Source organism: Aulonocara stuartgranti, assembly GCF_965226115.1.
Source record: "Aulonocara stuartgranti genome assembly, chromosome: 2".
Classification (NCBI taxonomy): Eukaryota; Metazoa; Chordata; class Actinopteri; order Cichliformes; family Cichlidae; genus Aulonocara; species Aulonocara stuartgranti.
Genome location: NC_138940.1, coordinates 9668752 through 9740840, shown reverse-complemented (window position 1 = coordinate 9740840; position 72089 = coordinate 9668752). Strand labels below are relative to the sequence as shown.

The window sequence follows — 72089 nt, the reverse complement described above, 5'->3', positions numbered from 1 at the left end:
GAAAAACGATGAGAAAAAAAGCTGGCTGAAGAAGAAAAGATAAATGTCCTTTTTTTTCAAGCCTTCTCTCAGCCGGCAGTTTCAGTGCCACGGCCCTCGCTTGGGGGGTGGGGAGACGTGCCCCCCAAGGAGACCTGCTAGATTGTTCAGAAGGTTGTTCTCATCCATCCAGATGGAGGATCACTAACAGGAGCGTGGAAGACTCCAGAATCCACTCTGGCTGGAATCCGGTGGATATGCAGTGTGTACAGGTACAGGACCATTTAAACGGACAGCATTTATAGAATGACTATTAAAAGTCAGCGAGTGTCAGTAATGTTAATGTGGTTATGTTAGTAATACACCGAGTGCTAATATAAGAGCTTTAAGATGCATTTGTAGATATTATTACGTGTTTTACCGTCTTTATGGTGCTAGCTTAAAGTTACGGTGTAAACGTTAGCTTATATTGGAGGAAAGCTGTTACTGGTTAAACGATGTTAGCACAGAAATATTAGCTTCTGTCATGACTGATGAAGTTACTAGTTAATAAAGTTTTCAGTAAAGTGATTAATCGCAGCCACAGGTTGACAGCAAATATCTCGATTAGCTTCAGTGCATCTGTAATAAATATGTGCAAGTTTCAGTGCTTCGTTTAAACTGTATGATACTTATACTGACCCAGGGTCAGTGTAAAATACAATCCTAGATGTGTGAACAAAGCCACTGTAAATTTAATCCTGCATGACAAACCTCAGGATGCAGATTATTATTACTCTTTCCTGCTGGCACACCTGAGAGTCAGCTAGAAACTTATAGTGACGTGGACATCATGCAAAGACTGCCAGACTCTGTAATACTGCAAATGATCAGTGACTCAGGTTAACACTAAACTTCAAACGGTACCTCTGTGTGCTGAACATCTAGGATTGAGTCAGGCTGCATTGACTGTGGGACTTTAATGTGTTAAAAGCAGGTTGAAGACGGCTCAGAAACATTTGAAGATTAAAATTTAGCATTATGGCTGCTGGTGGTTTGTAATATCTACCCAGCTGTATTTTTGTTACTAATTTATGTTTGTTGTTGTTTAACACAGATTTCAGAAGAGCAAATATGCTTAATAGTTTAACTAGATTTCATTTGTCAGTGTTTGACTGCTGAGTCACCGGAAGAACTCATTTCATTCATTCTCCATATGATGTTAATTTACAGAAATGTTTCACAGGAACTGATTTCTCCCAAAGGTTGAACTAGTGTGTTTCCATAGATTACCTCTGTATGAATGTACTTCTTAAATGAAGGCAAGTGTTTGTCCTTTTTTGTTCCTCAGGTACAGTACGTGATATCAAGGGCAGGTGGTCAACACTGGGGACAAGAAGCAGACATACTTCCAAGAGGGAGCTGCAGTGAGGTCAGAGGTCAGAATCTGAAACAGCTCAGGTTTATATTTTAGAGGTTATAAAAAATCAAAATGTATTTATAAAGAAACCTTTAAATAATAGTCATAATTATGATTATTATAAGAAATATCAAACATTTAAGTGGATTTTCTGTTACACATATTGTGTTAGCCCTGCGATAAACTGGCAGCCTGTCTTTGTCCTGTATCAGCTGGGATAGGCTTCATCCTCCCGCAACCTTGAATTGGATACATTTTATTCCAATTATGTAATCTGATCATTTACAAACTCAAGGTATCTAATCAAAATGTAAGTAATAATTATAAAATGGGAAAGCAGAAATAAGTGTGACATAAATGTAAATGTGTGAGCTGACATAGAGCTACATGCAGTCTGAAAAACCTTTGTTGTCAAGTTTGCAGGTATATCAGCACGAGACATTCTTACATAGAAGAGACATTAAAGTCTCTAACTCAGTGAAGCATTATTGGTCCCGTCTGTTTGGATAAATATAGTAAGTTGATGTATGTCCATTTATTGACACATTTTCTTAAGTGCTTATCCAGTTCAGGATCACAGTGGAGCTGCAGCTGGATATGTTCACTAAATAAACCTTACAAAAGTTAACAATAAACCTGCATCCATGTACGTTGTTGTCCACAGGATGAGAAAATCAAACTGGAACACTGTGGAACATGTTAATAAATGTTTGTGTGTTTATGCCTGTGTCTTTCACAGGAGGCGCTGGAAGGTTTCCCTAATAGTTCCTGGTGAATCAAAGCAGAACCATAAAGGTTGCTGGATTGCATGATGGCCTTACCCCTGAGCAGTCATCCTGTTAAAGGATGAACCAGTTAGAAGCTGTTTTCAAAGTAGCTGAGCAGATTTCATCTCAAGTAAGCGATTAACTGTTTGTTCATCTGTTCCGCCACTTAAAGAGCATTTAAGGACGTCTTTTGAGTGTCCAGTTGAATTAATTCTACTGGCTCTCATGGTCATTTGTTATTATAGTCATATTTTTCATGTTCATCCAGCTATTTAGTAAATTCTATCTATTTAGTAATATCCGTCAGCTATAAAATGTAATATAAATATAAAAATATCTAAATATCTCCTGCCCTTTATGTTTTAATGATGTAAGTCTGTTATCGTGTTACATTAGCATTCCTCACATATCAATGAGATGCTGTACAGTACAATCCTACTGACACAGCAGAGGGATAACGACAGCTATTCAACATCGTTACACGACACATTCGAGCTGCATGACGCAGACAAAGTGACTAAATCATCTTTTTGTGGTTTATTGTCTTCAAACCAGCAGACAAAGCCGATGGCAGAAGATGTCAGAGAAGAACTTCAGGCCGTGGACTGAAAAGGTATTTTTTTCTTGTTATCAAAAGACATTTGGAGTGGCAGCTTCTACAACTGGTTGTGCTAAAGTAAAGCTTACAGTCTAAGAAATCACAGTGTTGATATTCAGCACAAAGAGAAAAGCTCACTTGTTTGAATTTATTTACAATCATAGTTTTATAAATTCTGACTGTAAACAGCTTTTACAGCTTTGATATTGTTTGACACTCGATATCAGGTGATAGGGTTTAATTTAAAGGTTTCTGTGTCCCAATGAGCCATTTACACTGATCAGTGTCAGTTTAACTGTAACACATTCATTATTTAGATTCAACAAAGAAATAACTGAATGTAAAAAATGGCAGCCCTCAGGCAGGTTTATAGAGATACATGCATGCATTATGAAATTTATGTATCCCAGATAATTGTTATTCATCTAGTCATGGCAGACCTACCTCTTCCTCCCAAGTTAACTGCAACCCAAAATAACTAGTGGGGCTATTTACACACTCACAACCAGTGTGGGGTAAAAAGAGCCACCAAAAAACTGTCAGCCACAGATGTGCTAGAAGAGTTAGAAGCTCTACTTATGGAGAAACTTTCTAAGTCTAACAGGGGACAGGAACTCCTGCCCAAGTAACATGATATAAGCCCACATACAGCCCAGCCATAAAGTGAACCAAGTTAAAGACAGCATGGGACCAAATGCATGTAACCAGCCTGCACCCACCTGACATTTCTTCCTCCTGAATTAAATGAATGAAGGGATGAAAGTTAAATGACTACAAACCTAAAGCCACTAGTTCCCACACTGGAGCTCCCTGACACTGTGTGTTAACTGTATTTAGCTTGTATCAACAGTTGTAACAGGCTAAGCCACCTGAGACACTGCATTGAATTTGTTCCTGTCTTACTGGTTTCAGCTGACTGGTTTCAACTCAGATATTCTGCTTTTTCCTTTCAGTAGATCAAAGCAGCTCGTGCTCCTTCTGCTTCCAATTTAGAAGAAGAAGAAGAAGGCGAAGGCTTCAGCGAAGTGGCGTTCATGGTCTCAGTGAACAGTCACGGTCACACACTGCATGTGGTTTTAAAAGCAACATGTCTGTTCACCACAACAATGGAGATGTGTAATATTAGTGCAGCTATGGTTTGTTCTTGAACATCAGTTCTGTTTTCTACTTTGATCACTCAGACCAAAAAAGTGTTGTTTTCAGATTCTTTCTTTTAAATCTATAAAGCACCTGTTCATTTTTTTTATTACAATTAGTTTCACATAAATGTTAGTGTTTCCTTTTATGATCTTTTAATGCTTACACTACACTGTACATGAAATCAAACCTAATAATGAGGCAGATAACATTCCTGTTACGATCCAGACTAGTGGTCTTACTGGGGCCGGTGAACAGGACTGTAAGCTTGCCATTGTGCCAGTTAAAGTAAAATCAAAGAGAGGTCAAAGAATAGTGGAAACGTATGCCTTTCTGGACCAAGGGAGTTCAGCATCCTTTTGTACAGCGGGTCTTATGGACAAGCTGAATATTGCTGGGAGGAGGACAAAGATTCTCCTGCGCACCATGGGACAGGAGAAAGTGGTGGACAGTTTCATTGTACCTGAACTTGAAGTTGCTGGATTGGACAGTGACATGTACTGTGATATGCCTAACCTCTTCACTCAGCATAAAATGCCTGTAGATATTGGTAACATCCCAAATCAACAGGACCTGGTTGACTGGCCACATTTGAAGCATGTTCATTTGCCAGAAATTAAGGCCAATGTTGAGCTTTTGATTGGCATGAATATGCCCAGAGCTCTAGAACCTTTGGAGGTCATCCGGAGTGTAGGTGATGGACCCTTTGCCATTAGGACTGTGCTCGGCTGGACTGTGAATGGGCCACTTAATCGAGAATGCTGTGGAAGGCCAGGATGTTTGGCAACAGTTACCGCCAACAGAGTTTCTGCTGTCACACTGGACAAGCTATGGAAACAGCAGTTCAAGATGGATTTTCCTGAGAGCAGCAATGATGAACAGATGGGGCTGTCAAAGGAAGACTTGAAGTTCCTGGAATTGGCCAGCAAGATGGTGACTTTGGGGGATTGGCACTACAGCATTGCCCTGCCACTAAAAGACCGAGACATAAGAATGCCTGACAACTGTGCAATTGAGCAACGAGCCTTAGGTTTGAAGAAAAGGTTCATCAGAGATAAAGACTTTCATAAAGACTACACTGCCTTCATGACAGATCTTATATCTAGAGGATATGCAAAGAGAGTCCCAGTCACAGAATTAGAGCGCCAGAAATGGGGAAGGATTAAACGTAACTTTGTTCCTGGAGATGTGGTCCTTATAGTGGATGATTCTGCACCTCGTGGTTCTTGGCTCATTGGGAGAGTCACCGGAGCTGCACCAGATGAAAGGGGGCTTGTGCGTCAGGTCTGGATTAAGACCCCAACCAGCCATGTGTGCAGACCCATCACAAAGATATGCCTTCTTCAGGAGGCCTCTGACCCATGACTATGACATTTTTGACACAGTGTGACATAACTAACTTTGAATTGACTTTAATGTTATGAGATGTACATCAGACTGACTATATTTAGGCTAAGTGCTGGTAACCTCTGGCCTATAACTGACTGACCATGTGCAGACAGAAGAAAAGAAGAGAAGACATGAGAAAATAACTTTGGTGGACTTTTGAGTATGTTATGTTGTCTCACTGGGTGTCTGTGATATGATGAAGTGTGTGTTGTGAGTTATGGTGTTGGATGTGTAATTATTACTGTAAAAATGTAATAATTAGGGGCCGGAATGTTGTGGATAGGCGTAGCTTTGGGTCACGTGGTGTCAGTAATAGTGATTGCTATATCACCTGTTCACGGCCCGAGGGAAATTTTGTGAATGAGTGGGTGATGGGGGAAGTCGACTTTTGCTGACCGCTCAAGCGTCCCAAGGCGTTCCCAGGCCAGCCGAGAGATATAATCTCTCCAGCGTGTCCTGGGTCTGCCCCGGGGCCTGCTCCCGGTGGGACATGCCTGGAACACCTCACCCAGGAGGCGCCCAGGGGGCATCCTTGTCAGCTGCCCGAACCACCTCAGCTGGCTCCTTTCGATGTGGAGCAGCAGCTGCTCTACTCTGAGCCCCTCCCGGACGGCCGAACTTCTCACCCTATCTCTAAGGGAGAGGCCAGCCACCCTTCGGAGGAAGCTCATTTCTGCCGCTTGTATACGCGATCTCGTTCTTTCGGTCACTACCCACAGCTCGTGGCCATAGGTGAGGGTAGGGATTGTAACATTGTAAACATAATACAATTTTACATTATGTTACTGTCAGAGTCGGACGGTGCCCCGACCGGTCGACCTGTGTGTGTGTGTTTTTTTGTTCTCCTCTCTCGCTCCGCTTTTTCTCCGCTGCGATTGTTACCTCCGACCCGTAAGTGCTGCCACTCTGAGCTGCCTAATAAGCCTGGACGCGATCGAGACGGAGAGACGGAAGGGGACACTTCACTGATTCTAGGGAGTTTTGTGGACACACGAGGGGAGACGGGGAGAGGAGCACTGAAGGGACTTGCACTGTGGATAACTGTGGATTGATTTTGGCTTCACTGTAAATAAAGACACTGTTCAACTTAAACGAGAAGTCCGCGTCTAGGTTCGCTAACTCACCACCCTTAACAGCTACAATTTAACATCATGTAAAATTGTAACATCATGTTTACAATGTTACAATTTGTAAATTGTAACATTGTAAACATAATGTTACAATTTTATATGATGTTAAACTGTAACATAATGTAAAATTGTAACATTATGTTTACAATGTTACAATTTTACATTATGTTAAATTGTTACATAATGTAAAATTGTAACATTATGTTTACAATGTTACAATTTGTAAATTGTAACATTGTAAACATAATGTTACAATTTTATATGATGTTAAACTGTAACATAATGTAAAATTGTAACATTATGTTTACAATGTTACAATTTGTAAATTGTAACATTGTAAACATAATGTTACAATTTTATATGATGTTAAACTGTAACATAATGTAAAATTGTAACATTATGTTTACAATGTTACAATTTTACATTATGTTAAATTGTAACATAATGCTTAACAGATAATGGTTATCCTCTTTTTATATCATACATCATTGTCTCTGTAGGAGGGTCTGGAGCACCCCCTGCTGAGCCGCTGGGCTCAGTACCTTGCAGGCAGGTCCGACGATGACTTCATCATCTCACCTGAGCTCAAAATTCTGGTGCGTCAAGGCGTCCCTCGGGAGTATCGGCAGAGAGTGTGGCGCTGTTTGGTCCGAGCCAGAACTTTGACAGGCCAAGAGTGCCACACGCAACGCTATCAGCAGGTACAGCTGTAGAGAGAGAGAGTGCTTTATCCGCACCTGAGCACAGGTGGCTCCTCCTTCTTCCTGTTGGGAATGCTGGCGAGCACTCAGTAATCCTGTTCTGTTTCCAGCTGTGTGAGAAGAGTCGGACAGCTCCTAATCCTGCCTCCAGGCAGGTCCAGCTGGACCTTCACCGAACCCTGACGACCAATCAGCACTTCTCCTCGCCGTCCAGCCCCGCCCTCCAGCCCTGCCCTCCAGCAGCTCCGCCGCATCCTTCTGGCCTTCTCCGGGCATAACCCTGCCATTGGCTACTGCCAGGTACTCAACAGGTCAGAACAAAAGTATAAATTTTATATCTGAGTTCTTATGTGGACCCGCCTTCCAGGCAGAACCTCACCTTCCATCAATGTCCACAGGTTAGCGGCCCTCGCTCTGCTGGTCCTCCAAAGTGACGAAGACGCCTTCTGGTGTCTGGTGGCAGTGGTGGAAGCCATCATGCCTCAGGACTACTACACCAAGAATCTGGTGGCCTCTCAGGTCAGCAGACACACTCACCTGCTTGCCTGCTGTGATCTGTTTTAGTGATCAGTGAGGCTGATCTCTGTGAGTCTTTGTGCTCAGGCGGACCAGCGCGTGCTGAAGGACTTCATGGCGGAGAAGCTTCCTCGCCTGGCATCTCACTTTGAGGATCACAACATTGACGTCTCTCTGGTCACCTTCAACTGGTTCCTGGTGGTTTTTGTGGAGAGTCTGCCCAGCGACATCCTGATGCCTCTGTGGGACGCCTTCCTGTATGAGGGTACCAAGGTACCATACACCCGAACACACCATGACAGAAATGCAGACAACACTTGAATGCACCACAGTAGTGTCCATGGAAACAAAAATGATTTTGTTTTCACCTTTAGATGTCTTTATTTACATTTTAGGAGTAATAAGACATTGTTTACTAAGCATGGGGAACTGTCATGTGACATGAAATAGGAGTGGGAAAGCAGATCATTCTAGTAACGACCTCACAGTCTACCACAAGCAGCGTAAATCCAGACGATGAGCGGGACAATGCCTTTGGGCTTGTTTCTGCAATGTGACAAATGCAGCACAGCTTTTACATCGTTTGTCTCAGGAAATAAAATCACAGTTCAGACACAGAAATATATACCACACAGGGATAAATGCTGACAACAGCTTCAGCCACGTAGATCCAACCCAAAAGTTTAATTTAAACTTAAAGCTCAACTACCAAGTAAGTTAATATTATCTGGCAACTGAGGAACCAAGTGGCTTATTGGAAATCGATCAGAGCTGTAATGAGTAAAGGGCCCAACTGCACCACAACTGAAAGAGTAATTTTATGACTCACCTCCTCAAAGTTTCCAATTAATTGTGTGGCGTGAGTGTCCTGTTATGAAATGCGTGTCTGTGCTGCAGGTGATCTTCAGATACACTCTGGCTCTGTTCAAATACAAAGAGGACGACATCCTGAAGATTCACGACAGCGTGGAGATCTACCAGTACCTACGCTTCTTCACAAAGACCGTCTCCAATGCCAGGTACGCACTCGCCTCCACCCGCCTTAATCTACGAGCTGTTACACTCTCAGAAGTGTAGCGGATGTAGCTGTTGAATCTTTGAGCTTCAAACCCTTTTTACTGAAATTTTGTGAGAAGTTTAAATTTCCCTGATCACAGTAACAACGATTTAAAGATTTTTAAGTATCTGCAGCTCTCGGATACATGTGGTCCAGTCAGTCCAGTATTTCCTGCTCAAACTGCAGTACCTGAAGTATCAAGCAGCATAAAACAGAAACACTCAAGCTGATCAGTTTCCAGTTCCTCTGTGTTGGTGATCGAGTCCTTTCCACCTGCGTGTGTCCATGCAGGAAGCTGACCAGCATCGCCTTCAACGACATGAACCCATTCCCCAGCCGGCTGCTGAGGAACCGGCGAGTGCTCCACCTGGAGCGCCTGCAGGCGGAGCTGCGTGAGCTGGAGGAGCAGCACAAGGAGTTCATCACCGAGAGCGTCGTACGGAAAGACAAAGAGCTCGACGTCATGGTGAGCGAGGACGACGAGGACCTCTGATCACACGGGACGCTTCAGCTGCTCACTTCGAGACGACGATGAGTTTTCCATGAGTTCAAGAGAATTTTACTAAACCGGCTGTTAACTGGTTTCCTTCACACTAAACACAGGATTGTGTCAGGTTCACCATCTCTACTAACACTACAAGGAAACAGACGCATACAGATTTAACTGCATCACATCTCTGAAACAAGCTTGCAGTAAACAAATGTGTACTGTGTTCACGTGTGTAATAAGTCAGGCTGCAGAAATGTGCAGATGTATTTCAGTGAATTCATTTGGATTAATATGTGATAGCTTATTTATTTCATTGTATCTTTTGCTTTATACCTAAAAATGCGTGACATTTCTAAATGTAGTCACATCCCTATGAAACATGGTTGATTATCAGCTGTAGTCACAGCTGGTGATAAAGTAATTAAAATGTCCAGCTATTCAAAAATAGGGCATTCTGCACAATGAGTACTTTTTGGTACTTGAAGTATATTTTGATGCTGATGCTTCAGGGCATTGTGCTGCATTGTCGAAGCTCTCTGGGCTTCCGGTTAGAACGACCTCACCTGTGTTTTATTTTGATCTGGTGTAAAGTGCATTGTGCAGAAATGACAGCATGATAGTCACATGATAAAACTGACTTTTCTTTTTTTTTTCTAATTTTACTGGGTGTGCATCTTGTTCAAATGTCTTTTTCAGCATTTGTACATAAATATTCTGTATATAAATATTTGATTTTCATTTATTTTACAGAGTCCTTTATTTTGTTTCACAAATATGACATTCATGTCAAATGACATCTGCAGACTTTATAATGACCAGCAGGGGGCAGTGTATTGCAGTCTATGAGAACATTTACTGAGACCTGTTTCATGCACTAGTTTCATGTCTCATTGAATCCAACATGATGTTGATTTTGTAAATTAAGGTCACATCTTCATCACATCTAATTTCAAAACACTGATCAATTTTTTTAAAAAATGAATTCCATACCAATTGCAGGAATAAAATAGGAATAAATAACAAACGAGAAATACATACAAAACAAGAGAAAGGCACACATGAGAGAACAGGTCACATGACAGCACAGCATTATCTACCCACAATTTGAACTAAATAACAGATAGCACAGGCAATGAAAACAAACGGAAATCAGAATAAATTTAAAAACTTTTATTGATGTTAACTTGAAGTGCTGAATTAGCCCTGTTGTCAGTTCAAATCACTTCAATCTATAGCGCACTTTAAGGTCTTTAGACCTTAAAAAGTAATACACTGCAAGGTAAGCTTGCAGCATCTTACTTTAAGGTCAACTGTGAAACTTTGTGGAAAGCCTGAGACAAGTTGATGAGTCAGTGAAGCGCACTTCCTTCTGATGACGGCTATACTGAGGTGAGTTTTTAAGCATATCCTGAACTTTATTCATTATTAGACTTCTGACACCTGGCAAATAAACTCTCACGCGATATGAGAACATAACAGCAAAAAGCCAGTAGCTGGTACATGAATGGATAAAAATTGGATCCCTCTTAGATTGAATTGGTTGCCCTCTTATATTACGTTGTTTTGAACCTAACCGCATCCACTGAATTAATGCAGTTTTCAGGACAGTAAAAACAGAGAACTCTGATATACACAATTTCTGATTGCTGATAGTGTTTCTTAATGCAAAATGGGCTTCCATTTAAAATGCAATTGCTTTATGTTCGATCTTTAGCGAAGAAGGGTCATTTTTGATTCTGTGGACAAGGGATGCAAATGGAATGTGAAGGCAACAGGTAGTAGGGTGAATTAGGGTTTCGTGTGGTCTTCAGTGCATGAATTTTATTGCCACTTTATTTCAACTTTTTATTAATGTACTCAAAAGAAAAACAAGAACCACAAAGGAGATTCTTGTGATTCTTGTTTGTGCTATCTGTTTGTGAAAGAAAGCACATTTTACCACATCATACTGTGTTTGCTGCCATTTATTTTACTCGTCCTGCCTGAGTGTCTGGGCTGCGTTTGTCTGTGCACCTTTGTTCTGGCCTTCTGCTGATGGGTTTCACATGCTGGGCTTTCCCTCTTGGTCCACACCCAGCAGCCTGCTGCTGACCACACACAGCCTACAAACTGATCCATCCATGCATGCATGGACTGGTTATTGTTGAGTTATCACCTCCAGCTCCTTGCTCATAACCAGGTAGATACTGGGCTGGGCCTGATCTCTGAGCTCAATAACAATGACAAAAATGCCAAACACTTTACTCTTCATGGTAAAAAATGTTTATAATACAGTAAAAACTGGATGTAGCCAAAATCAGTGTTTTATATACAGTGTAAGTGAACAACATTGCTACACTGCTGGTGTTTGATTGATAGAGGCTTTCTTTATAAGAACTATGATATCATTTCTTTTGCTGATTAACAGTTTTTATATAATTTTTATATCATTTATAGCTTTCAAGAAGCCAAAGATCACTGGACGAAAAGACTACAGACCTGTGGCTCTGACATCTGGTCAGGAAGTCTTTTGAGCGCCTGGTTCTCTCCTATCTTAAGACCCTCACGGCCCCCCTCCTGGACCCCCTGCAGTTTGCATACAGAGCCAACAGGTCTGTAGACGATGCCATCAACATGGCCCTACACTTTGTCCTGCAGAATCTATGCTAGGATCCTGTTTGTGGACTTCAGCTCTACCTTCAACACCATCCTTTCAGACCTTCTTCAAGGATTGCTTTCCCAGATGAATGTGCCTGATCCCATCTGCCGGTGGATCACTGACTTCCTGACGGACAGGAAGCAACCAGTGAGGCTGGGGAAGAATGTCTTGGACTCCCGGACCATCAGCACGAGCTCCCCTCAGGGCTGTGTTCTTTCTTCTATGCCCTTCTCCCTGTACACCAACTGCCGCACCTCCAACCACCAGTCTGTCAAATTAATTAAGCTTGCAGATGACACCACCATTATTGGACTCCTCTCAGACGGGGATAAGTCTGCCTACAGGATGGAGGCTGAACATCTGGTGTCCTGATGCAGCCGCAACAACCAGGTGCTGAATAAGTGTTATTTTCATTTACCACTGGCCCAAGTACATTTTTATTGGCTTGTGAACAAAGCTGTAGTTTTTGTATTTTTAAATATTAACGCAATTTAATTGAGACATTATTTATATTATTTCACTTTCAATGTGAAAAATGCTGTAAAAACGTTGAAAATAATGGTCACCCCTGTTCGCTGCAATGTAAAATAGTACAACTGCTGTCAGCCTTCATTAAGTTGCATCATTTAAACATTTGCATATTTTTATTCAACTTCTGCAGGATGCTTTGATGAAAGACTCCCTTTTCCCAAGTAGAGGCTTTACTAGAGGTCACAGGAACAGCGCTGCTGTTTTGGATGCGGAAAAATGTTGTCTTTCACTCTACCTGAGCTCAGTGTCCCAGTAAGGGCTCCGCCTCATTGTAGCTGACGCTGAAATGTTTGTGTGGGTTGCCATGACAACACCAGAAGTGCATCTGAGATCGTGTCCAAATTCATGGGCTGCATCCTCCTGAGGACTCGGTGTTCTGACAAAACGTCTTACTTTGGCAAAACGTCCTACCGTAAGTAGTTCATGCGTTCTCGGCGGCTCTAGTGACCCTCGAACTCTCGGCTAGCTATCGAGGTGGTGGATAACATACGTCTCCCCCACAAGAGCACGAACCTACAACTTTTCTACTACTGGTTTTACAAGGCGTACACGGTAAAAACATTATGCTGTTATTTGTTAAGCACTTGTGCACCTTGTGAAAAGAAATAAGTGGCTGAGATGGATGTCATATGTGCTATTGATATTATTTTACTCGTTTCTAGTTTTCACGGTGCTCCATGATTGTGAGAGGAATAAAAAAGAATTGTGGACATCAGTACGAAGCATGGATTCTTTTGACCAGAGTAGATACACTGGTCCCTTGAATATACTAATCTTTTTGAGGTGGGTGACTGTTCCTGTGTATTTACAGAAACAATGGTTGTGATAACCTCAGCTGTTTCAGAGGGTGACTGTTCGTTGCTTTGCGCACTTTTAAATCTGTATACAATGGTTTGTTCCCTTTTTGTGTTCTGAGGTTTAAACAAAGATGTACTAGATGTATTATACCGGTCCCTCGAATCTACAAATCTGTTCATTTTCATCTGTGTTTACAGAAACACTGGGTGTTGGAACCTCAGTAGTTTCTTTTTGGCTGACAGACTCTGGAGCTGTACAAGAGGAATAAAGAGCTGCAATGCTTTTGTGAACCTGACCTGGGAAGGGAGAGAAATATATTTTTGTTTTGTTTTTGTTTGTCTTCTTGGTTTTTTTTTTTGGTTTTTTTTTTATTCATATTTTGGATGGACAGAAACGTTAACAAATATACAACTGGAATAATCATACTGTCAGTTCTCTGTCCGTTTCTTAACAACAACCAACAAATAAGGACTAACAGTAACTAAGACAAACAAACAAACAAACAAACAAAAAAAAACCAAAAAAAAACCCCAGGAGAAACAAAATGATATACCGCCTCCTGGGAAACATCAGCAAAAACAAAAGTAATGGGGGCAAAACACCCAGGTGCCTAAAAACAAAACATAACCTTGACCACTGATGACATTAAGACAATTTGTTCCCTCTACTGACTTTCAAAGTAAAAAAAAAAAAAAAAAAAAAAGACAACAACAAAAATACCAATGACACATGAACCCCCCCCCCCCCCCCCCCCCCAAAAAAAAGAACATTTATCATAATATCTAGGAGACATTGTCGATGTACACCAAAAAAGGACCCCAGACCTGCTCAAAAATGTCTTCTCTCCCCTTAATTCTGTACATAACCCGTTCATATGATGCCATCTTAGACATTTGTTCAGTCCATTCCCTGAGAGAACAGGGGCTGGATGACTTCCAGTGCCTAAGTATTATCCTGCATCCAGTTATGAAAGCCAGACGCATCCACAATCTCTGTTTTTTTGAAAGGATAATTTGTCTTCTTGTTTTATTTGATTCCTTGTGGGATTTGGATCCAACAAGTAAAGTATGCATATTATGCACACACACAAACACACATGCAGCTATTACCATTTCTTGTATTCTTGAATAAAGACATTGATCTGACACATTTAAAATGCAGCCAATTGTTTTTATTGTTATATTATTAAGAAAAAAGAAAAGGTGGGGGTGGGGGGATGTAAAGAAGAGCTTAAAGGAAAGGGCTAGAGGAGAGAAAACCCCAACAATTAGCAGGGCATTTTTTTACTTGGACAAATTGTTAATAAAGTTTCCATATCTGTAACAATGATGACAGTATAATTGTTTATAAACAATTATATTGACAATTATATGTGTCCAGTATGTTGGCTCATTTTCTTTTACTTTTTGCATTTGAAAATAAAAGTTGGGCTGATTTTGACACCATTACAAGAAGTGTTGTTAATGATTCTTTTTGAATTAAAATCAGGTTACCACAAATTGTTTTTTAATTTAATTTCATTTGAAATGTTTGTCAGTGGGTAAACAATTCGTAATGCAAAGTCAGAAACATCGAGTTATTCTTGTACTGCATGCTTGCAATAAATAAGTTGTCCTAACAGTCAGTCAAAGGAGCTTGGAAAGAAAAGCGTCTGGACTTCTTTGAGTTGAAGTGACTGATATATATATTTTTTGTCTGTTTGTTTTGTTGGTTTTTGTTTTTTGCCCTTTATCACCATTCCTCTTCCCTGCTGTTTTTCTTTCCCTCTTTCTTTCTCCCCTTTCTTTCCCCCAGTCATGTCTGTCCTATGTGTAGCAAGTGAAAATAAAATAAACAATAAAAACAAAGGTGAATCAAATAGACCAATACGGCAAGGCCGGGATGGTCCATTTGGTAAAGTAAATCCGTTAGTTATATTTAACATAATGTTAAATGGCAACATTCTGTTTACAATGTTACCATTTCACATTATGTTAAATGGTAACATTCTGTTTACAATGTTACCATTTTACATTGTGTTAAATGGTAACATTCTGTTTACAATGTTACCATTTTACATTGTGTTAAATGGTAACATTCTTTTTACAATGTTACCATTTTACATTGTGTTAAATGGTAACATTCTGTTTACAATGTTACCATTTTACATTGTGTTAAATGGTAATATTCTGTTTACAATGTTACCATTTTACATTGTGTTAAATGGTAACATTCTGTTTACAATGTTACCATTTCACATTGTGTTAAATGGTAACATTCTGTTTACAATGTTACCATTTCACATTATGTTAAATGGTAACATTCTGTTTACAATGTTACCATTTACATTATGTTAAATGGTAACATTATGTTTACGATGTTACCATTTTACATTATGTTAAATTGTCAGTAGGCCTGGTACCGGAACCGGTACTGGACCCCCTTTTACTTTCAGCCATCAGAAGAGGGTACACTGTGGTCATAACAATACTCAGACTGTAGCATTTAAAGGTCCCAAAGTGTACCAGGAAAATATCCCCCGCACGATTACACCAGCAGCCTGAATTGTGAATGTGAGGGAGGATGGATCCATGCTTTCATGTTGTTCACTCCAGGCTGATATAAAAATGATATAACTAATACTACTTCTACTAATAATGACAATAACAACAAAATAATAATAATAATGTCAAAAATACCAGTAATAATAATAACAATAACAACATAAACAACAACATTACTACTAATAATAATAAAGATAAACAAATGTATTAAAAAATTAATAATGATAATAATAATAAAACTGATCATAACAGTAACAATATCAATCATAACAACAACAGTACTAACAACAATAATAACAATAACAATGAAGGTGTTGCTGCAGATCTGAGTCCCGACTCTGCTGCCTTTCTAGTGCGGCAAAGAAAGTAAGAAATAGAAAAAGAAAAACACAAATAAACTGAGTGTGAGGGTTTTTCTACAAGTTACACTGAATATTTGCACAGACATGCTGACTGTTTGCTGGGAGACGTCACCTGTCTTTTATAGAATAGCAGGTAAGCTGTTCTCTGCCGCTGCTCACACACAGACTCACACGTGGTCTGGCAGACCAACTCGTCATCGTACGTGAGCCGGCTGTCTGTGACGTCGTCTCTTCCGCTCATCTGGTGAACGCCGTCACAGACGTAATGTCCTGAGAGGAGAAGGCGCACTTATTAACGTCTCATAAACTTTCAAAGCTGACCTGCATTCAGCACATGTGTCTGAAAGCACCCACTCACCGCTGTAAGCTGAGGAGCCCAAACGACTGATCACGCTGACCAACAAATAGCGAGCAGTTTACTGGGAGAGGGCAGCGGCACCACCCGTTAGCTTAGAAATGGGCTCCATCCATACTTGAAATGAACGGTGTGCCTTTTCCCTTACCTCTTCAGTAAAGGCTGTGTCCTGGCTGATCACCAGCTGCTGTGTCAGAACAATGGGGCTGTTCTTCTTCTCCACGGTGAACGATGGAGTGAACGTAAACCACTTCAGCTGGAGGATCAGCACACTGAAAGAGATGAGACAAAGAGGAGAGGCTCAAAGGAAGACGCAAGGAGGACATGACATGAACAAAACTGACACCGACTGAACTGTGGTGGTTTGAGGCCTTTGGGGACCGATTTGAGGTTACTCACTTTGGCAGGTTCAAGAACAACAGCTCCTCTTTGATCTTCTTAGCTCCGCACTGGCATTCGTAGTCCAACAGGCCGCCCTGCAGCAGGGAGCAGGAGGAACAGGTGCATTAGAGTTAAACTCTTTTACAGATGAATTCACATATTCGTGGGAGCAAGCCTGTTCACAGAATAGAGTCTAAACGAGCTCTTACTTTCAGACTCCAGCCCCGCCCTTCAGCAGCTCCGCAGCATCCTGCTGGCTGGCACAACCTTGCCATTGGCTGCTGCCAGGGACTCAACAGGTTAGAACAAAAATATAAATATTATATCTGAGTTCTTATGTGGACCCGCCTTCCAGACACAACGTCACCTTCCATCAATGTCCACAGGTTAGCGGCCCTCGCTCTGCTGGTCCTCCAAAGTAAGAAAAAATGAGAAAAAATAAGGAGCAGACCAAGCAAAAGAGGGTATTTAAAGAGACAGTGCTCTTAAGGTGCATTTTTGGCGAGTTTTATTATCTAAATGTCATTGTGTCACTTTCTTATGAGGCTTCAGTGAACTGAAAAAGCTTCTGGGATGAGAAGCGAAACGTCTTCAAAAAAGTTAAAGAAGTCCGGTTGCTTTTTTCCCCCAAGCTCCTTAGAGTTCTCTGAAAATGGTCAGGTAGAAGGACTGGACTGAAAATGAGTAAAAAAGCAGCCAAAGCCCAAGGAAGTTGAAAGATTGGAAACTATTGCTGAGGTCATGTCAGTGTAAAAAGTTACCTACAAGTCTGGCACCTTGGAAGCAAAACATAAAGAAATAAGGTGTAAGGCCAAATGTTTGGTCCTGCAGCCAACCGGACCATGAAATATAGAGCACAGGTGAACAAAGTGAGGCAGCAGTTTGCTGATTTCCACCTTGTGCCTTTCATGTTGATCAGCTTAGTAGTTTGCCAGCTTTCTAGCTGTTAAAGACTTTTGGCGAGAGGTTATTCATATTTGAACTCTAATTGAACCCCTCTTTTTGACTGTTTTTTTGTTTGTTTGTTTTTGGGGTTTTTTGTTGTCTTAGATGGCCTGACTCAGCAGGTGGGGGCAGTTTCCGAGTTCACCTTCGTTCAAACAGTGCAGAAATGGTTTCGCTATGCTCCAGACCGGATGGGTGGTGCAGGACGCCCGATATCCAGCCCCGTCATGGAGTAAACTAAAAACAGTAAATAATACATTTAACAAACAAGCAAGCTCTAAATTCAAGCGGAGAGACTGCAGACGTAGCCGCACCATTCCAGGGATTTTTGGTTAGCATGAGGGGTCTAGCCAGGACCCTTACTGGATACTTGGTGGGAATCGAACGTGCGACTCCAAAGATGTGTAGTATTACCACTACACTATCCAGCTGCGCTACACTATCCAACAAAAAAAGTTTTTAGAAAATTTGATAAAGTCTGATGCTTAATATTGTAGGGATATTAATCTCCCTATGATATTAATACGGATTAATAACACAGAGAAGTCATACTTCTGTTATGACAGAATTAATTGGGTAAATTATATTTACAATTGTAACATTGTAAATATAATGTTATGATTTTACATTATATTAAATTGTAACATGATGTAAAATCGTAACATTGTAAACTTAACATTACAATTTTACATTATGTTGCAATTTAACATAATGTGAAATTGTAACATTGTAAACATAATGTTACAATTGGAACATCAGTCCATCTATCCATGCATCTTCATCCGCTTTATCCGAGGCCGGGTCGCGGGGGCAGCAGCCTAAGCAAAGAGGCCCAGACCCAACACGCTGTGTACTCACCTTTGCTAAGTACATGTGAGATCTTGAATAAAAAAAACAAAACAAAACACACTTTTCTTTTGTGTTTTATTGAAAGCACTTTACAGAAAGTGTAATTGTTTGTAATGACGAAAGAAGTAGGTAGGTTTGCATGTGTAATTAGTGTGTTATTGCAGAAGAAGCTTAATGTGTAGTTTGCAAAAACAATGGGAAAAAAAGGTGGCCGAAGAAGAAAAGATAAATGTCCTTTTTTTTAAGTATTCCCTCGGCCGGGCGTTTGGCTTATGACATGTGGCGGGGACTCTGCTACAGAACTCCGCCAGTTCGAACCCCCCACGAACTCAGTGCCACGGCCCTGCGCGGGGGGCGGGGAAACGCGCTCGCATTTCCTTTTTGCTTTTTCCTGCTTGAGCCAAGTCCTCCGCCCGCTCTTCATCTCTCTCATTACCCCTTATTACCTTACACTCATGCCTTTGCCTTTCACCACTTCAAAACGAAGCCTACTTCAATATTACCTTCATACGCTCTCTTTGCTTTTGGCTTTCCTCATGCTGTGTACTCACCTTTGCTAAGTACATGTGAACAGATCTTGAATAAAAAAAACAAAACAAAACACACTTTTCTTTTCTGTTTTATTGAAAGCACTTTACAGAAAGTGTAATTGTTTGTGATGAAGAAAGAAGTAGGTAGGTTTCCATGTGTAATTAGTGTGTTATTGCAGAAGAAGCTTAATGTGTACTTTGGAAAACCGATGAGAAAAAAAGGTGGCCGAAGAAGAAATGATAAATGTCCTTTTTTTTCAAGCCTTCTCTCAGCCGGCAGTTTCAGTGCCACGGCCCTCGCTTGGGGGGTGGGGAGACGTGCCCCCCAAGGAGACCTGCTAGATTGTTCAGAAGGTTGTTCTCATCCATCCAGATGGAGGATCACTAACAGGAGCGTGGAAGACTCCAGAATCCACTCTGGCTGGAATCCGGTGGATATGCAGTGTGTACAGGTACAGGACCATTTAAACAGACAGCATTTATAGAATGACTATTAAAAGTCAGCGAGTGTCAGTAATGTTAATGTGGTTATGTTAGTAATACACCGAGTGCTAATATAAGAGCTTTAAGATGCATTTGTAGATATTATTACGTGTTTTACCGTCTTTATGGTGCTAGCTTAAAGTTACGGTGTAAACGTTAGCTTATATTGGAGGAAAGCTGTTACTGGTTAAACGATGTTAGCACAGAAATATTAGCTTCTGTCATGACTGATGAAGTTACTAGTTAATAAAGTTTTCAGTAAAGTGATTAATCGCAGCCACAGGTTGACAGCAAATATCTCGATTAGCTTCAGTGCATCTGTAATAAATATGTGCAAGTTTCAGTGCTTCGTTTAAACTGTATGATACTTATACTGACCCAGGGTCAGTGTAAAATACAATCCTAGCTGTGTGAACAAAGCCACTGTAAATTTAATCCTGCATGACAAACCTCAGGATGCAGGTTATTATTACTCTTTCCTGCTGGCACACCTGAGAGTCAGCTAGAAACTTATAGTGACGTGGACATCATGCAAAGACTGCCAGACTCTGTAATACTGCAAATGATCAGTGACTCAGGTTAACACTAAACTTCAAACGGTACCTCTGTGTGCTGAACATCTAGGATTGAGTCAGGCTGCATTGACTGTGGGACTTTAATGTGTTAAAAGCAGGTTGAAGACGGCTCAGAAACATTTGAAGATTAAAATTTAGCATTATGGCTGCTGGTGGTTTGTAATATCTACTCAGCTGTATTTTTGTTACTAATTTATGTTTGTTGTTGTTTAACACAGATTTCAGAAGAGCAAATATGCTTAATAGTTTAACTAGATTTCATTTGTCAGTGTTTGACTGCTGAGTCACCGGAAGAACTCATTTCATTCATTCTCCATATGATGTTAATTTACAGAAATGTTTCACAGGAACTGATTTCTCCCAAAGGTTGAACTAGTGTGTTTCCATAGATTACCTCTGTATGAATGTACTTCTTAAATGAAGGCAAGTGTTTGTCCTTTTTTGTTCCTCAGGTACAGTACGTGATATCAAGGGCAGGTGGTCAACACTGGGGACAAGAAGCAGACATACTTCCAAGAGGGAGCTGCAGTGAGGTCAGAGGTCAGAATCTGAAACAGCTCAGGTTTATATTTTAGAGGTTATAAAAAATCAAAATGTATTTATAAAGAAACCTTTAAATAATAGTCATAATTATGATTATTATAAGAAATATCAAACATTTAAGTGGATTTTCTGTTACACATATTGTGTTAGCCCTGCGATAAACTGGCAGCCTGTCTTTGTCCTGTATCAGCTGGGATAGGCTTCATCCTCCCGCAACCTTGAATTGGATACATTTTATTCCAATTATGTAATCTGATCATTTACAAACTCAAGGTATCTAATCAAAATGTAAGTAATAATTATAAAATGGGAAAGCAGAAATAAGTGTGACATAAATGTAAATGTGTGAGCTGACATAGAGCTACATGCAGTCTGAAAAACCTTTGTTGTCAAGTTTGCAGGTATATCAGCACGAGACATTCTTACATAGAAGAGACATTAAAGTCTCTAACTCAGTGAAGCATTATTGGTCCCGTCTGTTTGGATAAATATAGTAAGTTGATGTATGTCCATTTATTGACACATTTTCTTAAGTGCTTATCCAGTTCAGGATCACAGTGGAGCTGCAGCTGGATATGTTCACTAAATAAACCTTACAAAAGTTAACAATAAACCTGCATCCATGTACGTTGTTGTCCACAGGATGAGAAAATCAAACTGGAACACTGTGGAACATGTTAATAAATGTTTGTGTGTTTATGCCTGTGTCTTTCACAGGAGGCGCTGGAAGGTTTCCCTAATAGTTCCTGGTGAATCAAAGCAGAACCATAAAGGTTGCTGGACTGCATGATGGCCTTACCCCTGAGCAGTCATCCTGTTAAAGGATGAACCAGTTAGAAGCTGTTTTCAAAGTAGCTGAGCAGATTTCATCTCAAGTAAGCGATTAACTGTTTGTTCATCTGTTCCGCCACTTAAAGAGCATTTAAGGACGTCTTTTGAGTGTCCAGTTGAATTAATTCTACTGGCTCTCATGGTCATTTGTTATTATAGTCATATTTTTCATGTTCATCCAGCTATTTAGTAAATTCTATCTATTTAGTAATATCCGTCAGCTATAAAATGTAATATAAATATAAAAATATCTAAATATCTCCTGCCCTTTATGTTTTAATGATGTAAGTCTGTTATCGTGTTACATTAGCATTCCTCACATATCAATGAGATGCTGTACAGTACAATCCTACTGACACAGCAGAGGGATAACGACAGCTATTCAACATCGTTACACGACACATTCGAGCTGCATGACGCAGACAAAGTGACTAAATCATCTTTTTGTGGTTTATTGTCTTCAAACCAGCAGACAAAGCCGATGGCAGAAGATGTCGGAGAAGAACTTCAGGCCGTGGACTGAAAAGGTATTTTTTTCTTGTTATCAAAAGACATTTGGAGTGGCAGCTTCTACAACTGGTTGTGCTAAAGTAAAGCTTACAGTCTAAGAAATCACAGTGTTGATATTCAGCACAAAGAGAAAAGCTCACTTGTTTGAATTTATTTACAATCATAGTTTTATAAATTCTGACTGTAAACAGCTTTTACAGCTTTGATATTGTTTGACACTCGATATCAGGTGATAGGGTTTAATTTAAAGGTTTCTGTGTCCCAATGAGCCATTTACACTGATCAGTGTCAGTTTAACTGTAACACATTCATTATTTAGATTCAACAAAGAAATAACTGAATGTAAAAAATGGCAGCCCTCAGGCAGGTTTATAGAGATACATGCATGCATTATGAAATTTATGTATCCCAGATAATTGTTATTCATCTAGTCATGGCAGACCTACCTCTTCCTCCCAAGTTAACTGCAACCCAAAATAACTAGTGGGGCTATTTACACACTCACAACCAGTGTGGGGTAAAAAGAGCCACCAAAAAACTGTCAGCCACAGATGTGCTAGAAGAGTTAGAAGCTCTACTTATGGAGAAACTTTCTAAGTCTAACAGGGGACAGGAACTCCTGCCCAAGTAACATGATATAAGCCCACATACAGCCCAGCCATAAAGTGAACCAAGTTAAAGACAGCATGGGACCAAATGCATGTAACCAGCCTGCACCCACCTGACATTTCTTCCTCCTGAATTAAATGAATGAAGGGATGAAAGTTAAATGACTACAAACCTAAAGCCACTAGTTCCCACACTGGAGCTCCCTGACACTGTGTGTTAACTGTATTTAGCTTGTATCAACAGTTGTAACAGGCTAAGCCACCTGAGACACTGCATTGAATTTGTTCCTGTCTTACTGGTTTCAGCTGACTGGTTTCAACTCAGATATTCTGCTTTTTCCTTTCAGTAGATCAAAGCAGCTCGTGCTCCTTCTGCTTCCAATTTAGAAGAAGAAGAAGAAGGCGAAGGCTTCAGCGAAGTGGCGTTCATGGTCTCAGTGAACAGTCACGGTCACACACTGCATGTGGTTTTAAAAGCAACATGTCTGTTCACCACAACAATGGAGATGTGTAATATTAGTGCAGCTATGGTTTGTTCTTGAACATCAGTTCTGTTTTCTACTTTGATCACTCAGACCAAAAAAGTGTTGTTTTCAGATTCTTTCTTTTAAATCTATAAAGCACCTGTTCATTTTTTTTATTACAATTAGTTTCACATAAATGTTAGTGTTTCCTTTTATGATCTTTTAATGCTTACACTACACTGTACATGAAATCAAACCTAATAATGAGGCAGATAACATTCCTGTTACGATCCAGACTAGTGGTCTTACTGGGGCCGGTGAACAGGACTGTAAGCTTGCCATTGTGCCAGTTAAAGTAAAATCAAAGAGAGGTCAAAGAATAGTGGAAACGTATGCCTTTCTGGACCAAGGGAGTTCAGCATCCTTTTGTACAGCGGGTCTTATGGACAAGCTGAATATTGCTGGGAGGAGGACAAAGATTCTCCTGCGCACCATGGGACAGGAGAAAGTGGTGGACAGTTTCATTGTACCTGAACTTGAAGTTGCTGGATTGGACAGTGACATGTACTGTGATATGCCTAACCTCTTCACTCAGCATAAAATGCCTGTAGATATTGGTAACATCCCAAATCAACAGGACCTGGTTGACTGGCCACATTTGAAGCATGTTCATTTGCCAGAAATTAAGACCAATGTTGAGCTTTTGATTGGCATGAATATGCCCAGAGCTCTAGAACCTTTGGAGGTCATCCGGAGTGTAGGTGATGGACCCTTTGCCATTAGGACTGTGCTCGGCTGGACTGTGAATGGGCCACTTAATCGAGAATGCTGTGGAAGGCCAGGATGTTTGGCAACAGTTACCGCCAACAGAGTTTCTGCTGTCACACTGGACAAGCTATGGAAACAGCAGTTCAAGATGGATTTTCCTGAGAGCAGCAATGATGAACAGATGGGGCTGTCAAAGGAAGACTTGAAGTTCCTGGAATTGGCCAGCAAGATGGTGACTTTGGGGGATTGGCACTACAGCATTGCCCTGCCACTAAAAGACCGAGACATAAGAATGCCTGACAACTGTGCAATTGAGCAACGAGCCTTAGGTTTGAAGAAAAGGTTCATCAGAGATAAAGACTTTCATAAAGACTACACTGCCTTCATGACAGATCTTATATCTAGAGGATATGCAAAGAGAGTCCCAGTCACAGAATTAGAGCGCCAGAAATGGGGAAGGATTAAACGTAACTTTGTTCCTGGAGATGTGGTCCTTATAGTGGATGATTCTGCACCTCGTGGTTCTTGGCTCATTGGGAGAGTCACCGGAGCTGCACCAGATGAAAGGGGGCTTGTGCGTCAGGTCTGGATTAAGACCCCAACCAGCCATGTGTGCAGACCCATCACAAAGATATGCCTTCTTCAGGAGGCCTCTGACCCATGACTATGACATTTTTGACACAGTGTGACATAACTAACTTTGAATTGACTTTAATGTTATGAGATGTACATCAGACTGACTATATTTAGGCTAAGTGCTGGTAACCTCTGGCCTATGACTGACTGACCATGTGCAGACAGAAGAAAAGAAGAGAAGACATGAGAAAATAACTTTGGTGGACTTTTGAGTATGTTATGTTGTCTCACTGGGTGTCTGTGATATGATGAAGTGTGTGTTGTGAGTTATGGTGTTGGATGTGTAATTATTACTGTAAAAATGTAATAATTAGGGGCCGGAATGTTGTGGATAGGCGTAGCTTTGGGTCACGTGGTGTCAGTAATAGTGATTGCTATATCACCTGTTCACGGCCCGAGGGAAATTTTGTGAATGAGTGGGTGATGGGGGAAGTCGACTTTTGCTGACCGCTCAAGCGTCCCAAGGCGTTCCCAGGCCAGCCGAGAGATATAATCTCTCCAGCGTGTCCTGGGTCTGCCCCGGGGCCTGCTCCCGGTGGGACATGCCTGGAACACCTCACCCAGGAGGCGCCCAGGGGGCATCCTTGTCAGATGCCCGAACCACCTCAGCTGGCTCCTTTCGATGTGGAGCAGCAGCTGCTCTACTCTGAGCCCCTCCCGGACGGCCGAACTTCTCACCCTATCTCTAAGGGAGAGGCCAGCCACCCTTCGGAGGAAGCTCATTTCTGCCGCTTGTATACGCGATCTCGTTCTTTCGGTCACTACCCACAGCTCGTGGCCATAGGTGAGGGTAGGGATTGTAACATTGTAAACATAATACAATTTTACATTATGTTACTGTCAGAGTCGGACGGTGCCCCGACCGGTCGACCTGTGTGTGTGTGTTTTTTTGTTCTCCTCTCTCGCTCCGCTTTTTCTCCGCTGCGATTGTTACCTCCGACCCGTAAGTGCTGCCACTCTGAGCTGCCTAATAAGCCTGGACGCGATCGAGACGGAGAGACGGAAGGGGACACTTCACTGATTCTAGGGAGTTTTGTGGACACACGAGGGGAGACGGGGAGAGGAGCACTGAAGGGACTTGCACTGTGGATAACTGTGGATTGATTTTGGCTTCACCGTAAATAAAGACACTGTTCAACTTAAACGAGAGGTCCGCGTCTAGGTTCGCTAACTCACCACCCTTAACAGCTACAATTTAACATCATGTAAAATTGTAACATCATGTTTACAATGTTACAATTTGTAAATTGTAACATTGTAAACATAATGTTACAATTTTATATGATGTTAAACTGTAACATAATGTAAAATTGTAACATTATGTTTACAATGTTACAATTTGTAAATTGTAACATTGTAAACATAATGTTACAATTTTATATGATGTTAAACTGTAACATAATGTAAAATTGTAACATTATGTTTACAATGTTACAATTTTACATTATGTTACAATTTAACATAATGTAAAATTGTAACATAATGCTTAACAGATAATGGTTATCCTCTTTTTATATCATACATCATTGTCTCTGTAGGAGGGTCTGGAGCACCCCCTGCTGAGCCGCTGGGCTCAGTACCTTGCAGGCAGGTCCGACGATGACTTCATCATCTCACCTGAGCTCAAAATTCTGGTGCGTCAAGGCGTCCCTCGGGAGTATCGGCAGAGAGTGTGGCGCTGTTTGGTCCGAGCCAGAACTTTGACAAGCCAAGAGTGCCACATGCAACGCTATCAGCAGGTACAGCTGTAGAGAGAGAGAGTGCTTTATCCGCACCTGAGCACAGGTGGCTCCTCCTTCTTCCTGTTGGGAATGCTGGCGAGCACTCAGTAATCCTGTTCTGTTTCCAGCTGTGTGAGAAGAGTCGGACAGCTCCTAATCCTGCCTCCAGGCAGGTCCAGCTGGACCTTCACCGAACCCTGACGACCAATCAGCACTTCTCCTCGCCGTCCAGCCCCGCCCTCCAGCCCCGCCCTCCAGCAGCTCCGCTGCATCCTTCTGGCCTTCTCCGGGCATAACCCTGCCATTGGCTACTGCCAGGTACTCAACAGGTCAGAACAAAAGTATAAATTTTATATCTGAGTTCTTATGTGGACCCGCCTTCCAGGCAGAACCTCACCTTCCATGAATGTCCACAGGTTAGCGGCCCTCGCTCTGCTGGTCCTCCAAAGTGACGAAGACGCCTTCTGGTGTCTGGTGGCAGTGGTGGAAGCCATCATGCCTCAGGACTACTACACCAAGAATCTGGTGGCCTCTCAGGTCAGCAGACACACTCACCTGCTTGCCTGCTGTGATCTGTTTTAGTGATCAGTGAGGCTGATCTCTGTGAGTCTTTGTGCTCAGGCGGACCAGCGCGTGCTGAAGGACTTCATGGCGGAGAAGCTTCCTCGCCTGGCATCTCACTTTGAGGATCACAACATTGACGTCTCTCTGGTCACCTTCAACTGGTTCCTGGTGGTTTTTGTGGAGAGTCTGCCCAGCGACATCCTGATGCCTCTGTGGGACGCCTTCCTGTATGAGGGTACCAAGGTACCATACACCCGAACACACCATGACAGAAATGCAGACAACACTTGAATGCACCACAGTAGTGTCCATGGAAACAAAAATGATTTTGTTTTCACCTTTAGATGTCTTTATTTACATTTTAGGAGTAATAAGACATTGTTTACTAAGCATGGGGAACTGTCATGTGACATGAAATAGGAGTGGGAAAGCAGATAATTCTAGTAACGACCTCACAGTCTACCACAAGCAGCGTAAATCCAGACGATGAGCGGGACAATGGCTTTGGGCTTGTTTCTGCAATGTGACAAATGCAGCACAGCTTTTACATCATTTGTCTCAGGAAATAAAATCACAGTTCAGACACAGAAATATATACCACACAGGGATAAATGCTGACAACAGCTTCAGCCACGTAGATCCAACCCAAAAGTTTAATTTAAACTTAAAGCTCAACTACCAAGTAAGTTAATATTATCTGGCAACTGAGGAACCAAGTGGCTTATTGGAAATCGATCAGAGCTGTAATGAGTAAAGGGCCCAACTGCACCACAACTGAAAGAGTAATTTTATGACTCACCTCCTCAAAGTTTCCAATTAATTGTGTGGCGTGAGTGTCCTGTTATGAAATGCGTGTCTGTGCTGCAGGTGATCTTCAGATACACTCTGGCTCTGTTCAAATACAAAGAGGACGACATCCTGAAGATTCACGACAGCGTGGAGATCTACCAGTACCTACGCTTCTTCACAAAGACCGTCTCCAATGCCAGGTACGCACTCGCCTCCACCCGCCTTAATCTACGAGCTGTTACACTCTCAGAAGTGTAGCGGATGTAGCTGTTGAATCTTTGAGCTTCAAACCCTTTTTACTGAAATTTTGTGAGAAGTTTAAATTTCCCTGATCACAGTAACAACGATTTAAAGATTTTTAAGTATCTGCAGCTCTCGGATACATGTGGTCCAGTCAGTCCAGTATTTCCTGCTCAAACTGCAGTACCTGAAGTATCAAGCAGCATAAAACAGAAACACTCAAGCTGATCAGTTTCCAGTTCCTCTGTGTTGGTGATCGAGTCCTTTCCACCTGCGTGTGTCCATGCAGGAAGCTGACCAGCATCGCCTTCAACGACATGAACCCATTCCCCAGCCGGCTGCTGAGGAACCGGCGAGTGCTCCACCTGGAGCGCCTGCAGGCGGAGCTGCGTGAGCTGGAGGAGCAGCACAAGGATTTCATCACCGAGAGCGTCGTACGGAAAGACAAAGAGCTCGACGTCATGGTGAGCGAGGACGACGAGGACCTCTGATCACACGGGACGCTTCAGCTGCTCACTTCGAGACGACGATGAGTTTTCCATGAGTTCAAGAGAATTTTACTAAACCGGCTGTTAACTGGTTTCCTTCACACCAAACACAGGATTGTGTCAGGTTCACCATCTCTACTAACACTACAAGGAAACAGACGCATACAGATTTAACTGCATCACATCTCTGAAACAAGCTTGCAGTAAACAAATGTGTACTGTGTTCACGTGTGTAATAAGTCAGGCTGCAGAAATGTGCAGATGTATTTCAGTGAATTCATTTGGATTAATATGTGATAGCTTATTTATTTCATTGCATCTTTTGCTTTATACCTAAAAATGTGTGACATTTCTAAATGTAGTCACATCCCTATGAAACATGGTTGATTATCAGCTGTAGTCACAGCTGGTGATAAAGTAATTAAATGTCCAGCTATTCAAAAATAGGGCATTCTGCACAATGAGTACTTTTTGGTACTTGAAGTATATTTTGATGCTGATGCTTCAGGGCATTGTGCTGCATTGTCGAAGCTCTCTGGGCTTCCGGTTAGAACGACCTCACAGTGTTTTATTTTGATCTGGTGTAAAGTGCATTGTGCGGAAATGACAGCATGATAGTCACATGATAAAACTGACTTTTCTTTTTTTTTTTAATTTTACTGGGTGTGCATCTTGTTCAAATGTCTTTTTCAGCATTTGTACATAAATATTCTGTATATAAATATTTGATTTTCATTTATTTTACAGAGTCCTTTATTTTGTTTCACAAATATGACATTCATGTCAAATGACATCTGCAGACTTTATAATGACCAGCAGGGGGCAGTGTATTGCAGTCTATGAGAACATTTACTGAGACCTGTTTCATGCACTAGTTTCATGTCTCATTGAATCCAACATGATGTTGATTTTGTAAATTAAGGTCACATCTTCATCACATCTAATTTCAAAACACTGATCAATTTAAAAAAAAATGAATTCCATACCAATTGCAGGAATAAAATAGGAATAAATAACAAACGAGAAATACATACAAAACAAGAGAAAGGCACACATGAGAGAACAGGTCACATGACAGCACAGCATTATCTACCCACAATTTGAACTAAATAACAGATAGCACAGGCAATGAAAACAAACGGAAATCAGAATAAATTTAAAAACTTTTATTGATGTTAACTTGAAGTGCTGAATTAGCCCTGTTGTCAGTTCAAATCACTTCAATCTATAGCGCACTTTAAGGTCTTTAGACCTTAAAAAGTAATACACTGCAAGGTAAGCTTGCAGCATCTTACTTTAAGGTCAACTGTGAAACTTTGTGGAAAGCCTGAGACAAGTTGATGAGTCAGTGAAGCGCACTTCCTTCTGATGACGGCTATACTGAGGTGAGTTTTTAAGCATATCCTGAACTTTATTCATTATTAGACTTCTGACACCTGGCAAATAAACTCTCATGCGATATGAGAACATAACAGCAAAAAGCCAGTAGCTGGTACATGAATGGATAAAAATTGGATCCCTCAGGGAGGCGCCACCACTTGATCTTCTCCACCGTCGTGGTTGGTGTTCTTCGTCGTCGTTGGCCAAGGTTGAGTCGGAGATCCATCACAAGTAGCCGATGTTGAGGGCCAATATTGGTTGATGGTATGACTTTTACGTTCGTGACTAGGCTGAGATGGGGTCTTCGGACTAGCCAGTAGTCGATTTGGGTGTCTCTGCCGCCGCTGGAGTACGTGATGAGGTGTGCCGGCTTCTTTTTGAAGAAGGTGTTGGTCACGGCAAGATCGTGGGCCTCTGCGTAGTCCAGTACCCGGCAACCCTCGTCGTTTCTGGTCCCAAATCCTTGGCCGCCATGGAATCGGTGATATCCGTCTCTCCCCTTGCCTACATGTCCGTTTAGGTTGCCGCCTACCGCCACGTGTTCCTCAGGGCTAATGGTTTGCAGGTGGTCGTCGAGGGCGCGCCAGAATTCTGTCTTCTCCTCGTCGGGGCAGTTGGTCTGTGGTGCATAGCAGGAGATAATCCGTAGGACGGTCGGGTCGGCGTCGATCTTCACTGACATGATGCGATCCGATATGCGGGTAACTTCGACCACGTTGTGCCGGAGCTTTATTATTAGACTTCTGACACCTGGCAAATAAACTCTCACGCGATATGAGAACATAACAGCAAAAAGCCAGTAGCTGGTACATGAATGGATAAAAATTGGATCCCTCTTAGATTGAATTGGTTGCCCTCTTATATTACGTTGTTTTGAACCTAACCGCATCCACTGAATTAATGCAGTTTTCAGGACAGTAAAAACAGAGAACTCTGATATACACAATTTCTGATTGCTGATAGTGTTTCTTAATGCAAAATGGGCTTCCATTTAAAATGCAATTGCTTTATGTTCGATCTTTAGTGAAGAAGGGTCATTTTTGATTCTGTGGACAAGGGATGCAAATGGAATGTGAAGGCAACAGGTAGTAGGGTGAATTAGGGTTTCGTGTGGTCTTCAGTGCATGAATTTTATTGCCACTTTATTTCAACTTTTTATTAATGTACTCAAAAGAAAAACAAGAACCACAAAGGAGATTCTTGTGATTCTTGTTTGTGCTATCTGTTTGTGAAAGAAAGCACATTTTACCACATCATACTGTGTTTGCTGCCATTTATTTTACTCGTCCTGCCTGAGTGTCTGGGCTGCGTTTGTCTGTGCACCTTTGTTCTGGCCTTCTGCTGATGGGTTTCACATGCTGGGCTTTCCCTCTTGGTCCACACCCAGCAGCCTGCTGCTGACCACACACAGCCTACAAACTGATCCATCCATGCATCCATCCATGCATGCATGGCCTGGTTATTGTTGAGTTATCACCTCCAGCTCCTTGCTCATAACCAGGTAGATACTGGGCTGGGCCTGATCTCTGAGCTCAATAACAATGACAAAAATGCCAAACACTTTACTCTTCATGGTAAAAAATGTTTATAATACAGTAAAAACTGGATGTAGCCAAAATCAGTGTTTTATATACAGTGTAAGTGAACAACATTGCTACACTGCTGGTGTTTGATTGATAGAGGCTTTCTTTATAAGAACTATGATATCATTTCTTTTGCTGATTAACAGTTTTTATATAATTTTTATATCATATATAGCTTTCAAGAAGCCAAAGATCACTGGACGAAAAGACTACAGACCTGTGGCTCTGACATCTGGTCAGGAAGTCTTTTGAGCGCCTGGTTCTCTCCTATCTTAAGACCCTCACGGCCCCCCTCCTGGACCCCCTGCAGTTTGCATACAGAGCCAACAGGTCTGTAGACGATGCCATCAACATGGCCCTACACTTTGTCCTGCAGAATCTATGCTGGGATCCTGTTTGTGGACTTCAGCTCTACCTTCAACACCATCCTTTCAGACCTTCTTCAAGGATTGCTTTCCCAGATGAATGTGCCTGATCCCATCTGCCGGTGGATCACTGACTTCCTGACGGACAGGAAGCAACCAGTGAGGCTGGGGAAGAATGTCTTGGACTCCCGGACCATCAGCACGAGCTCCCCTCAGGGCTGTGTTCTTTCTTCTATGCCCTTCTCCCTGTACACCAACTGCCGCACCTCCAACCACCAGTCTGTCAAATTAATTAAGCTTGCAGATGAACAAAGCTGTAGTTTTTGTATTTTTAAATATTAAGATAAGATAAGATAAGATAACCTTTATTAGTCCCACACGTGGGAAATTTGTTTTGTCACAGCAGGAAGTGGACAGTGCAAAAGTTATGAGGCAAAAATTAGAATACAATAAGAATAAATACAGTACACAACTGTACAGAATAGAATAAAATAAAATACTATATACAGTAGAATAAAATAAAATAAATATACAATAAGATAAAAATAGAATACAAATACAAATACTATATACAACTGAGTAAAAATACAACGATGACAGAAAGGATTATTGCACTTAGTATTATTGCATATGTATGGATGTGTGTGCTTGATCAGTTAAAGTCTTTATTATGGAGTCTGACAGCAGTGGGGAGGAAAGACCTGCGAAATCTCTCCGTCCCACACCGTGGGTGCCGCAGTCTCCCACTGAAGGAGCTGCTCAGTGCTGTCACAGTCTGCTGCATGGGGTGGGAGATGTTGTCCATCAGGGATGACAGCTTAGCCGCCGTTCTCCTGTCACTCACCACCTCCACTGGGTCCAGAGGGCATCCTAGAACAGAGCTGGCCCTTCGGATCACCCTGTTCAGTCTCTTCCTGTCCCCAGCAGAGATGCTGCCGCCCCAGCAGACCACACCATAAAAGATAGCAGAAGCCACAACAGAGTCATAGAATTTCTTCAGGAGTGGGCCCTCCACTCCAAACGACCTGAGTCTCCGCAGCAGGTACAGCCTGCTCTGCCCTTTCCTGTAGAGGGCGTCTGAGTTATGAGTCCAGTCCAGTCTATTGTTCAGATGAACACCAAGGTACCTGTAGCTGTCCACAGCCTCAATGTCCATACCCTGGATGTTCAGTGGTTGCAGTGGAGAATGCTTGTGCCTGCGGAAGTCTACCACCAGTTCCTTGGTTTTACTGGCGTTGATCTGGAGGTAGTTCAGCTGGCACCAGTCCACAAAGTCTTGGGTCAGACCTCTGTACTCCTTGTCGTCCCCATCAGTGATGAGGCCGACTATTGCAGAGTCATCAGAGAACTTCTGCAGGAAGCACTGGGTGGAATTGTGGGAGAAGTCTGCAGTGTAGATGGTGAAGAGGAACGGAGCCAGAACCGTTCCCTGTGGGGCCCCCGTACTGCAGACGACCCTGTCCGACACACAGCCCTGAGTCCTCACATACTGTGGTCGGTCGGTGAGGTAGTCCAGGATCCAGGTAGTGAGGTGATGGTCCACTCCAGAGTTCACCAGCTTGTCCTTTAGAACCGAGGGAAGAATGGTGTTGAAGGCACTGGAGAAATCAAAGAACATGATTCTCACAGTGCTTCCAGCGGTCTCCAGGTGAGCGAGGGAACGATGTAGGAGGTGAATGACGGCATCATCCGCTCCAATGCCAGGCTGGTAGGCAAACTGAAGTGGGTCCAGTGATGAGCTTATTAGGCGCCGAAGCTGAGCCAGGACCAACCGCTCCAGGGTCTTCATCAGGTGGGATGTCAGAGCCACCGGCCTGTAGCTGTTGAGGTCCTTGGGGCGTGAAGTCTTTGGCACTGGTACAACACAGGAGGTTTTCCAGAGCTGTGGAACTCTTCCCAACCTCAGGCTCAGGTTGAAGAGGTGCTCCATCACCCCACACAGTTGGTCCGCGCAGGACCTGACGACCCTCGAGCTGATGCCATCTGGACCCACTGCCTTCTTGCCATTAATCCTCCTCAGTTCCCTCCTAACCTGGGTGGTTGAGAGAGACAGGCTGGAGCCTTGTGTTGAGTGTGTATTGGATGCTGTTGTTGGGGGTGGGGGGGAGTGAGCAGGGTGAATAGAGGTGTGAAGTGTCTGAGGTGGAACAGCAGCAGTGGGGGTGGGTGAGTCTGCAGCCGATGTTGCAGACTGCCTCATGGCTGAGTCAAATCTGTTGAAGAAATGATTCAGTTCATTTGCCCATCTCACATCCCTCCCAGGCAGAGAGTTCTGCTGTTTGTGGCCCGAGATGGTTCTGAGGCCTCTCCAGACTTCACCAACGTTGTTTTGTTGAAGCTGGTTCTCCATCTTCTGCCTGTAGCTCTCCTTCCCATTCCTTATCAGTCCCCTCAGCTCTCTCTGCACCCTTTTCAACTCCTCTTTGTCTCTGGATTTGAAGGCCCTCCTCTTCTGCTTGAGGACAGCTTTAATTTCTGGGGTAATCCAAGGTTTGTTGTTGGAGAAACACCGTACAGTCCTGGTAGGTACAGTGTTATCCACACAGAAGTTTATATAGTCAGTAATGCATGTAGTAAGGCTGTCGATGTCCTCACCGTGGTCATCACAAATCACCTCCCACACAGTCGACTCAAAACAATCCTTAAGAGCCTCCTCGCTCTCCTCTGACCATCTCTGTACTGTGCGGGTGGCTGGTGGCTCCCTGCGCACTAAGGGCTCATACACAGGGACAAGGTGCACCAGGTTGTGATCAGATCTGCCCAGGGGAGGGAGAGGTGATGAACTGTATGCCTCTTCTGCATTGGCATACAGTAAGTCCAGTGTTTTATTGACTCTGGTTGGGCAGGTCACATACTGGGTGAAGGTGGGCAGTGTGGAGTCCAGTGAGGCATGATTGAAGTCCCCTGATATTATGAGAAGGGCTCTCGGTGATTGTGTTTGCAGTCTGCTGACCACAGAGTGGAGAGAGTCACAGGCTGCATCCGCGTTGGCCGAGGGGGGGACATACGCTGTTATCGCGATAACATGCGAGAACTCCCGGGGCAGGTAGTACGGACGCATGCTAACGGCTAACAGCTCAATGTCTTTGCTGCAGAGTTGCTCTTTTACAGTGATGTGCCCAGGGTTACACCATCTGTCGTTCACAAAAACTGCCAGTCCCCCTCCTTTCCTCTTACCGCTGTCTCTGGTCCTGTCCGCTCGCAGCAGCTGGAATCCCGGTAGTGTCACGCTCGTGTCCGGAGTTAGCGAAGTTAGCCACGACTCCGTTAGCGCAATTTAATTAGATTAGATTAGATTAGATAGAACTTTATTAATCCCTCGGGTGGGTTCCTCTGGGAAATTCGATTTCCAAAAAAGCACAGCACCGACAGAAGTTACAGAGTTATACACACACACATATATATAAATACAGAGACAATATAAATAAAATATACGAAGGGGATAAATATAATAAATAGGAATAAAAATAAAAATACAAGTGAATTGCACATTTCAAGTATTGAGTCTATTGCACCGTTGACTATTTACAAAAGGTATTGCACAGTGAGGTGAAGAGGCACTACAGCTTAGTTGTTCCCCCCTCCTTTGTCCTCCTGTTTCCCCTCCCTCTCCCCTCCAGAGAGGAGTTAAACAGTTTGATGGCGTGTGGGACAAAGGAGTTTTTAAGTCTGTTAGTTCTTGTCTTTGGGAGAAGCAACCTGTCACTGAACAGACTCTTCTGGTTGTTAATGGCCGTGTGCAGAGGATGCCTGGCATTGTCCATAATGTCCATCAGTTTCTTTAATGTCCTTTTCTCTGCCACTGTCACCAGAGTGTCCAGCTTCATGCCGACCACAGAGCTAGCCCTCCTGATCAGTTTCTCCAGCCTGGATGAGTCCTTCTTTGCTGTGCTGCTCCCCCAGCACACCACAGCATAGAAAAGTACTCCAGCAACCACTGACTGGTAAAACATCCTCAGGAGCTTCCTGCAGATGTTAAAAGACCTCAGCCTCCTGAGGAAGTACAGTCGGCTTTGGGCTTTTTTATACAGGTGCTCTGTGTTGCATGACCAGTCCAGTTTATTGTCCACCCACAGCCCGAGGTACTTGTACTTGTTGACCACCTCCTAATTGAGACATTATTTATATTATTTCACTTTCAATGTGAAAAATGCTGTAAAAACGTTGAAAATAATGGTCACCCCTGTTCGCTGCAATGTAAAATAGTACAACTGCTGTCAGCCTTCATTAAGTTGCATCATTTAAACATTTGCATATTTTTATTCAACTTCTGCAGGATGCTTTGATGAAAGACTCCCTTTTCCCAAGTAGAGGCTTTACTAGAGGTCACAGGAACAGCGCTGCTGTTTTGGATGCGGAAAAATGTTGTCTTTCACTCTACCTGAGCTCAGTGTTTCAGTAAGGGCTCCGCCTCATTGTAGCTGACGCTGAAATGTTTGTGTGGGTTGCCATGACAACACCAGAAGTGCATCTGAGATCGTGTCCAAATTCATGGGCTGCATCCTCCTGAGGACTCGGTGTTCTGACAAAACGTCTTACTTTGGCAAAACGTCCTACCGTAAGTAGTTCATGCGTTCTCGGCGGCTCTAGTGACCCTCGAACTCTCGGCTAGCTATCGAGGTGGTGGATAACGTACGTCTCCCCCACAAGAGCACGAATCTACAACATTTCTACTACTGTTTTTACAAGGCGTACACGGTAAAAACAATATGCTGTTATTTGTTAAGCACTTGTGCACCTTGTGAAAAGAAATAAGTGGCTGAGATGGATGTCATATGTGCTATTGATATTATTTTACTCGTTTCTAGTTTTCACGGTGCTCCATGATTGTGAGAGGAATAAAAAAGAATTGTGGACATCAGTACGAAGCATGGATTCTTTTGACCAGAGTAGATACACTGGTCCCTTGAATATACTAATCTTTTTGAGGTGGGTGACTGTTCCTGTGTATTTACAGAAACAATGGTTGTGATAACCTCAGCTGTTTCAGAGGGTGACTGTTCGTTGCTTTGCGCACTTTTAAATCTGTATACAATGGTTTGTTCCCTTTTTGTGTTCTGAGGTTTAAACAAAGATGTACTAGATGTATTATACCGGTCCCTCGAATCTACAAATCTTTTAGATGTGGATGACTGTTCATTTTCATCTGTGTTTACAGAAACACTGGGTGTTGGAACCTCAGTAGTTTCTTTTTGGCTGACAGACTCTGGAGCTGTACAAGAGGAATAAAGAGCTGCAATGCTTTTGTGAACCTGACCTGGGAAGGGAGAGAAATATATTTTTGTTTTGTTTTTGTTTGTCTTCTTGTTTTATTTGATTCCTTGTGGGATTTGGATCCAACAAGTAAAGTGTGCATATTATGCACACACACAAACACACATGCAGCTATTACCATTTCTTGTATTCTTGAATAAAGACATTGATCTGACACATTTAAAATGCAGCCAATTGTTTTTATTGTTATATTATTAAGAAAAAAGAAAAGGTGGGGGTGGGGGGATGTAAAGAAGAGCTTAAAGGAAAGGGCTAGAGGAGAGAAAACCCCAACAATTAGCAGGGCATTTTTTTACTTGGACAAATTGTTAATAAAGTTTCCATATCTGTAACAATGATGACAGTATAATTGTTTATAAACAATTATATTGACAATTATATGTGTCCAGTATGTTGGCTCATTTTCTTTTACTTTTTGCATTTGAAAATAAAAGTTGGGCTGATTTTGACACCATTACAAGAAGTGTTGTTAATGATTCTTTTTGAATTAAAATCAGGTTACCACAAATTGTTTTTTAATTTAATTTCATTTGAAATGTTTGTCAGTGGGTAAACAATTCGTAATGCAAAGTCAGAAACATCGAGTTATTCTTGTACTGCATGCTTGCAATAAATAAGTTGTCCTAACAGTCAGTCAAAGGAGCTTGGAAAGAAAAGCGTCTGGACTTCTTTGAGTTGAAGTGACTGATATATATATTTTTTGTCTGTTTGTTTTGTTGGTTTTTGTTTTTTGCCCTTTATCACCATTCCTCTTCCCTGCTGTTTTTCTTTCCCTCTTTCTTTCTCCCCTTTCTTTCCCCCAGTCATGTCTGTCCTATGTGTAGCAAGTGAAAATAAAATAAACAATAAAAACAAAGGTGAATCAAATAGACCAATACGGCAAGGCCGGGATGGTCCATTTGGTAAAGTAAATCCGTTAGTTATATTTAACATAATGTTAAATGGCAACATTCTGTTTACAATGTTACCATTTCACATTGTGTTAAATGGTAACATTCTGTTTACAATGTTACCATTTCACATTATGTTAAATGGTAACATTCTGTTTACAATGTTACCATTTTACATTGTGTTAAATGGTAACATTCTGTTTACAATGTTACCATTTTACATTGTGTTAAATGGTAACATTCTGTTTACAATGTTACCATTTCACATTATGTTAAATGGTAACATTCTGTTTACAATGTTACCATTTCACATTATGTTAAATGGTAACATTATGTTTACAATGTTACCATTTTACATTGTGTTAAATGGTAACATTCTTTTTACAATGTTACCATTTCACATTGTGTTAAATGGTAACATTATGTTTATGATGTTACCATTTTACATTATGTTAAATTGTCAGTAGGCCTGGTACCGGAACCGGTACTGGACCCCCTTTTAATTTCAGCCATCAGAAGAGGGTACACTGTGGTCATAACAATACTCAGACTGTAGCATTTAAAGGTCCCAAAGTGTACCAGGAAAATATCCCCCGCACGATTACACCAGCAGCCTGAATTGTGAATGTGAGGGAGGATGGATCCATGCTTTCATGTTGTTCACTCCAGGCTGATATAAAAATGATATAACTAATACTACTTCTACTAATAATGACAATAACAACAAAATAATAATAATAATAATGTCAAAAATACCAGTAATAATAATAACAATAACAACATAAACAACAACATTACTACTAATAATAATAAAGATAAACAAATGTATTAAAAAATTAATAATGATAATAATAATAAAACTGATCATAACAGTAACAATATCAATCATAACAACAACAGTACTAACAACAATAATAACAATAACAATGAAGGTGTTGCTGCAGATCTGAGTCCCGACTCTGCTGCCTTTCTAGTGCGGCAAAGAAAGTAAGAAATAGAAAAAGAAAAACACAAATAAACTGAGTGTGAGGGTTTTTCTACAAGTTACACTGAATATTTGCACAGACATGCTGACTGTTTGCTGGGAGACGTCACCTGTCTTTTATAGAATAGCAGGTAAGCTGTTCTCTGCCGCTGCTCACACACAGACTCACACGTGGTCTGGCAGACCAACTCGTCATCGTACGTGAGCCGGCTGTCTGTGACGTCGTCTCTTCCGCTCATCTGGTGAACGCCGTCACAGACGTAATGTCCTGAGAGGAGAAGGTGCACTTATTAACGTCTCATAAACTTTCAAAGCTGACCTGCATTCAGCACATGTGTCTGAAAGCACCCACTCACCGCTGTAAGCTGAGGAGCCCAAACGACTGATCACGCTGGGAGAGGGCAGCGGCACCACCCGTTAGCTTAGAAATGGGCTCCATCCATACTTGAAATTAATGGTGTGCCTTTTCCCTTACCTCTTCAGTAAAGGCTGTGTCCTGGCTGATCACCAGCTGCTGTGTCAGAACAATGGGGCTGTTCTTCTTCTCCACGGTGAACGATGGAGTGAACGTAAACCACTTCAGATGGAGGATCAGCACACTGAAAGAGATGAGACAAAGAGGAGAGGCTCAAAGGAAGACGCAAGGAGGACATGACATGAACAAAACTGACACCGACTGAACTGTGGTGGTTTGAGGCCTTTGGGGACCGATTTGAGGTTACTCACTTTGGCAGGTTCAAGAACAACAGCTCCTCTTTGATCTTCTTAGCTCCGCACTGGCATTCTTAGTCCAACAGGGCGCCCTGCAGCAGGGAGCAGGAGGAACAGGTGCATTAGAGTTAAACTCTTTTACAGATGAATTCACATATTCGTGGGAGCAAGCCTGTTCACAGAATAGAGTCTAAACGAGCTCTTACTTTCAGACTCCAGCCCCGCCCTTCAGCAGCATCCTGCTGGCTGGCACAACCTTGCCATTGGCTGCTGCCAGGGACTCAACAGGTTAGAACAAAAATATAAATATTATATCTGAGTTCTTATGTGGACCCGCCTTCCAGACACAACGTCACCTTCCATCAATGTCCACAGGTTAGCGGCCCTCGCTCTGCTGGTCCTCCAAAGTAAGAAAAAATGAGAAAAAATAAGGAGCAGACCAAGCAAAAGAGGGTATTTAAAGAGACAGTGCTCTTAAGGTGCATTTTTGGCGAGTTTTATTATCTAAATGTCATTGTGTCACTTTCTTATGAGGCTTCAGTGAACTGAAAAAGCTTCTGGGATGAGAAGCGAAACGTCTTCAAAAAAGTTAAAGAAGTCCGGTTGCTTTTTTCCCCCAAGCTCCTTAGAGTTCTCTGAAAATGGTCAGGTAAAAGGACTGGACTGAAAATGAGTAAAAAAGCAGCCAAAGCCCAAGGAAGTTGAAAGATTGGAAACTATTGCTGAGGTCATGTCAGTGTAAAAAGTTACCTACAAGTCTGGCACCTTGGAAGCAAAACATAAAGAAATAAGGTGTAAGGCCAAATGTTTGGTCCTGCAGCCAACCGGACCATGAAATATAGAGCACAGGTGAACAAAGTGAGGCAGCAGTTTGCTGATTTCCACCTTGTGCCTTTCATGTTGATCAGCTTAGTAGTTTGCCAGCTTTCTAGCTGTTAAAGACTTTTGGCGAGAGGTTATTCATATTTGAACTCTAATTGAACCCCTCTTTTTTACTGTTTTTTTGTTTGTTTGTTTTTGGGGTTTTTTGTTGTCTTAGATGGCCTGACTCAGCAGGTGGGGGCAGTTTCTGAGTTTACCTTCGTTCAAACAGTGCAGAAATGGTTTCGCTATGCTCCAGACCGGATGGGTGGTGCAGGACGCCCGATATCCAGCCCCGTCATGGAGTAAACTAAAAACAGTAAATAATACATTTAACAAACAAGCAAGCTCTAAATTCAAGCGGAGAGACTGCAGACGTAGCCGCACCATTCCAGGGATTTTTGGTTAGCATGAGGGGTCTAGCCAGGACCCTTACTGGATACTTGGTGGGAATCGAACGTGCAACTCCAAAGATGTGTAGTATTAACACTACACTATCCAGCTGCGCTACACTATCCAACAAAAAAAGTTTTTAGAAAATTTGATAAAGTCTGATGCTTAATATTGTAGGGATATTAATATCCCTACAATATTAATACGGATTAATAACACAGAGAAGTCATACTTCTGTTATGACAGAATTAATTGGGTAAATTATATTTACAATTGTAACATTGTAAACTTAATGTTATGATTTTACATTATATTAAATTGTAACATGATGTAAAATCGTAACATTGTAAACTTAACGTTACAATTTTACATTATGTTGCAATTTAACATAATGTGAAATTGTAACATTGTAAACATAATGTTACAATTGGAACATCAGTCCATCTATCCATGCATCTTCATCCGCTTTATCCGAGGCCGGGTCGCGGGGGCAGCAGCCTAAGCAAAGAGGCCCAGACCCAACACGCTGTGTACTCACCTTTGCTAAGTACATGTGAACAGATCTTGAATAAAAAAAACAAAACAAAACACACTTTTCTTTTCTGTTTTATTGAAAGCACTTTACAGAAAGTGTAATTGTTTGTAATGAAGAAAGAAGTAGGTAGGTTTCCATGTGTAATTAGTGTGTTATTGCAGAAGAAGCTTAATGTGTAGTTTGCAAAAACAATGGGAAAAAAAGCTGGTTGAAGAAGAAAAGATAAATGTCCTTTTTTTTAAGTATTCCCTCGGCCGGTCGTTTGGCTTATGACATGTGGCGGGGACTCTGCTACAGAACTCCGCCAGTTCGAACCCCCCCACGAACTCACTGCCACGGCCCTGCGCGGGGGGCGGGGAAACGCGCTCGCATTTCCTTTTTTGCTTTTTCCTGCTCGAGCCAAGTCCTCCGCCCGCTCTTCATCTCTCTCATTACCCCTTATTACCTTACACTCATGCCTTTGCCTTTCACCACTTCAAAACGAAGCCTACTTCAATATTACCTTCATACGCTCTCTTTGCTTTTGGCTTTCCTCATGCTGTGTACTCACCTTTGCTAAGTACATGTGAACAGATCTTGAATAAAAAAAACAAAACAAAACACACTTTTCTTTTCTGTTTTATTGAAAGCACTTTACAGAAAGTGTAATTGTTTGTAATGAAGAAAGAAGTAGGTAGGTTTCCATGTGTAATTAGTGTGTGATAATGCTGCAGAAGAAGCTTAATGTGTACTTTGGAAAACCGATGGGGGAAAAAGCTGGCTGAAGAAGAAATGATAAATGTCCTTTTTTTTCAAGCCTTCTCTGGCCAGCCGTTTCAGTGCCACGGCCCTTGCTTGGTGGGCGGGGAGACGTGCACTGGCGTTTCCTTTTTGCTTTTTCCTGCTCTCGCCAAGTCCTCCGCCCGCTCTACATCTCTCTTATTAGCTTTTATTACCCGAAAATCACAATCAAGAGATGTTGAATAAAAAAAAGAAAAGAAAAGAAAAGCTACTTTTGTTTTGTGTTTTATTGAAAGCACTTTACAGAAAGTGTAATTGTTTGTAATGAAGAAAGAAGTAGGTAGGTTTGCATGTGTAATTAGTGTGTTATTGCAGAAGAAGCTTAATGTGTAGTTTGCAAAAACAATGGGAAAAAAAGGTGGCCGAAGAAGAAAAGATAAATGTCCTTTTTTTTAAGTATTCCCTCGGCCGGTCGTTTGGCTTATGACATGTGGCGGGGACTCTGCTACAGAACTCCGCCAGTTCGAACCCCCCACGAACTCACTGCCACGGCCCTGCGCGGGGGGCGGGGAAACGCGCTCGCATTTCCTTTTTGCTTTTTCCTGCTTGAGCCAAGTCCTCCGCCCGCTCTTCATCTCTCTCATTACCCCTTATTACCTTACACTCATGCCTTTGCCTTTCACCACTTCAAAACGAAGCCTACTTCAATATTACCTTCATACGCTCTCTTTGCTTTTGGCTTTCCTCATGCTGTGTACTCACCTTTGCTAAGTACATGTGAACAGATCTTGAATAAAAAAACAAAACAAAACACACTTTTCTTTTCTGTTTTATTGAAAGCACTTTACAGAAAGTGTAATTGTTTGTGATGAAGAAAGAAGTAGGTAGGTTTCCATGTGTAATTAGTGTGTTATTGCAGAAGAAGCTTAATGTGTACTTTGGAAAAACGATGAGAAAAAAAGCTGGCTGAAGAAGAAAAGATAAATGTCCTTTTTTTTCAAGCCTTCTCTCAGCCGGCAGTTTCAGTGCCACGGCCCTCGCTTGGGGGGTGGGGAGACGTGCCCCCCAAGGAGACCTGCTAGATTGTTCAGAAGGTTGTTCTCATCCATCCAGATGGAGGATCACTAACAGGAGCGTGGAAGACTCCAGAATCCACTCTGGCTGGAATCCGGTGGATATGCAGTGTGTACAGGTACAGGACCATTTAAACGGACAGCATTTATAGAATGACTATTAAAAGTCAGCGAGTGTCAGTAATGTTAATGTGGTTATGTTAGTAATACACCGAGTGCTAATATAAGAGCTTTAAGATGCATTTGTAGATATTATTACGTGTTTTACCGTCTTTATGGTGCTAGCTTAAAGTTACGGTGTAAACGTTAGCTTATATTGGAGGAAAGCTGTTACTGGTTAAACGATGTTAGCACAGAAATATTAGCTTCTGTCATGACTGATGAAGTTACTAGTTAATAAAGTTTTCAGTAAAGTGATTAATCGCAGCCACAGGTTGACAGCAAATATCTCGATTAGCTTCAGTGCATCTGTAATAAATATGTGCAAGTTTCAGTGCTTCGTTTAAACTGTATGATACTTATACTGACCCAGGGTCAGTGTAAAATACAATCCTAGCTGTGTGAACAAAGCCACTGTAAATTTAATCCTGCATGACAAACCTCAGGATGCAGGTTATTATTACTCTTTCCTGCTGGCACACCTGAGAGTCAGCTAGAAACTTATAGTGACGTGGACATCATGCAAAGACTGCCAGACTCTGTAATACTGCAAATGATCAGTGACTCAGGTTAACTCTAAACTTCAAACGGTACCTCTGTGTGCTGAACATCTAGGATTGAGTCAGGCTGCATTGACTGTGGGACTTTAATGTGTTAAAAGCAGGTTGAAGACGGCTCAGAAACATTTGAAGATTAAAATTTAGCATTATGGCTGCTGGTGGTTTGTAATATCTACTCAGCTGTATTTTTGTTACTAATTTATGTTTGTTGTTGTTTAACACAGATTTCAGAAGAGCAAATATGCTTAATAGTTTAACTAGATTTCATTTGTCAGTGTTTGACTGCTGAGTCACCGGAAGAACTCATTTCATTCATTCTCCATATGATGTTAATTTACAGAAATGTTTCACAGGAACTGATTTCTCCCAAAGGTTGAACTAGTGTGTTTCCATAGATTACCTCTGTATGAATGTACTTCTTAAATGAAGGCAAGTGTTTGTCCTTTTTTGTTCCTCAGGTACAGTACGTGATATCAAGGGCAGGTGGTCAACACTGGGGACAAGAAGCAGACATACTTCCAAGAGGGAGCTGCAGTGAGGTCAGAGGTCAGAATCTGAAACAGCTCAGGTTTATATTTTAGAGGTTATAAAAAATCAAAATGTATTTATAAAGAAACCTTTAAATAATAGTCATAATTATGATTATTATAAGAAATATCAAACATTTAAGTGGATTTTCTGTTACACATATTGTGTTAGCCCTGCGATAAACTGGCAGCCTGTCTTTGTCCTGTATCAGCTGGGATAGGCTTCATCCTCCCGCAACCTTGAATTGGATACATTTTATTCCAATTATGTAATCTGATCATTTACAAACTCAAGGTATCTAATCAAAATGTAAGTAATAATTATAAAATGGGAAAGCAGAAATAAGTGTGACATAAATGTAAATGTGTGAGCTGACATAGAGCTACATGCAGTCTGAAAAACCTTTGTTGTCAAGTTTGCAGGTATATCAGCACGAGACATTCTTACATAGAAGAGACATTAAAGTCTCTAACTCAGTGAAGCATTATTGGTCCCGTCTGTTTGGATAAATATAGTAAGTTGATGTATGTCCATTTATTGACACATTTTCTTAAGTGCTTATCCAGTTCAGGATCACAGTGGAGCTGCAGCTGGATATGTTCACTAAATAAACCTTACAAAAGTTAACAATAAACCTGCATCCATGTACGTTGTTGTCCACAGGATGAGAAAATCAAACTGGAACACTGTGGAACATGTTAATAAATGTTTGTGTGTTTATGCCTGTGTCTTTCACAGGAGGCGCTGGAAGGTTTCCCTAATAGTTCCTGGTGAATCAAAGCAGAACCATAAAGGTTGCTGGACTGCATGATGGCCTTACCCCTGAGCAGTCATCCTGTTAAAGGATGAACCAGTTAGAAGCTGTTTTCAAAGTAGCTGAGCAGATTTCATCTCAAGTAAGCGATTAACTGTTTGTTCATCTGTTCCGCCACTTAAAGAGCATTTAAGGACGTCTTTTGAGTGTCCAGTTGAATTAATTCTACTGGCTCTCATGGTCATTTGTTATTATAGTCATATTTTTCATGTTCATCCAGCTATTTAGTAAATTCTATCTATTTAGTAATATCCGTCAGCTATAAAATGTAATATAAATATAAAAATATCTAAATATCTCCTGCCCTTTATGTTTTAATGATGTAAGTCTGTTATCGTGTTACATTAGCATTCCTCACATATCAATGAGATGCTGTACAGTACAATCCTACTGACACAGCAGAGGGATAACGACAGCTATTCAACATCGTTACACGACACATTCGAGCTGCATGACGCAGACAAAGTGACTAAATCATCTTTTTGTGGTTTATTGTCTTCAAACCAGCAGACAAAGCCGATGGCAGAAGATGTCAGAGAAGAACTTCAGGCCGTGGACTGAAAAGGTATTTTTTTCTTGTTATCAAAAGACATTTGGAGTGGCAGCTTCTACAACTGGTTGTGCTAAAGTAAAGCTTACAGTCTAAGAAATCACAGTGTTGATATTCAGCACAAAGAGAAAAGCTCACTTGTTTGAATTTATTTACAATCATAGTTTTATAAATTCTGACTGTAAACAGCTTTTACAGCTTTGATATTGTTTGACACTCGATATCAGGTGATAGGGTTTAATTTAAAGGTTTCTGTGTCCCAATGAGCCATTTACACTGATCAGTGTCAGTTTAACTGTAACACATTCATTATTTAGATTCAACAAAGAAATAACTGAATGTAAAAAATGGCAGCCCTCAGGCAGGTTTATAGAGATACATGCATGCATTATGAAATTTATGTATCCCAGATAATTGTTATTCATCTAGTCATGGCAGACCTACCTCTTCCTCCCAAGTTAACTGCAACCCAAAATAACTAGTGGGGCTATTTACACACTCACAACCAGTGTGGGGTAAAAAGAGCCACCAAAAAACTGTCAGCCACAGATGTGCTAGAAGAGTTAGAAGCTCTACTTATGGAGAAACTTTCTAAGTCTAACAGGGGACAGGAACTCCTGCCCAAGTAACATGATATAAGCCCACATACAGCCCAGCCATAAAGTGAACCAAGTTAAAGACAGCATGGGACCAAATGCATGTAACCAGCCTGCACCCACCTGACATTTCTTCCTCCTGAATTAAATGAATGAAGGGATGAAAGTTAAATGACTACAAACCTAAAGCCACTAGTTCCCACACTGGAGCTCCCTGACACTGTGTGTTAACTGTATTTAGCTTGTATCAACAGTTGTAACAGGCTAAGCCACCTGAGACACTGCATTGAATTTGTTCCTGTCTTACTGGTTTCAGCTGACTGGTTTCAACTCAGATATTCTGCTTTTTCCTTTCAGTAGATCAAAGCAGCTCGTGCTCCTTCTGCTTCCAATTTAGAAGAAGAAGAAGAAGGCGAAGGCTTCAGCGAAGTGGCGTTCATGGTCTCAGTGAACAGTCACGGTCACACACTGCATGTGGTTTTAAAAGCAACATGTCTGTTCACCACAACAATGGAGATGTGTAATATTAGTGCAGCTATGGTTTGTTCTTGAACATCAGTTCTGTTTTCTACTTTGATCACTCAGACCAAAAAAGTGTTGTTTTCAGATTCTTTCTTTTAAATCTATAAAGCACCTGTTCATTTTTTTTATTACAATTAGTTTCACATAAATGTTAGTGTTTCCTTTTATGATCTTTTAATGCTTACACTACACTGTACATGAAATCAAACCTAATAATGAGGCAGATAACATTCCTGTTACGATCCAGACTAGTGGTCTTACTGGGGCCGGTGAACAGGACTGTAAGCTTGCCATTGTGCCAGTTAAAGTAAAATCAAAGAGAGGTCAAAGAATAGTGGAAACGTATGCCTTTCTGGACCAAGGGAGTTCAGCATCCTTTTGTACAGCGGGTCTTATGGACAAGCTGAATATTGCTGGGAGGAGGACAAAGATTCTCCTGCGCACCATGGGACAGGAGAAAGTGGTGGACAGTTTCATTGTACCTGAACTTGAAGTTGCTGGATTGGACAGTGACATGTACTGTGATATGCCTAACCTCTTCACTCAGCATAAAATGCCTGTAGATATTGGTAACATCTCAAATCAACAGGACCTGGTTGACTGGCCACATTTGAAGCATGTTCATTTGCCAGAAATTAAGGCCAATGTTGAGCTTTTGATTGGCATGAATATGCCCAGAGCTCTAGAACCTTTGGAGGTCATCCGGAGTGTAGGTGATGGACCCTTTGCCATTAGGACTGTGCTCGGCTGGACTGTGAATGGGCCACTTAATCGAGAATGCTGTGGAAGGCCAGGATGTTTGGCAACAGTTACCGCCAACAGAGTTTCTGCTGTCACACTGGACAAGCTATGGAAACAGCAGTTCAAGATGGATTTTCCTGAGAGCAGCAATGATGAACAGATGGGGCTGTCAAAGGAAGACTTGAAGTTCCTGGAATTGGCCAGCAAGATGGTGACTTTGGGGGATTGGCACTACAGCATTGCCCTGCCACTAAAAGACCGAGACATAAGAATGCCTGACAACTGTGCAATTGAGCAACGAGCCTTAGGTTTGAAGAAAAGGTTCATCAGAGATAAAGACTTTCATAAAGACTACACTGCCTTCATGACAGATCTTATATCTAGAGGATATGCAAAGAGAGTCCCAGTCACAGAATTAGAGCGCCAGAAATGGGGAAGGATTAAACGTAACTTTGTTCCTGGAGATGTGGTCCTTATAGTGGATGATTCTGCACCTCGTGGTTCTTGGCTCATTGGGAGAGTCACCGGAGCTGCACCAGATGAAAGGGGGCTTGTGCGTCAGGTCTGGATTAAGACCCCAACCAGCCATGTGTGCAGACCCATCACAAAGATATGCCTTCTTCAGGAGGCCTCTGACCCATGACTATGACATTTTTGACACAGTGTGACATAACTAACTTTGAATTGACTTTAATGTTATGAGATGTACATCAGACTGACTATATTTAGGCTAAGTGCTGGTAACCTCTGGCCTATGACTGACTGACCATGTGCAGACAGAAGAAAAGAAGAGAAGACATGAGAAAATAACTTTGGTGGACTTTTGAGTATGTTATGTTGTCTCACTGGGTGTCTGTGATATGATGAAGTGTGTGTTGTGAGTTATGGTGTTGGATGTGTAATTATTACTGTAAAAATGTAATAATTAGGGGCCGGAATGTTGTGGATAGGCGTAGCTTTGGGTCACGTGGTGTCAGTAATAGTGATTGCTATATCACCTGTTCACGGCCCGAGGGAAATTTTGTGAATGAGTGGGTGATGGGGGAAGTCGACTTTTGCTGACCGCTCAAGCGTCCCAAGGCGTTCCCAGGCCAGCCGAGAGATATAATCTCTCCAGCGTGTCCTGGGTCTGCCCCGGGGCCTGCTCCCGGTGGGACATGCCTGGAACACCTCACCCAGGAGGCGCCCAGGGGGCATCCTTGTCAGATGCCCGAACCACCTCAGCTGGCTCCTTTCGATGTGGAGCAGCAGCTGCTCTACTCTGAGCCCCTCCCGGACGGCCGAACTTCTCACCCTATCTCTAAGGGAGAGGCCAGCCACCCTTCGGAGGAAGCTCATTTCTGCCGCTTGTATACGCGATCTCGTTCTTTCGGTCACTACCCACAGCTCGTGGCCATAGGTGAGGGTAGGGATTGTAACATTGTAAACATAATACAATTTTACATTATGTTACTGTCAGAGTCGGACGGTGCCCCGACCGGTCGACCTGTGTGTGTGTGTTTTTTTGTTCTCCTCTCTCGCTCCGCTTTTTCTCCGCTGCGATTGTTACCTCCGACCCGTAAGTGCTGCCACTCTGAGCTGCCTAATAAGCCTGGACGCGATCGAGACGGAAGGGGACACTTCACTGATTCTAGGGAATTTTGTGGACACACGAGGGGAGACGGGGAGAGGAGCACTGAAGGGACTTGCACTGTGGATAACTGTGGATTGATTTTGGCTTCACTGTAAATAAAGACACTGTTCAACTTAAACGAGAGGTCCGCGTCTAGGTTCGCTAACTCACCACCCTTAACAGCTACAATTTAACATCATGTAAAATTGTAACATCATGTTTACAATGTTACAATTTGTAAATTGTAACATTGTAAACATGATGTTACAATTTTATATGATGTTAAACTGTAACATAATGTAAAATTGTAACATTATGTTTACAATGTTACAATTTTACATTATGTTAAATTGTAACATAATGCTTAACAGATAATGGTTATCCTCTTTTTATATCATACATCATTGTCTCTGTAGGAGGGTCTGGAGCACCCCCTGCTGAGCCGCTGGGCTCAGTACCTTGCAGGCAGGTCCAACGATGACTTCATCATCTCACCTGAGCTCAAAATTCTGGTGCGTGAAGGCGTCCCTCGGGAGTATCGGCAGAGAGTGTGGCGCTGTTTGGTCCGAGCCAGAACTTTGACAAGCCAAGAGTGCCACATGCAACGCTATCAGCAGGTACAGCTGTAGAGAGAGAGAGTGCTTTATCCGCACCTGAGCACAGGTGGCTCCTCCTTCTTCCTGTTGGGAATGCTGGCGAGCACTCAGTAATCCTGTTCTGTTTCCAGCTGTGTGAGAAGAGTCGGACAGCTCCTAATCCTGCCTCCAGGCAGGTCCAGCTGGACCTTCACCGAACCCTGACGACCAATCAGCACTTCTCCTCGCCGTCCAGCCCCGCCCTCCAGCCCTGCCCTCCAGCAGCTCCGCCGCATCCTTCTGGCCTTCTCCGGGCATAACCCTGCCATTGGCTACTGCCAGGTACTCAACAGGTCAGAACAAAAATATAAATATTATATCTGAGTTCTTATGTGGACCCGCCTTCCAGGCAGAACCTCACCTTCCATGAATGTCCACAGGTTAGCGGCCCTCGCTCTGCTGGTCCTCCAAAGTGACGAAGACGCCTTCTGGTGTCTGGTGGCAGTCGTGGAAGCCATCATGCCTCAGGACTACTACACCAAGAATCTGGTGGCCTCTCAGGTCAGCAGACACACTCACCTGCTTGCCTGCTGTGATCTGTTTTAGTGATCAGTGAGGCTGATCTCTGTGAGTCTTTGTGCTCAGGCGGACCAGCGCGTGCTGAAGGACTTCATGGCGGAGAAGCTTCCTCGCCTGGCATCTCACTTTGAGGATCACAACATTGACGTCTCTCTGGTCACCTTCAACTGGTTCCTGGTGGTTTTTGTGGAGAGTCTGCCCAGCGACATCCTGATGCCTCTGTGGGACGCCTTCCTGTATGAGGGTACCAAGGTACCATACACCCGAACACACCATGACAGAAATGCAGACAACACTTGAATGCACCACAGTAGTGTCCATGGAAACAAAAATGATTTTGTTTTCACCTTTAGATGTCTTTATTTACATTTTAGGAGTAATAAGACATTGTTTACTAAGCATGGGGAACTGTCATGTGACATGAAATAGGAGTGGGAAAGCAGATCATTCTAGTAACGACCTCACAGTCTACCACAAGCAGCGTAAATCCAGACGATGAGCGGGACAATGGCTTTGGGCTTGTTTCTGCAATGTGACAAATGCAGCACAGCTTTTACATCGTTTGTCTCAGGAAATAAAATCACAGTTCAGACACAGAAATATATACCACACAGGGATAAATGCTGACAACAGCTTCAGCCACGTAGATCCAACCCAAAAGTTTAATTTAAACTTAAAGCTCAACTACCAAGTAAGTTAATATTATCTGGCAACTGAGGAACCAAGTGGCTTATTGGAAATCGATCAGAGCTGTAATGAGTAAAGGGCCCAACTGCACCACAACTGAAAGAGTAATTTTATGACTCACCTCCTCAAAGTTTCCAATTAATTGTGTGGCGTGAGTGTCCTGTTATGAAATGCGTGTCTGTGCTGCAGGTGATCTTCAGATACACTCTGGCTCTGTTCAAATACAAAGAGGACGACATCCTGAAGATTCACGACAGCGTGGAGATCTACCAGTACCTACGCTTCTTCACAAAGACCGTCTCCAATGCCAGGTACGCACTCGCCTCCACCCGCCTTAATCTACGAGCTGTTACACTCTCAGAAGTGTAGCGGATGTAGCTGTTGAATCTTTGAGCTTCAAACCCTTTTTACTGAAATTTTGTGAGAAGTTTAAATTTCCCTGATCACAGTAACAACAATTTAAAGATTTTTAAGTATCTGCAGCTCTCGGATACATGTGGTCCAGTCAGTCCAGTATTTCCTGCTCAAACTGCAGTACCTGAAGTATCAAGCAGCATAAAACAGAAACACTCAAGCTGATCAGTTTCCAGTTCCTCTGTGTTGGTGATCGAGTCCTTTCCACCTGCGTGTGTCCATGCAGGAAGCTGACCAGCATCGCCTTCAACGACATGAACCCATTCCCCAGCCGGCTGCTGAGGAACCGGCGAGTGCTCCACCTGGAGCGCCTGCAGGCGGAGCTGCGTGAGCTGGAGGAGCAGCACAAGGAGTTCATCACCGAGAGCGTCGTACGGAAAGACAAAGAGCTCGACGTCATGGTGAGCGAGGACGACGAGGACCTCTGATCACACGGGACGCTTCAGCTGCTCACTTCGAGACGACGATGAGTTTTCCATGAGTTCAAGAGAATTTTACTAAACCGGCTGTTAACTGGTTTCCTTCACACCAAACACAGGATTGTGTCAGGTTCACCATCTCTACTAACACTACAAGGAAACAGACGCATACAGATTTAACTGCATCACATCTCTGAAACAAGCTTGCAGTAAACAAATGTGTACTGTGTTCACGTGTGTAATAAGTCAGGCTGCAGAAATGTGCAGATGTATTTCAGTGAATTCATTTGGATTAATATGTGATAGCTTATTTATTTCATTGCATCTTTTGCTTTATACCTAAAAATGCGTGACATTTCTAAATGTAGTCACATCCCTATGAAACATGGTTGATTATCAGCTGTAGTCACAGCTGGTGATAAAGTAATTAAATGTCCAGCTATTCAAAAATAGGGCATTCTGCACAATGAGTACTTTTTGGTACTTGAAGTATATTTTGATGCTGATGCTTCAGGGCATTGTGCTGCATTGTCGAAGCTCTCTGGGCTTCCGGTTAGAACGACCTCACAGTGTTTTATTTTGATCTGGTGTAAAGTGCATTGTGCAGAAATGACAGCATGATAGTCACATGATAAAACTGACTTTTCTTTTTTTTTAAATTTTACTGGGTGTGCATCTTGTTCAAATGTCTTTTTCAGCATTTGTACATAAATATTCTGTATATAAATATTTGATTTTCATTTATTTTACAGAGTCCTTTATTTTGTTTCACAAATATGACATTCATGTCAAATGACATCTGCAGACTTTATAATGACCAGCAGGGGGCAGTGTATTGCAGTCTATGAGAACATTTACTGAGACCTGTTTCATGCACTAGTTTCATGTCTCATTGAATCCAACATGATGTTGATTTTGTAAATTAAGGTCACATCTTCATCACATCTAATTTCAAAACACTGATCAATTTTTTTAAAAAATGAATTCCATACCAATTGCAGGAATAAAATAGGAATAAATAACAAACGAGAAATACATACAAAACAAGAGAAAGGCACACATGAGAGAACAGGTCACATGACAGCACAGCATTATCTACCCACAATTTGAACTAAATAACAGATAGCACAGGCAATGAAAACAAACGGAAATCAGAATAAATTTAAAAACTTTTATTGATGTTAACTTGAAGTGCTGAATTAGCCCTGTTGTCAGTTCAAATCACTTCAATCTATAGCGCACTTTAAGGTCTTTAGACCTTAAAAAGTAATACACTGCAAGGTAAGCTTGCAGCATCTTACTTTAAGGTCAACTGTGAAACTTTGTGGAAAGCCTGAGACAAGTTGATGAGTCAGTGAAGCGCACTTCCTTCTGATGACGGCTATACTGAGGTGAGTTTTTAAGCATATCCTGAACTTTATTCATTATTAGACTTCTGACACCTGGCAAATAAACTCTCATGCGATATGAGAACATAACAGCAAAAAGCCAGTAGCTGGTACATGAATGGATAAAAATTGGATCCCTCAGGGAGGCGCCACCACTTGATCTTCTCCACCGTCGTGGTTGGTGTTCTTCGTCGTCGTTGGCCAAGGTTGAGTCGGAGATCCATCACAAGTAGCCGATGTTGAGGGCCAATATTGGTTGATGGTATGACTTTTACGTTCGTGACTAGGCTGAGATGGGGTCTTCGGACTAGCCAGTAGTCGATTTGGGTGTCTCTGCCGCCGCTGGAGTACGTGATGAGGTGTGCCGGCTTCTTTTTGAAGAAGGTGTTGGTCACGGCAAGATCGTGGGCCTCTGCGTAGTCCAGTACCCGGCAACCCTCGTCGTTTCTGGTCCCAAATCCTTGGCCGCCATGGAATCGGTGATATCCGTCTCTCCCCTTGCCTACATGTCCGTTTAGGTCGCCGCCTACCGCCACGTGTTCCTCAGGGCTAATCGTTTGCAGGTGGTCGTCGAGGGCGCGCCAGAATTCTGTCTTCTCCTCGTCGGGGCAGTTGGTCTGTGGTGCATAGCAGGAGATAATCCGTAGGACGGTCGGGTCGGCGTCGATCTTCACTGACATGATGCGATCCGATATGCGGGTAACTTCGACCACGTTGTGCCGGAGCTTTATTATTAGACTTCTGACACCTGGCAAATAAACTCTCACGCGATATGAGAACATAACAGCAAAAAGCCAGTAGCTGGTACATGAATGGATAAAAATTGGATCCCTCTTAGATTGAATTGGTTGCCCTCTTATATTACGTTGTTTTGAACCTAACCGCATCCACTGAATTAATGCAGTTTTCAGGACAGTAAAAACAGAGAACTCTGATATACACAATTTCTGATTGCTGATAGTGTTTCTTAATGCAAAATGGGCTTCCATTTAAAATGCAATTGCTTTATGTTCGATCTTTAGTGAAGAAGGGTCATTTTTGATTCTGTGGACAAGGGATGCAAATGGAATGTGAAGGCAACAGGTAGTAGGGTGAATTAGGGTTTCGTGTGGTCTTCAGTGCATGAATTTTATTGCCACTTTATTTCAACTTTTTATTAATGTACTCAAAAGAAAAACAAGAACCACAAAGGAGATTCTTGTGATTCTTGTTTGTGCTATCTGTTTGTGAAAGAAAGCACATTTTACCACATCATACTGTGTTTGCTGCCATTTATTTTACTCGTCCTGCCTGAGTGTCTGGGCTGCGTTTGTCTGTGCACCTTTGTTCTGGCCTTCTGCTGATGGGTTTCACATGCTGGGCTTTCCCTCTTGGTCCACACCCAGCAGCCTGCTGCTGACCACACACAGCCTACAAACTGATCCATCCATGCATCCATGCATGCATGCATGGCCTGGTTATTGTTGAGTTATCACCTCCAGCTCCTTGCTCATAACCAGGTAGATACTGGGCTGGGCCTGATCTCTGAGCTCAATAACAATGACAAAAATGCCAAACACTTTACTCTTCATGGTAAAAAATGTTTATAATACAGTAAAAACTGGATGTAGCCAAAATCAGTGTTTTATATACAGTGTAAGTGAACAACATTGCTACACTGCTGGTGTTTGATTGATAGAGGCTTTCTTTATAAGAACTATGATATCATTTCTTTTGCTGATTAACAGTTTTTATATAATTTTTATATCATATATAGCTTTCAAGAAGCCAAAGATCACTGGACGAAAAGACTACAGACCTGTGGCTCTGACATCTGGTCAGGAAGTCTTTTGAGCGCCTGGTTCTCTCCTATCTTAAGACCCTCACGGCCCCCCTCCTGGACCCCCTGCAGTTTGCATACAGAGCCAACAGGTCTGTAGACGATGCCATCAACATGGCCCTACACTTTGTCCTGCAGAATCTATGCTAGGATCCTGTTTGTGGACTTCAGCTCTACCTTCAACACCATCCTTTCAGACCTTCTTCAAGGATTGCTTTCCCAGATGAATGTGCCTGATCCCATCTGCCGGTGGATCACTGACTTCCTGATGGACAGGAAGCAACCAGTGAGGCTGGGGAAGAATGTCTTGGACTCCCGGACCATCAACGCGAGCTCCCCTCAGGGCTGTGTTCTTTCTTCTATGCCCTTCTCCCTGTACACCAACTGCCGCACCTCCAACCACCAGTCTGTCAAATTAATTAAGCTTGCAGATGACACCACCATTATTGGACTCCTCTCAGACGGGGATAAGTCTGCCTACAGGATGGAGGCTGAACATCTGGTGTCCTGATGCAGCCGCAACAACCAGGTGCTGAATAAGTGTTATTTTCATTTACCACTGGCCCAAGTACATTTTTATTGGCTTGTGAACAAAGCTGTAGTTTTTGTATTTTTAAATATTAACGCAATTTAATTGAGACATTATTTATATTATTTCACTTTCAATGTGAAAAATGCTGTAAAAACGTTGAAAATAATGGTCACCCCTGTTCGCTGCAATGTAAAATAGTACAACTGCTGTCAGCCTTCATTAAGTTGCACCATTTAAACATTTGCATATTTTTATTCAACTTCTGCAGGATGCTTTGATGAAAGACTCCCTTTTCCCAAGTAGAGGCTTTACTAGAGGTCACAGGAACAGCGCTGCTGTTTTGGATGCGGAACAATGTTGTCTTTCACTCTACCTGAGCTCAGTGTTTCAGTAAGGGCTCCACCTCATTGTAGCTGACGCTGAAATGTTTGTGTGGGTTGCCATGACAACACCAGAAGTGCATCTGAGATCGTGTCCAAATTCATGGGCTGCATCCTCCTGAGGACTCGGTGTTCTGACAAAACGTCTTACTTTGGCAAAACGTCCTACCGTAAGTAGTTCATGCGTTCTCGGCGGCTCTAGTGACCCTCGAACTCTCGGCTAGCTATCGAGGTGGTGGATAACATACGTCTCCCCCACAAGAGCACGAACCTACAACTTTTCTACTACTGTTTTTACAAGGCGTACACGGTAAAAACATTATGCTGTTATTTGTTAAGCACTTGTGCATCTTGTGAAAAGAAATAAGTGGCTGAGATGGATGTCATATGTGCTATTGATATTATTTTACTCGTTTCTAGTTTTCACGGTGCTCCATGATTGTGAGAGGAATAAAAAAGAATTGTGGACATCAGTACGAAGCATGGATTCTTTTGACCAGAGTAGATACACTGGTCCCTTGAATATACTAATCTTTTTGAGGTGGGTGACTGTTCCTGTGTATTTACAGAAACAATGGTTGTGATAACCTCAGCTGTTTCAGAGGGTGACTGTTCGTTGCTTTGCGCACTTTTAAATCTGTATACAATGGTTTGTTCCCTTTTTGTGTTCTGAGGTTTAAACAAAGGTGTACTAGATGTATTATACCGGTCCCTCGAATCTACAAATCTTTTAGATGTGGATGACTGTTCATTTTCATCTGTGTTTACAGAAACACTGGGTGTTGGAACCTCAGTAGTTTCTTTTTGGCTGACAGACTCTGGAGCTGTACAAGAGGAATAAAGAGCTGCAATGCTTTTGTGAACCTGACCTGGGAAGGGAGAGAAATATATTTTTGTTTTGTTTTTGTTTGTCTTCTTGTTTTATTTGATTCCTTGTGGGATTTGGATCCAACAAGTAAAGTATGCATAATATGCACACACACAAACACACATGCAGCTATTACCATTTCTTGTATTCTTGAATAAAGACATTGATCTGACACATTTAAAATGCAGCCAATTGTTTTTATTGTTATATTATTAAGAAAAAAGAAAAGGTGGGGTTGGGGGGATGTAAAGAAGAGCTTAAAGGAAAGGGCTAGAGGAGAGAAAACCCCAACAATTAGCAGGGCATTTTTTTACTTGGACAAATTGTTAATAAAGTTTCCATATCTGTAACAATGATGACAGTATAATTGTTTATAAACAATTATATTGACAATTATATGTGTCCAGTATGTTGGCTCATTTTCTTTTACTTTTTGCATTTGAAAATAAAAGTTGGGCTGATTTTGACACCATTACAAGAAGTGTTGTTAATGATTCTTTTTGAATTAAAATCAGGTTACCACAAATTGTTTTTTAATTTAATTTAATTTGAAATGTTTGTCAGTGGGTAAACAATTCGTAATGCAAAGTCAGAAACATCGAGTTATTCTTATACTGCATGCTTGCAATAAATAAGTTGTCCTAACAGTCAGTCAAAGGAGCTTGAAAAGAAAAGCGTCTGGACTTCTTTGAGTTGAAGTGACTGATATATATATTTTTTATCTGTTTGTTTTGTTGGTTTTTGTTTTTTGCCCTTTATCACCATTCCTCTTCCCTGCTGTTTTTCTTTCCCTCTTTCTTTCTCCCCTTTCTTTCCCCCAGTCATGTCTGTCCTATGTGTAGCAAGTGAAAATAAAATAAACAATAAAAACAAAGGTGAATCAAATAGACCAATACGGCAAGGCCGGGATGGTCCATTTGGTAAAGTAAATCCGTTAGTTATATTTAACATAATGTTAAATGGCAACATTCTGTTTACAATGTTACCATTTCACATTATGTTAAATGGTAACATTCTGTTTACAATGTTACCATTTTACATTATGTTAAATGGTAACATTCTGTTTACAATGTTACCATTTTACATTATGTTAAATGGTAACATTCTGTTTACAATGTTACCATTTTACATTGTGTTAAATGGTAACATTCTGTTTACAATGTTACCATTTTACATTGTGTTAAATGGTAACATTCTGTTTACAATGTTACCATTTTACATTGTGTTAAATGGTAACATTCTGTTTACAATGTTACCATTTTACATTGTGTTAAATGGTAACATTCTGTTTACAATGTTACCATTTCACATTGTGTTAAATGGTAACATTCTGTTTACAATGTTACCATTTTACATTATGTTAAATGGTAACATTCTGTTTACAATGTTACCATTTTACATTGTGTTAAATGGTAACATTCTGTTTACAATGTTACCATTTTACATTATGTTAAATGGTAACATTCTGTTTACAATGTTACCATTTACATTATGTTAAATGGTAACATTCTGTTTACAATGTTACCATTTACATTATGTTAAATGGTAACATTCTGTTTACAATGTTACCATTTTACATTATGTTAAATGGTAACATTCTGTTTACAATGTTACCATTTTACATTATGTTAAATTGTCAGTAGGCCTGGTACCGGAACCGGTACTGGACCCCCTTTTACTTTCAGCCATCAGAAGAGGGTACACTGTGGTCATAACAATACTCAGACTGTAGCATTTAAAGGTCCCAAAGTGTACCAGGAAAATATCCCCCGCACGATTACACCAGCAGCCTGAATTGTGAATGTGAGGGAGGATGGATCCATGCTTTCATGTTGTTCTAGTGTAAGGGTTGCTATGACATGCAAACATGGCATGAAATTCTTGGTCACTGTAATTATGATGACATTCAGAAATTACAGGGGGTTGTTGATGGTATGGCAATCAAAGGAAAAACAGACAAATCTGTCTTGCATTGTGAAGTGTGCACACAGGGAAAGTTTGTTCAAACTAGAAACAGGGACCCTGATGCACGAGCCAAAACCGCCTTAGAGCTGGTACACACAGATCTAGCTGGTCCAGTAGACTCAGAGTCCAGAGATGGATATAGATTTGCACTATCATTCACTGATGACTATTCCAGTGCAGTGTTTGTGTATTTTCTGAAAAATAAGAGTGACACAGCAAAAGCAACACAGAAGTTTTTGGCTGATACAGCCCCGTATGGGCAAGTTAAATGTATCAGGTCTGACAATGGAACAGAGTTTATGGGAAATGAGTATCAGGCACTCCTTAGCAAAAATGGAATCAGGCATGAGACCTCAGCACCATACTCACCACACCAAAATGGTACTGCAGAACGCAATTGGCGTACTCTTTTTGATATGGCCAGGTGTATGTTAATAGAGAAACAGTTACCTAAAGAGTTGTGGACTTACGCAGTGCAAACAGCAGCTGTAGTGAGGAATAGATGTTTTAACAGACGCACAGAACAGACACCATATTTAATGCTGACAGGAAGAAGGCCAAACCTTTCCAGGATGCAGACATTTGGGTCAGTGTGTTATGCCTACAGGCAGAACAAGAGAAAACTAGACTCAAGGTGTGAGAAAGGAATTTTTGTTGGATATGACAAGAACAGTCCAGCTTATATGGTCTACTACCCGGGCAGTGGGAAAGTACAGAAGCATAGACTGGTGAAGTTTGAGACTAAAACAAGAGTAGAGAGACAAACACAGACTGACAAGGTGCCAGATGATGAGGGTGACTTTGAGACACCAAACAGGTTCACCAAGACCAGAGAACAGACTGATGTGAGTACAGAACACACAGATACTCAGGAACAGATCCCAGTAAGCATGTCTGAGATGAGCAGCCAGTCACAGGAGAATGAACTCGACTGCGAGGCTGCAAGGTATCCTTCCAGAGTGAGAAAGAGGCCTGGGTATTTAAGTGAATATGTTACTGATAAGGAGGATTGTGATCAAGTACTTACAAACATGGATTATTGTTACAGAGCAATGTGTAACATTCCCCAAACATTCAAGGAAGCAATAACTTCATCTAACTCAGAGAAATGGGTCAGTGCAATGGATGAAGAGATGCAATCACTAAGAGAAAATGACACATTTACCTTAACCACTTTGCCTGAGGGTAAGAAGACAATGTTGATGGATCTGAGAAGTACAAGGCACGTTATGTTGCTAAAGGATATAGTCAGAGGATAGGTGTGGATTATGAAGAAACATTTTCCCCTACTGCTAACCTGACTAGTATCAGAGTGTTGATGCAAAAGGCAGCACAAGAAAACATGCTTTTACACCAGATGGATGTTAAAGCTGCCTATCTTCATGCACCAATAGATTGTGAGGTATTCATGGAACAACCTGAGGGTTATGAGGTAAAATCCGACACAAATGAAAAACTGGTGTGCAAGTTGAAAAAGTCGCTATATGGGCTAAAACAATCAGGCCGGAATTGGAACAAGTTGTTGCATGAATATCTGAGTGAGAACGACTTTGTGCAAAACCCCGCTGACCATTGTGTTTACACAAAAATGACAGAAAATAAGAAGGTGATTCTGATTGTATGGGTAGATGACCTGATCATTGCTGCTAGTGATGAAAGTGAACTAACTGTTGTGAAGAAAATGCTTGCAGCAAAATTCAAAATGAAGGATTTGGGTAAACTGAGACATTTCATTGGTATAGATTTTGACCAGAGTGATAACTGTGTAAAAATGTCACAAAAACAATATGTGGAAAAAATACTTGAAAGATTCAACATGCAGGATTGTAAAGAAAGACAGACACCTTGTGAGCAAAAACTGAACTATGCTGATGATGCAGAAAAGATGAGTGATGTCAAAAGGTACAGAGAGGCAGTTGGTAGTCTGATCTATTTGGCTACATGCACAAGACCGGACTTGAGTTTTATAGTCAGTAAACTTTCACAGTACTTTACTGAGCCAACTGAAGACAAATGGACTACAGTAAAACATGTACTGAGTAGGGCTGGGCCATATTATACCGTTCACGGTAATACTGGTATAATGTTAGGCAACAATAGGAAAATGAAATATCGCGATAGAATATGAGTAAAACGCGCATGCGCAGTGCCTTTGTTTTCATACGCACATGGCCGATTGTTGAGTGAAACAGATGAACCAGAATTGGTTTGTAAAAATGGTGCAACTTCAGTGATGTGGAACTGGTTTGGTGTTTGTCCGTCAGATACACGACAAAGCACATTTTTTTGCAGAACATGCAAGCGGCCGTCGTTATTGTCGTATTTGTCGGACTAAGATGCTCTTAAATCTGGGAGTAATCTGGGTCCTAAACGCCTTAATTCTTCAGTTCAAACGAACACTGCAGCATCACTGAGCGTTAAAAACTGTCTAAATTCTTTCATCTTTAATAAAACGATCAGCATTGCTGCTTTACCAGGTGTAACTATGAAGTTTAACTTCCAGGCATCCATTAAAACAAAATTTATTACATTTAACAGAGTTAGAAGTTAGCGGGAAGCTAGCGGAAGTTAGCTCGCTAGTTACCTAAGCATGATATTGCATGTTCTGACTGAGAGATTTCTGAAAAAAATCAAACGTACAGCTCTGCTATCACTTCCAACATAAATGAAGACAGGAAACTAAACAGCAGTGACGTTTGTAGGGTTACTGAAGTTGGGCTAGCTGGTATATAATGATGTGCTACGTAATCGCTAGCGACACAGCTATGTTAGCATAACATAAACAGGGAAGCTGGAGGACGAACACTAACACTTTTCCACTTATAAAAGTTAACGTTAAGGTTCCTCATGGTTAGAGACAAATGCAATCGCATGGCAGGATGCTGTAAACAGACCAAACTTCAGTCAGGAGAACAACTGAGATAATCCATCCACAATACGAGGTTAGTCATTAATATACTGCAACAACATGGGAATAGAGCAGCTGCCAGAGAATTCAACATTAATGAATCAATGGTACAGAAGTGGAGGAAGCAAGAAGAATGAGTTTAATAAAGTTTGATTTATCTGACTGCTTTGTTTCGCTTGATGTGCCTTATAATCCCGTGCACCTTATGGTCCGAAAAATACGTATTGCATACTGCAGTTTAATTTTGCAAAGCACCTCTTTTTAACTTCAGTGGATATTATATATGGTTATGCTCAGGATATGTCAGCCCATTTCTACTGGAAATGCCTTTTGGTTAAACTTTCAGCAAGGAATTTGTATTTGCACTGTTACATTTTTATAAAGCTTTAATGTACATAAAAACCAGCTTCTTATTTAAGTGAAAATAAATGGAAGGTTGTCTTTTTGCGCTAGTAATGTTGTGGAGTTGTATTTTGTCTCGCATCAATTATATCGTCAGTTATATCGTTATCGCAAATTTTCAAATATATATCGTGATAAATATTTTTGGCCATATCGCCCTGCTCTAGTACTGAGGTATCTGAAAGGGACAACCGAGAAAGAACTGTGTTACAGGAAATGTGACAACAAAGAACTGAGGTTGTGGGCATACAGCGATGCTGATTGGGCAGCTGATGTAACAGACAGACGGAGTACAACTGGTTATTGCATAAGCTTGTCTGTAGATGGTCCTTTAATCTCATGGAAAACCAAAAGACAACCTACTGTTGCATTATCTACCTGTGAAGCGGAGTACATGGCTTTAGCTGCGACCCTACAAGAAGTTTTGTACCTAATGCAACTGTTACAAGGTATTGATGGACAAAAATATGCACCGCCAAAAGTTCATGAAGATAATCAGGGTGCAATTGCGTTGGCGAAGAATCCTGTGACGAGACAGAGATGTAAACATGTTGACATAAAGTACAACTTTGTGAGATCAACTGTGAGTGCAGGAAAAATAACTCTGGATTATTGTTCAACAGAAGAGATGGTTGCAGATGTAATGACAAAGCCTGCAACAAAAGTTGAGCTGTTCAAGTTTGAGAAGTTTATGTTTGGGCATTAACATGGTATACGAACATGTATACAGTACTGAGGAAGAAACCTTTTGTTTGTTGTTTTTTTTGTTTACTTAAGAGCATCATAATATGAGAGCAAGTGGGGGTGTTGAAATAAGAAGAGAAAATGCTCTCAATTATGGAGACAGTCAAATGGTTTATTTATGTTTGATGTGTGCTTTACATTTGTGTGGCTGTTAATAAAGTTAGCGCGCTCTAGGGGGCGTATGCGTTCATCAAAAAATGGCCGAAGGCTGATGTGTGATTATTCCTCCCAAAATGTCGTTGATGAAGTTAGCTATACACGTTAGATTTTACTGCGCATTTTCATACCTCTGCCAACAGAGTGCTTTATCCGCACCTGAGCACAGGTGGCTCCTCCTCCTTCCTGTTGGGAATGCTGGCGAGCACTCAGTAATCCTGTTCTGTTTCCAGCTGTGTGAGAAGAGTCGGACAGCTCCTAATCCTGCCTCCAGGCAGGTCCAGCTGGACCTTCACCGAACCCTGACGACCAATCAGCACTTCTCCTCGCCGTCCAGCCCCGCCCTCCAGCCCCACCCTTCAGCCCTGCCCTCCAGCAGCTCCGCCGCATCCTTCTGGCCTTCTCCGGGCATAACCCTGCCATTGGCTACTGCCAGGTACTCAACAGGTCAGAACAAAAGTATAAATTTTATATCTGAGTTCTTATGTGGACCCGCCTTCCAGACACAACGTCACCTTCCATCAATATCCACAGGTTAGCGGCCCTCGCTCTGCTGGTCCTCCAAAGTGACGAAGACGCCTTCTGGTGTCTGGTGGCAGTGGTGGAAGCCATCATGCCTCAGGACTACTACACCAAGAATCTGGTGGCCTCTCAGGTCAGCAGACACACTCACCTGCTTGCCTGCTGTGATCTGTTTTAGTGATCAGTGAGGCTGATCTCTGTGAGTCTTTGTGCTCAGGCGGACCAGCGCGTGCTGAAGGACTTCATGGCGGAGAAGCTTCCTCGCCTGGCATCTCACTTTGAGGATCACAACATTGACGTCTCTCTGGTCACCTTCAACTGGTTCCTGGTGGTTTTTGTGGAGAGTCTGCCCAGCGACATCCTGATGCCTCTGTGGGACGCCTTCCTGTATGAGGGTACCAAGGTACCATACACCCGAACACACCATGACAGAAATGCAGACAACACTTGAATGCACCACAGTAGTGTCCATGGAAACAAAAATGATTTTGTTTTCACCTTTAGATGTCTTTATTTACATTTTAGGAGTAATAAGACATTGTTTACTAAGCATGGGGAACTGTCATGTGACATGAAATAGGAGTGGGAAAGCAGATCATTCTAGTAACGACCTCACAGTCTACCACAAGCAGCGTAAATCCAGACGATGAGCGGGACAATGGCTTTGGGCTTGTTTCTGCAATGTGACAAATGCAGCACAGCTTTTACATCGTTTGTCTCAGGAAATAAAATCACAGTTCAGACACAGAAATATATACCACACAGGGATAAATGCTGACAACAGCTTCAGCCACGTAGATCCAACCCAAAAGTTTAATTTAAACTTAAAGCTCAACTACCAAGTAAGTTAATATTATCTGGCAACTGAGGAACCAAGTGGCTTATTGGAAATCGATCAGAGCTGTAATGAGTAAAGGGCCCAACTGCACCACAACTGAAAGAGTAATTTTATGACTCACCTCCTCAAAGTTTCCAATTAATTGTGTGGCGTGAGTGTCCTGTTATGAAATGCGTGTCTGTGCTGCAGGTGATCTTCAGATACACTCTGGCTCTGTTCAAATACAAAGAGGACGACATCCTGAAGATTCACGACAGCGTGGAGATCTACCAGTACCTACGCTTCTTCACAAAGACCGTCTCCAATGCCAGGTACGCACTCGCCTCCACCCGCCTTAATCTACGAGCTGTTACACTCTCAGAAGTGTAGCGGATGTAGCTGTTGAATCTTTGAGCTTCAAACCCTTTTTACTGAAATTTTGTGAGAAGTTTAAATTTCCCTGATCACAGTAACAACGATTTAAAGATTTTTAAGTATCTGCAGCTCTCGGATACATGTGGTCCAGTCAGTCCAGTATTTCCTGCTCAAACTGCAGTACCTGAAGTATCAAGCAGCATAAAACAGAAACACTCAAGCTGATCAGTTTCCAGTTCCTCTGTGTTGGTGATCGAGTCCTTTCCACCTGCGTGTGTCCATGCAGGAAGCTGACCAGCATCGCCTTCAACGACATGAACCCATTCCCCAGCCGGCTGCTGAGGAACCGGCGAGTGCTCCACCTGGAGCGCCTGCAGGCGGAGCTGCGTGAGCTGGAGGAGCAGCACAAGGAGGTCATCACCGAGAGCGTCGTACGGAAAGACAGAGCTCGACGTCATGGTGAGCGAGGACGACGAGGACCTCTGATCACACGGGACGCTTCAGCTGCTCACTTCGAGACGACGATGAGTTTTCCATGAGTTCAAGAGAATTTTACTAAACCGGCTGTTAACTGGTTTCCTTCACACCAAACACAGGATTGTGTCAGGTTCACCATCTCTACTAACACTACAAGGAAACAGACGCATACAGATTTAACTGCATCACATCTCTGAAACAAGCTTGCAGTAAACAAATGTGTACTGTGTTCACGTGTGTAATAAGTCAGGCTGCAGAAATGTGCAGATGTATTTCAGTGAATTCATTTGGATTAATATGTGATAGCTTATTTATTTCATTGCATCTTTTGCTTTATACCTAAAAATGCGTGACATTTCTAAATGTAGTCACATCCCTATGAAACATGGTTGATTATCACCTGTAGTCACAGCTGGTGATAAAGTAATTAAATGTCCAGCTATTCAAAAATAGGGCATTCTGCACAATGAGTACTTTTTGGTACTTGAAGTATATTTTGATGCTGATGCTTCAGGGCATTGTGCTGCATTGTCGAAGCTCTCTGGGCTTCCGGTTAGAACGACCTCACAGTGTTTTATTTTGATCTGGTGTAAAGTGCATTGTGCAGAAATGACAGCATGATAGTCACATGATAAAACTGACTTTTCTTTTTTTTTTAAATTTTACTGGGTGTGCATCTTGTTCAAATGTCTTTTTCAGCATTTGTACATAAATATTCTGTATATAAATATTTGATTTTCATTTATTTTACAGAGTCCTTTATTTTGTTTCACAAATATGACATTCATGTCAAATGACATCTGCAGACTTTATAATGACCAGCAGGGGGCAGTGTATTGCAGTCTATCAGAACATTTACTGAGACCTGTTTCATGCACTAGTTTCATGTCTCATTGAATCCAACATGATGTTGATTTTGTAAATTAAGGTCACATCTTCATCACATCTAATTTCAAAACACTGATCAATTTAAAAAAAAAATGAATTCCATACCAATTGCAGGAATAAAATAGGAATAAATAACAAACGAGAAATACATACAAAACAAGAGAAAGACACACATGAGAGAACAGGTCACATGACAGCACAGCATTATCTACCCACAATTTGAACTAAATAACAGATAGCACAGGCAATGAAAACAAACGGAAATCAGAATAAATTTAAAAACTTTTATTGATGTTAACTTGAAGTGCTGAATTAGCCCTGTTGTCAGTTCAAATCACTTCAATCTATAGCGCACTTTAAGGTCTTTAGACCTTAAAAAGTAATACACTGCAAGGTAAGCTTGCAGCATCTTACTTTAAGGTCAACTGTGAAACTTTGTGGAAAGCCTGAGACAAGTTGATGAGTCAGTGAAGCGCACTTCCTTCTGATGACGGCTATACTGAGGTGAGTTTTTAAGCATATCCTGAACTTTATTCATTATTAGACTTCTGACACCTGGCAAATAAACTCTCACGCGATATGAGAACATAACAGCAAAAAGCCAGTAGCTGGTACATGAATGGATAAAAATTGGATCCCTCAGGGAGGCGCCACCACTTGATCTTCTCCACCGTCGTGGTTGGTGTTCTTCGTCGTCGTTGGCCAAGGTTGAGTCGGAGATCCATCACAAGTAGCCGATGTTGAGGGCCAATATTGGTTGATGGTATGACTTTTACGTTCGTGACTAGGCTGAGATGGGGTCTTCGGACTAGCCAGTAGTCGATTTGGGTGTCTCTGCCGCCGCTGGAGTACGTGATGAGGTGTGCCGGCTTCTTTTTGAAGAAGGTGTTGGTCACGGCAAGATCGTGGGCCTCTGCGTAGTCCAGTACCCGGCAACCCTCGTCGTTTCTGGTCCCAAATCCTTGGCCGCCATGGAATCGGTGATAGCCGTCTCTCCCCTTGCCTACATGTCCGTTTAGGTCGGCGCCTACCGCCACGTGTTCCTCAGGGCTAATCGTTTGCAGGTGGTCGTCGAGGGCGCGCCAGAATTCTGTCTTCTCCTCGTCGGGGCAGTTGGTCTGTGGTGCATAGCAGGAGATAATCCGTAGGACGGTCGGGTCGGCGTCGATCTTCACTGACATGATGCGATCCGATATGCGGGTAACTTCGACCACGTTGTGCCGGAGCTTTATTATTAGACTTCTGACACCTGGCAAATAAACTCTCACGCGATATGAGAACATAACAGCAAAAAGCCAGTAGCTGGTACATGAATGGATAAAAATTGGATCCCTCTTAGATTGAATTGGTTGCCCTCTTATATTACGTTGTTTTGAACCTAACCGCATCCACTGAATTAATGCAGTTTTCAGGACAGTAAAAACAGAGAACTCTGATATACACAATTTCTGATTGCTGATAGTGTTTCTTAATGCAAAATGGGCTTCCATTTAAAATGCAATTGCTTTATGTTCGATCTTTAGTGAAGAAGGGTCATTTTTGATTCTGTGGACAAGGGATGCAAATGGAATGTGAAGGCAACAGGTAGTAGGGTGAATTAGGGTTTCGTGTGGTCTTCAGTGCATGAATTTTATTGCCACTTTATTTCAACTTTTTATTAATGTACTCAAAAGAAAAACAAGAACCACAAAGGAGATTCTTGTGATTCTTGTTTGTGCTATCTGTTTGTGAAAGAAAGCACATTTTACCACATCATACTGTGTTTGCTGCCATTTATTTTACTCGTCCTGCCTGAGTGTCTGGGCTGCGTTTGTCTGTGCACCTTTGTTCTGGCCTTCTGCTGATGGGTTTCACATGCTGGGCTTTCCCTCTTGGTCCACACCCAGCAGCCTGCTGCTGACCACACACAGCCTACAAACTGATCCATCCATGCATCCATCCATGCATGCATGGCCTGGTTATTGTTGAGTTATCACCTCCAGCTCCTTGCTCATAACCAGGTAGATACTGGGCTGGGCCTGATCTCTGAGCTCAATAACAATGACAAAAATGCCAAACACTTTACTCTTCATGGTAAAAAATGTTTATAATACAGTAAAAACTGGATGTAGCCAAAATCAGTGTTTTATATACAGTGTAAGTGAACAACATTGCTACACTGCTGGTGTTTGATTGATAGAGGCTTTCTTTATAAGAACTATGATATCATTTCTTTTGCTGATTAACAGTTTTTATATAATTTTTATATCATTTATAGCTTTCAAGAAGCCAAAGATCACTGGACGAAAAGACTACAGACCTGTGGCTCTGACATCTGGTCAGGAAGTCTTTTGAGCGCCTGGTTCTCTCCTATCTTAAGACCCTCACGGCCCCCCTCCTGGACCCCCTGCAGTTTGCATACAGAGCCAACAGGTCTGTAGACGATGCCATCAACATGGCCCTACACTTTGTCCTGCAGAATCTATGCTAGGATCCTGTTTGTGGACTTCAGCTCTACCTTCAACACCATCCTTTCAGACCTTCTTCAAGGATTGCTTTCCCAGATGAATGTGCCTGATCCCATCTGCCGGTGGATCACTGACTTCCTGACGGACAGGAAGCAACCAGTGAGGCTGGGGAAGAATGTCTTGGACTCCCGGACCATCAGCACGAGCTCCCCTCAGGGCTGTGTTCTTTCTTCTATGCCCTTCTCCCTGTACACCAACTGCCGCACCTCCAACCACCAGTCTGTCAAATTAATTAAGCTTGCAGATGACACCACCATTATTGGACTCCTCTCAGACGGGGATAAGTCTGCCTACAGGATGGAGGCTGAACATCTGGTGTCCTGATGCAGCCGCAACAACCAGGTGCTGAATAAGTGTTATTTTCATTTACCACTGGCCCAAGTACATTTTTATTGGCTTGTGAACAAAGCTGTAGTTTTTGTATTTTTAAATATTAACGCAATTTAATTGAGACATTATTTATATTATTTCACTTTCAATGTGAAAAATGCTGTAAAAACGTTGAAACTAATGGTCACCCCTGTTCACTGCAATGTAAAATAGTACAACTGCTGTCAGCCTTCATTAAGTTGCATCATTTAAACATTTGCATATTTTTATTCAACTTCTGCAGGATGCTTTGATGAAAGACTCCCTTTTCCCAAGTAGAGGCTTTACTAGAGGTCACAGGAACAGCGCTGCTGTTTTGGATGCAGAAAAATGTTGTCTTTCACTCTACCTGAGCTCAGTGTCCCAGTAAGGGCTCCGCCTCATTGTAGCTGACGCTGAAATGTTTGTGTGGGTTGCCATGACAACACCAGAAGTGCATCTGAGATCGTGTCCAAATTCATGGGCTGCATCCTCCTGAGGACTCGGTGTTCTGACAAAACGTCTTACTTTGGCAAAACGTCCTACCGTAAGTAGTTCATGCGTTCTCGGCGGCTCTAGTGACCCTCGAACTCTCGGCTAGCTATCGAGGTGGTGGATAACATACGTCTCCCCCACAAGAGCACGAACCTACAACTTTTCTACTACTGGTTTTACAAGGCGTACACGGTAAAAACATTATGCTGTTATTTGTTAAGCACTTGTGCACCTTGTGAAAAGAAATAAGTGGCTGAGATGGATGTCATATGTGCTATTGATATTATTTTACTCGTTTCTAGTTTTCACGGTGCTCCATGATTGTGAGAGGAATAAAAAAGAATTGTGGACATCAGTACGAAGCATGGATTCTTTTGACCAGAGTAGATACACTGGTCCCTTGAATATACTAATCTTTTTGAGGTGGGTGACTGTTCCTGTGTATTTACAGAAACAATGGTTGTGATAACCTCAGCTGTTTCAGAGGGTGACTGTTCGTTGCTTTGCGCACTTTTAAATCTGTATACAATGGTTTGTTCCCTTTTTGTGTTCTGAGGTTTAAACAAAGATGTACTAGATGTATTATACCGGTCCCTCGAATCTACAAATCTTTTAGATGTGGATGACTGTTCATTTTCATCTGTGTTTACAGAAACACTGGGTGTTGGAACCTCAGTAGTTTCTTTTTGGCTGACAGACTCTGGAGCTGTACAAGAGGAATAAAGAGCTGCAATGCTTTTGTGAACCTGACCTGGGAAGGGAGAGAAATATATTTTTGTTTTGTTTTTGTTTGTCTTCTTGTTTTATTTGATTCCTTGTGGGATTTGGATCCAACAAGTAAAGTATGCATATTATGCACACACACAAACACACATGCAGCTATTACCATTTCTTGTATTCTTGAATAAAGACATTGATCTGACACATTTAAAATGCAGCCAATTGTTTTTATTGTTATATTATTAAGAAAAAAGAAAAGGTGGGGGGATGTAAAGAAGAGCTTAAAGGGCTAGAGGAGAGAAAACCCCAACAATTAGCAGGGCATTTTTTTACTTGGACAAATTGTTAATAAAGTTTCCATATCTGTAACAATGATGACAATATAATTGTTTATAAACAATTATATTGACAATTATATGTGTCCAGTATGTTGGCTCATTTTCTTTTACTTTTTGCATTTGAAAATAAAAGTTGGGCTGATTTTGACACCATTACAAGAAGTGTTGTTAATGATTCTTTTTGAATTAAAATCAGGTTACCACAAATTGTTTTTTAATTTAATTTCATTTGAAATGTTTGTCAGTGGGTAAACAATTCGTAATGCAAAGTCAGAAACATCGAGTTATTCTTGTACTGCATGCTTGCAATAAATAAGTTGTCCTAACAGTCAGTCAAAGGAGCTTGGAAAGAAAAGCGTCTGGACTTCTTTGAGTTGAAGTGACTGATATATATATTTTTTGTCTGTTTGTTTTGTTGGTTTTTGTTTTTTGCCCTTTATCACCATTCCTCTTCCCTGCTGTTTTTCTTTCCCTCTTTCTTTCTCCCCTTTCTTTCCCCCAGTCATGTCTGTCCTATGTGTAGCAAGTGAAAATAAAATAAACAATAAAAACAAAGGTGAATCAAATAGACCAATACGGCAAGGCCGGGATGGTCCATTTGGTAAAGTAAATCCGTTAGTTATATTTAACATAATGTTAAATGGTAACATTCTGTTTACAATGTTACCATTTTACATTGTGTTAAATGGTAACATTCTGTTTACAATGTTACCATTTCACATTGTGTTAAATGGTAACATTCTGTTTACAATGTTATCATTTTACATTGTGTTAAATGGTAACATTCTGTTTACAATGTTACCATTTCACATTATGTTAAATGGTAACATTCTGTTTACAATGTTACCATTTTACATTGTGTTAAATGGTAACATTCTGTTTACAATGTTACCATTTCACATTGTGTTAAATGGTAACATTCTGTTTACAATGTTATCATTTTACATTGTGTTAAATGGTAACATTCTGTTTACAATGTTACCATTTTACATTATGTTAAATGGTAACATTCTGTTTACAATGTTATCATTTTACATTGTGTTAAATGGTAACATTCTATTTACAATGTTATCATTTCACATTGTGTTAAATGGTAACATTCTGTTTACAATGTTATCATTTTACATTGTGTTAAATGGTAACATTCTGTTTACATTGTTATCATTTTACATTATGTTAAATGGTAACATTCTGTTTACAATGTTACCATTTTACATTATGTTAAATGGTAACATTATGTTTACAATGTTACCATTTACATTATGTTAAATTGTAACATTATGTTTACGATGTTACCATTTTACATTATGTTAAATTGTCAGTAGGCCTGGTACCGGAACCGGTACTGGACCCCCTTTTACTTTCAGCCATCAGAAGAGGGTACACTGTGGTCATAACAATACTCAGACTGTAGCATTTAAAGGTCCCAAAGTGTACCAGGAAAATATCCCCCGCACGATTACACCAGCAGCCTGAATTGTGAATGTGAGGGAGGATGGATCCATGCTTTCATGTTGTTCACTCCAGGCTGATATAAAAATGATATAACTAATACTACTTCTACTAATAATGACAATAACAACAAAATAATAATAATAA

The 72089-nt window shown here is 41.6% G+C and overlaps 1 protein-coding gene, 1 long non-coding RNA gene and 2 pseudogenes across 7 annotated transcripts; all 4 read left to right on the top strand.

Moving 5' to 3' along the window:
* Positions 1-19331: 19331 nt before the first annotated feature.
* On the top strand, positions 19332-23791 carry LOC309687329. 2 transcript variants are annotated; one of them, XR_014270718.1, is made up of 4 exons: positions 19332-19547; positions 20606-20693; positions 21414-21571; positions 21997-23791. It is a non-coding gene; the product is annotated as an uncharacterized lncRNA (long non-coding RNA). The 2 variants fall into 2 exon arrangements; XR_014270719.1 differs by lacking the exons at positions 19332-19547; positions 20606-20693 and having other exon boundaries at positions 20700-21571; positions 21997-22054; positions 22993-23791.
* Positions 23792-23821: 30 nt separating this feature from the next.
* LOC309715689 (TBC1 domain family member 2A-like) lies at positions 23822-28643 on the top strand (annotated as a pseudogene). Its single transcript has 7 exons — positions 23822-24460; positions 26052-26252; positions 26363-26563; positions 26651-26771; positions 26856-27041; positions 27666-27787; positions 28117-28643. The product of its transcript is annotated as a TBC1 domain family member 2A-like (transcript).
* A 14370-nt stretch (positions 28644-43013) lies between these two features.
* Positions 43014-49159, top strand: LOC309715645 (uncharacterized protein). 3 transcript variants are annotated; one of them, XM_082548921.1, is made up of 4 exons: positions 43014-43204; positions 44263-44350; positions 45071-45228; positions 45654-49159. In XM_082548921.1, the coding sequence occupies exon 4, from the start codon at positions 47209-47211 to the stop codon at positions 48196-48198; it is 990 nt and encodes a 329-aa protein (XP_082405047.1). In that variant the 5' UTR covers positions 43014-43204; positions 44263-44350; positions 45071-45228; positions 45654-47208; the 3' UTR covers positions 48199-49159. The 3 variants fall into 3 exon arrangements, with proteins under 3 accessions (XP_082405047.1, XP_082405046.1, XP_082405045.1); XM_082548920.1 differs by lacking the exons at positions 43014-43204; positions 44263-44350 and having other exon boundaries at positions 44720-45228; positions 45657-49159; XM_082548919.1 differs by lacking the exons at positions 43014-43204; positions 44263-44350 and having other exon boundaries at positions 44720-45228.
* LOC309715685 (TBC1 domain family member 2A-like) lies at positions 48493-52382 on the top strand (annotated as a pseudogene). Its single transcript has 7 exons — positions 48493-48531; positions 49584-49784; positions 49895-50095; positions 50183-50303; positions 50388-50573; positions 51198-51319; positions 51649-52382. The product of its transcript is annotated as a TBC1 domain family member 2A-like (transcript).
* The last annotated feature ends 19707 nt before the right edge of the window (positions 52383-72089 follow it).

Excerpts from the sequence above, each read along its gene's own strand:
- LOC309715645 (XM_082548921.1), top strand. The coding sequence starts at position 47,209 with ATGGACAAGCTGAATATTGCTGGGAGGAGGACAAAGATTCTCCTGCGC.